At 39.1% G+C, this 59974-nt stretch overlaps 1 protein-coding gene across 1 annotated transcript; it reads left to right on the top strand.

Annotated features, from left to right (window-relative positions):
• The first annotated feature begins 19051 nt into the window (after nt 1–19051).
• Nucleotides 19052–57852, top strand: ccbe1 (collagen and calcium binding EGF domains 1). The gene is made up of 11 exons (XM_087843775.1): nt 19052–19232; nt 19334–19414; nt 46283–46335; nt 46511–46645; nt 46895–47032; nt 50043–50152; nt 51079–51184; nt 51897–52036; nt 53354–53389; nt 55441–55476; nt 55753–57852. The coding sequence occupies exons 1-11, from the start codon at nt 19129–19131 to the stop codon at nt 56011–56013; spliced, it is 1200 nt and encodes a 399-aa protein (XP_087699901.1). The 5' UTR covers nt 19052–19128; the 3' UTR covers nt 56014–57852.
• Nucleotides 57853–59974: the final 2122 nt, after the last annotated feature.

The following is a 59974-nucleotide window of genomic DNA, read 5'->3' as shown; positions in this document are numbered from 1 at the left end:
GTTTTAGTTCCTCCAGATGTTTCTTTTTAGCACCATTTACTTTTCCAGCATTTTGCTGCCCTGATCCCAACTTTTTTGAAACATGATACTGACAACAAAGTCAAAATTACTTTATTTTTTCTTAAAATATTATCAGTTCGTCAATTTGAACATTTGAAATGTTTTTTAAATTTCCTATTGGGAATAAAATATTCGCTTATGGGATTTCCAAGAGTCCACAATCCAGTTTCAGTTAGTTCTCCTTTTTAATCTAGTTGTTATTTTATATGTTAGCTAAAATAATCATTTAAACCAAGTTTAATTCCCATAAGTACTTTGGTACTGACCCTGCAACAGTGGCAGGTGACATATGAGCAACACTGCTGATGAAAGGGATATACAAATAATAAAATTACTTTTTCCTTCTTAACTTTAATACCTCCTGATTCTGTTCATCTGGACGTAGCGTTTTCAGTGGGAGAAACATTTCGTCACTCATTCAAGTGACATCTTCAGTCTCAGCTGACTGCAGGTTTCCCCAACCTTATAAACGATACATTTGCGCAATGACTGAAACCAGCTCACTGAACTTTCAGTAACAAGTTTGAGTTTTTACTTTTTCCATGTGCTGCTTTTAAAACTCAGTTATGCTGACCTTACAATGTACATTAAAAATCATACACTGAAACAGTAATATGCATTTGTATATATTTAACTTTTTCTTCAAGAAGCATGAAAGCTGGACAGTACTATCTTCATTCCCTACCAAGCTATAGTATGCCAAACATACAAACACAATTCTAAACCTCTTCCTTTATTCTAAAGTCAACAGAATCATGTGACAGTCACATACTGCCCAGTATATCCTGGTCAGATGTGTGATGCAATCCTGATATAATCTGGCTTTAAGTTGGACCACTAGAGCCTTTTCTTTTCAACCATTAATACCATCATTATCATTGTAAGAAGCACATCTTTGTGGCCTATTTTGCACACAAGTTCGACAGCCTCAGGTTTTGAGAAGTGCTGTTGCAGTGCAGATTTGCATCCTTCCTAAGAGCCTATATTGAATTGTTGTCAGGGGCAATTAACTGTTTACATTAAAGGGCCATACCATAGGTTTATGGATTCTTTTTCCTCATATGTGAATATTTTCACATGCAATAAATTACTGGGTCACATATTTGTAAATTTAAAAAAGATAGAATAAATAATTTGTTTTGCAAAATGATGCCGCACTCTGCTGCAATCTTGTTTACATTCCAAAAAGCTTTATTTCTGTTTTCATAACATTTCTAAATATATATTTATCCAAATCAAACAGACTAAACTAAAAACGAGGGAAGAGTAAAGGAAAGCAACATTGCAGAGATAAAAGCATTTTGTCATTTTGTGCAACTCATACATGTAAATACTGCATAAATAAGTCTAAGATTTACTCGGGAACGGTAAGCTGAAAAGTTCAGAGAAAAATATCTGTTTGCCCTCATGTTCCAAGGCCGGCCCTTCAGACTCTGTCAGAAGCCATGTGATAATCAGATGGTTTCCGGTCTCATTAGAGGAAAGTATTACATCACAGAATGAACCGACGTGTACAGATGTACAGATTTAAATGTACTCAACCAGAAATTAAGGATCAAGAGTGCTCTACACACTGGATAGCCACGTGGCTTTTAAAGCCACATCAACAAAGGTGCTTTTCTTTGTGAAAACTAAAGCTAATAGCTTGACTAATGGTCTCTTTACTTTTTCTACATTGCAAAATGCAGTTCAGAGTTTTCAGTTCTTTAAGTAGTTATTTATGAAAGTGCATAAGTATTGGGTCCTCAGTTCAGTTCTTGGGTAATTTTATTTTCGTTTCCCTTCCTTAAGAATGGCTTCTTGACAGCCACTCTTTTATTGAAACCATTTCTGATGAGGGTTCAGTGAACAGTAGATGAATCAACTGAACAGCCAGATGCTGTTCTCTGGTCCTGTGTCAGGTTTTTGCTGGATTTTTCCTATTTCTTTAGGACATGACTTTCTGACTTTCTTTCCTCAAGACATGGTTCCCACTCTTGCCTCGGGCTAGCGCTCTTCAGCCATCACACATGTGCCTCATCTGCCTGTAGTCAAGAGGCAGCTCCTGCATGTAGTCTCCACCAAATTTTCTGTGTGGTATCATCCACCTGCTGCCCATCCTACCACGAAATTTCCTATGTTCCAGCACCTACCTCGAGAAAACCAGTGCCTCTCTCCGGAGCTTCTCCCTCGACACTCTAAAGTGAGCTGTTCCTCACTCACACTTACCACTCACTTCTGGAGCAGCACTGTGAAATTTCCTCTGACAGACTCACCTGGACTAATCTCCTTCTCCTCTCTAGGCATGAATTCACGCCCAATCTCCTGCATTTATTCCTGGAAATACTTCTTGTTGTGATCGTCCCTGTGTAAGTTATTACTTTGTGTAAATAAATCAGTGATCTGTGAAAACTTCCTCTTTCAGGTCACGCTGTAGAGTCCACTAAACTTAGACATCTTTAAGACATGACAGATCAGGTACAAGGACCGGACTAAAACTGAGTGAAGAAACAGCCAACATACAAAGAAAAACTCTGAAAGAACTATTACTCAAGACTACTTTAAACATTATAAGAAATCCGGCTCCTTGGAAGTCAGATCAGCGCTTCTCTTTCACAGTCCTCGAGAGCAAAAGATAAAGAAATGAGGGGTGACCCAAGACTTTTTCACAGTACTGTATCTTGTGCAGAATTTCATCTTCTGGATCCACTTTTGAATGACATGATGATATTTAGTATTGAAGTGCAGTAGTTCCTAAAGTTTAAAATAACTTTGTTTTCTTCCTAACTTTTACTCTGGAGCCACCATCAGGTTTGCATTTAAGAGTAATGCTCAAACAACTTTAGGGTAGACTTCCCTGAAATATGGTAAAAAAAAACAAACAAAAAAATCCCCCCACATTTCTGGATAAAATTTAGATCTGTCCGTAAACCATATTATTTTGTCAAAGCATTGTCAGCCTTGGCTCCGTTTCGTTATGAAATGCTGGTATACAGGACTGTATCCATAAAAAGCTAGTGTAGTCATTACGTCCATGTTAGAATAATGATGTTAGCGTTTCCTTCAAAGCGATTAGCGCAGCTATAGAGTCCTTTGAAGTCAAGACTATGTTGCCTATGTTGCAGTGATGTTTTAGTCCAACACAGAGCTCGTGATTTTTTATTAAATTTTCAATGTTTTTGCTAATAATCAGCCATCTCGGTGTAGTTAAAATAGAAGTTACATCACTAAAAGAGTAGATTAATTAGCACAGACTACTCCTTTGTAAGTGTATATCCTAAAGATTTATTTCTATGTGTCACCATCTAATTCATGCTCTATTCATTCACCCGTGCCCTGATGATTCACGGAGGTGGCACGTGACAGTCATTAATCAGGTGTTTCCACGTGGCTGGGAGTGGTGATAAGACCAAGGCTTGTGATGAATGCTGGTGGGGATGAAAAAGCATTGTATTTCTTCCCTTTCACAGTACATTTGTCATATTGATTCAGTCAATTTACATAACAAAGAGGCCAGATGATCTCTCTCCCTCCCCTACTTTGAGGGTGGGTTGCGTGTTGTTCTGCAAAGTTTCTTCCTGTCAGCATCGTAGGAGGGAGCTATTTCTGGATCAGTGCTTTGTTGATTCTGATTTGGCGTCCCGGTGGTTTATTGACAGGAGGGAAACAGTTGGGCCACTTGACGTAAACTACTGGCCAAAGCTCCAATGACCTGAATGAGCGCAGAGGAGAGAAATCAATGTTTTTTAGTAGACAAGTCAAAGTTTCTTATGGATTCCAGAGCTTAATTTTATCTAGAGAACCTGGATTCATTCTGCTGTCTCACAAATACATGCAAATACACGCATGTCCTTTTTGTGAACCATTTGTCTTTGCTTCTCTTAAACTCAGCACACCGCACTCTGTTGGTGGCTTACTTTGAAAACAATAGGTTATGGCTTTGATAGAGCCTTCTTTGCTTTCAGATCTGCTTTAATTCTGCCTCTATCATCTAAATGCAACATTTTTATTCACTCCCTGTAAACCCTTGAAATGTCTGTGTGGGAAAATCCCAGCAGATTAGCATTTCTCTGAATTACTCAGGCCAGCCCATCTTGGGACTAACAACCATGCCACATTCAAAATCACCTTTCTTCCCTATTCTGATGCTCAGTTTTAATTTCAGCAAGCCAAAATACACTGAGTTGTTGCCGTTGTATTGGTTGATTACTTCTAAGTGTTAATGAGCAGTTGAACACGTACACCTAATGAAGTGTTGAGAGGACAGAACTCTGTAGATACTCTGGTGAGGACAGAATTAAGTCTGACATTTGTAGTCTACAATAAAAAGGCACAAATGCATAAAAGGTAGAGCAAGATAAATGTAATTTTGGATGTTTTTGCTCTCTCGAGTGGCCTACAAAGATAAAAGGGTTGTTTCAGTTATCTAACCTTCTATTTGCCCTGTTGTCAAATTACAGCTGGTCTGTGGTCCCTGAATCCTGACAACTAGCTGAGTGGTGATCTGTCTCTTAAAAGCTTGTATTACCCCTGAGGTTAATGGCATTTCACAGAGGTTACTGAATCTGAATTCCTTGAGTGACATTTTCTCTGCTAGTAATGTCATAATCAGCTCCCTCCATGTTTCTCTGTTTGATGATCGTAGTACACGGAGATTTGCTCAAAGTTCATGGTCATCTTTATGGTTGTGATGGACATCCGTCATGATGACACATCTATAAACACCAACTACAAATGAAATAGAAGCTGCTCGAGATCGTTTGGATGCATCGTTTTCCTGTAATGCTGAGTCCAGCAAGTCATCGGTCTTACATTTTCTATTGCAACACACACAATACAAAATCCTGTTCTGTCTGCCATTATTGCCTCGCTCAGCAAAGTATCCTCTTTCATCTACCGTATAGAATGATATCCATTTTTTTCTGTCATCTTAAAATCACACAGAATAGACAAGTGGCTATAGGAGAAAAAGGCCCTGGCATGTACCTCATGGCTTTTTTTGTTTGTTTAGTTATTTATTTGCATGTCCTGAGGCATAAAATGAGAGACTGGATAGCGCTTTGGTTATATAGTAGCTCTGGTTCTGGTTATATAGTGCCTCTTCCCTGTGAAATTCTAAAAATAAACCCATTTATCCTCTCGTTTAGTTTTTCTCATGGAGAGGAAATACACAATTGCAATTACAGAGATTGGGTTACTCTTGTCTATTATAACTTTTATTATTTGCCACACATATCAAAGTGAACAGAAGTTGCATTGACACCGCAAGTGACTTGAAACAACGTGGCAACCAGAACCAGAAGCCAATGATAAGCAGCGACTTCAAGCAACAACAGGTGAAAACTGCAAACTGGGCAGGTCTGGAGATTTTTTTTTTCAACGTCAAGGCCAGCAATTGAAGTGACTACCAATGAGAGCACAGGATACCAGTGATTGACATATGAGAGGTTGGTAAATACATTACAGGTTTGCCTGGGCACGCAGGTCAACACAGGAAGTGATTTGTAGCAACATGCTGACCAGAGACCATAGAAAGTGAATGAAATTTTGTATTTTCAAGCAATAACAAGCAAAGAAAACATTGATGACATTTTTATATAAGATATTAACATGTGGAAGTCCCTTTAAGTTGTGTCTACACAGGGAATGAATCGCTTATTGTGCATTGCTACCTTGTGATATGACAGTCACCAGCATCCTGGACTCCTTGGTAGTTTGATCTTAGGGTCTGCTCACCTCATGTTGGCAGCATTTTCTTCTCCATTAGTTGCTTGAGGTTACAAAATGCCATTGACTATGTATACTCGCTGGTTCTTTTCTTTTAATTTTTTGCAGCTTAGAAGTTTTTCCTTGTAAAAATGAAAGTGAAAACAGCTCCTACGTGTCCATAAAACATCCTCAATTTCATACTATTTTAGCCCACTCACTAACTTTCTTGACAGTATATTGAGTGGTGTATAAAGACTTGGTTGAACGAGACTGACTCACAGCATGACCTTACCCCCTTGGATGTTTAAAAAAGAAAAGATCACCAGATACAGACATATTGTGTTGTTTATTCCATGCAAGCTCTTTCCTTTTCAACAGCTTCTCTAGATCAGCCCACAATGTCCTTTAACAACAAGGAGTTGATCAGATATTCAAGTAGCGTCAAGCAAAGGTGACAAGCGAGTCACAGAGATTTATTTGATGCCACAAAGAAGTGCAGTAGATCTGAGAACAGACTCTGGTTGGGTTCTTCAAATAAAAGTCAAGCTGGGAAATATTTTTACTTTCTGTGTCAAAACTTTTTTAATCACCTTATCCAAGCAAGATTTCTTTGTATCCTTTATTTATACAACTCACAAGTGAGTTTCTAAGTTAAGTTAGGGGAATCTTTTCTACATACAGCAGACAGAGTTGTGGTCAGAAGACTTTATATTTTACAACGTTTGTGGTCAAAAGTAACAAGTTTTGGCTTTTATTGGTTTCTTTGAGCTGTTCTTGTTCCAGGGTGGAATTTTTGCCCAGCATAACTCTTTTTTTTTTAAAAAGGAGAATTGGGTGCATAAGTTTGAATTTGACTTCATTAAAATCAATGAGCTTCCTAATATGGACCCAGCTTTTAAGCAGAGTCCAGACATTTTCAATAGGGTTAAAGTCAGGACTTTATAAAAGCAATTCAAGAAGCTTAATGTTAGACCATGAAATGAAAAAAAAAATGTTGATCTGTGATCATGATGTTACCACCACCATGCTGGTCCAGTTTTCTTAGGTTTGAGAGCCTTATTTTCGCCTTTAGTACTCCAAACATACCTCTTGTCATTGTGGCCAAATAGCTCCATTTATGTCTCGTGCGACCTTAAAACTTTTCTCCAGAAGGCATTTAGTCAACGTATGTGTATATTTGAGCTTGGATGTATATTTTTTTACTCTTCACGGATTAGAAAATAATCCTAAACTTAAGCTGTGTGCTGAACATTCATTCCACCCTGGAAAAAGAAATCATTGAAGACCCAAAATTACAATGACATTCAGGGACATGAGTGTATGTAAACCTTTGACCATAACTATGCATTCTATCATAACAGAGACACAACAGACTTGGAAAACCTGAACTCAGCTGCCGAGGGATGCCTGTGCTTGTAAGCCCGGATAAATAGCATCCTGTGCACAACCTATTTGTTTTGATGAATAGATGAAAGGAGCAGTTTTTGTTCTGACCTGGTAAAAGTCATCCATCCATTCATCGTTTAGCAGCTGATTTAGTGCAGATTACCGTTCACGTGTTGGTACTTTGTCATGCAGCTAGACTTTGCAGCTAAAGTAATGGATATGGTACAGAAGCAAAATGCCTTCCATTCATTTATTCTATGTTTAATTGTGTTTTAAGAAAGGTTGTCAAGGACTAAAAAGAACACATTTCTCATTGTGTCATCTGTTAGTATGCATCCCTTCTCTCTCTTTCTCCTCTCTGTCTCTTTTTGCCTTGTTCTGAATTTCAAGCTTGTCCTTGAGTCTGGCTACTTTTGATAATTAAATTAGCCACATGACATGTGCAGGTACTTAAACCAATTTATATATTTTTAAAAGTTAAAAGTTGACCGACACTATTTTCCAAAAAGCTTTTCTACCCTTTGCGACTACATGGAGAATGGTTAGAAACTCAGTGTGTCTCAGTTGTAATTTGACACTTCTGATGCATAGTGAAGGACAGAAAAGTCTTTACTGTTCCAAAATGTACTTAGGTCCATTTCCCCGATCCATCCCCCCTTTTTACGGCACATCATTTTAATTATTACTGTCCACATAAAGGAAACCAAATCATGTGAGTGAAAAAGGTAATAATAAGTGATAAACCAAAAGTGTAATTTCTATGCAATCATGTGTTACTTTGTTTTTGTGTGTGCGCTTGTGTATATGTGAAAATGTGCTTTGGTTTGTGAGAGGTGCTGAATGACTGAGGTGATTATGTGGCTGAAGTGGGAGAGAGAGGGTAAAGTGGCCAAGACTCTAGTGACAAGGCTGTATGAGTCTTATCCATATTGATGCTGTATTTACCATCACCGCCTCCCAGCACTGACCTGAAAGCCACTGTTTAATGCATTATTTAAAAGGCTTGAGGGCTTCAAGTGTTCTGAACTGACTGCAGACTATCAGAAGAGTTATACTTTATATTTCTGCAGCAGTGAAGACATGTATATATTCACTGCTTAGTTAACTGTAGTTTTTTAAAAGCCAACATTGTGCTTGTTTTTAGGATGCGTCTCTTTAAGCCCCCCCACTTATCTCAGTATGTTTGAATTGATCAGTTGGGATGACATAAGTAAAGCAGTCTTAGTTAATGGCCAAGGAGAAAACTCTACAGCTGAAACATTAACCCACAATGCGACCAAAACCTTTGATTTTGGTCTCATGTACATAGATGATTAATGCCCATACTTCTGTTCAATAAATAAATGGGGGATGTTCACTAACTTGCTATAAGCCATGTTTGTCTTTGGTTATTAGTTTCTTACAGCAGGACAAAGTCACACATTGCAAGACCCACAGCAGTCTCAAACTATAGCCAACAACTATGTAACAGCCTGTATTTGTATAGCGCTTTACTAGTCCCTAAGGACCCCAAAGCGCTTTACACATCCAGTCATCCACCCACACTGGTGATGGCAAGCTACATTGTAGCCACAGCCACCGAGAGGTGAGGCTGGCGGACACTGGTGCCACCGGGCCTTCTGACCACCACCAGTAGGCTTTGGGTGAAGTGTCTTGCCCAAGGACACAATGGACCGAGAGTGTCCAAGCCGGGGGCTCGAACCTGCAACCTTCTGATTACAAGGCAAACTCCCAACTCTTGAGCCACGATCGCCCATGTAGATAAAGTAACTTCGTTTAATTATTACCATCTTACTTACATTTCATTTCTCAAGCATGCCAAGAAAACTGCCAGGGCCTCGGTCGACTGTGGTCTATGACTGACAAGTTGGTCAGCTGAGGTCAGAAATAGAATTAGCCAATGCAGTCAGCAGGTCATCTCGCAGAACATCAGTTTGGACAGCATAGCAGTAATCTGCATGAGATATTGGACTGAAAAATGTTTCATTAGGACACATTTGAAAGAATACACAAGGCTGGATAGGTAGAAAAACACCAGATGAGGAAAAATGTAAATGAGTAGACGATGCAAAGTGCCAACCCGTCAAAAGGTTTTGGCTGTAATTATATTATCGGGTGTTTGTAAGTGTGAAAGCTGCCAGTCACTGTGCTGTAACTGCTAAGATTTCTGCAAGCTACAGTCTTTCTCTGCCAAAAAGTCCACTAAGGACCTTTTGCTTTTGCTTTACAGTAAATTTCTTTTGCATACATTTTACAAGACAAGTATAGGGAGAAAACCTTGTTTACATGTATATAGTGTTAATGGCCATTCTGCAAATCATTTCAGCATTTTAAGCCAAGTGGATCTCATGATTTAAGAAAAAAAAACAGACTAATTTTAAATTGCTTTTATTTTTTATAGATGTAGAATAACAAATAAGTTGGCTAGCATCCAAATAACTAAGCCTGTGATTAATGTGTGCTGGGTCCAACTACCAGGCAAAGTTAGGTGTCATCGTACCCCAACATTAAACATTAACAGATCATCAGTGAGAAAGCAAAAGTAAGTCATGTATCAACTTGTTTAACATGGAGTATCTTAGACTTTGATAACAGGACGGCTTTCATTTCACAGTACTAATTCTTCATTCAGAGAGAATGGCACTTATTTTATTAGTATGTTTTCAGGTGCTTTGGAGGGTTGCACCATATGTGAAGAAACAGCTGGTAGTACTTTATCATAATGTCACACCATTAAGAATTATTAAGGTAGTAGCGAGTGATTAATTCATCATTTATAGATCATTACTTAGTATGTCATTTACAAATACAGATATGTTTATCCATCTGTTACTGTTACACCATGTATAGCTATCACTGCTAGTAATAATCATAATGATCATGATAATAACAGGGCTGTAGAAGGGATGCAGAAGCTCTTCTTTGTAAAATAAGAATTTTTTTTTCACAGTTTATGTTTGTAAAATTGCATTTAAAGAAACTGGACTTGTGGAGTAATGTCCTACTGACACATTGCGAAGATGCTTGGTCCTAATACACAGTGCCATGTTGATAGAAAACCAAACACAGCGTATCAGCACGAAGACCTCCTACAAACTGCCAAGCACAGTTGTGCTTGAGGGTTGATGATTTTAGCTTTTTTGTTTTGTTTTTAGCAGCCACGGGACCTGGGCCACTCACAGTCACAGAGATGTCGATGAACTCCTCTGTATACCAAAGACTTCTAACCCGTTAAAGTTCAGCCAACACAGGATAATGATCTTAAGCACAGCAAAAAAAAAAATCCAGAACAAAATGACTCTAAATGAAAAGAATCAATGTGTTGCAATGACCCAGTCAAAGTCCAGACCTCAGCATGATTAAAATTAGTTTATGCACACTTCTTTGTGCATGCCCACAAACCTCAGTGAGCTGAAGCAACGTTGTAACGAAGAGTGGACAAAATGTTCTCCACAGCAATGTGAGAGACTCAAAAGGTCATGCAGAAAACAATTACTGTATTATTATACTTATTATTAGTTTTTGGCAGGACTGCATGGAGTCATAAAAATGCATTTTAGCTAATTACAGTGCTTCTTTATGTCACATATGTCATTATTTGTCAAATAGGGTTGGAGACTTCAAGGTTTCAGACTAGCAGCTCAAGAGTAGTGTATTGTTGATAAACAGATTGCAACAAGAAAAAAAATGCATGAAAATATGTTTATTGTGCATTAGCTTTTTTTCAAATACATGTTTTTAAACTGACCATTAATGCTTTAGGCTTGATTTCTGGTGTATATGCATATGCTGAGATTCCCTCCAGTAGAAAAGCATGTACTGTTAACATAGATTGCTTTTAACAGACATAGACCGGACAAGACATACAGGGAAGTAACGCCTCCTGAGGCAATACCCCGACCTTTGTGCTTACACCTTGCCAAGAATGGTCACTGTGTTAGTGATAGCTGCACCTCTGCATTATATTTTTAGGTCGGCATTAAGGCTTTGGCTTTAGCCACAATATGGCACAGCAACTTCACAATGCAACACCATGTTTATAAGGAAATTAAATCATTAACTAACAGCTACTGGAATGGAAAACTAGTGTTACAGCTGCAAATAAATATAGTGCATGACCATGACAGGAAAAGAAATGGGTGTGATAATAGTTTCACCCACCCAACAATGTGGCTCGGTGTAGTGGTGCATGTTGTCTCAACTGTGCCATAAAATCAGTGATATGCAGGCCCAGTGCCTAATGCTTCAGAACTAATTTAAATATTGATGAGCCACATTATGAAACCCGCACACGATCTGACCAACACAACACCCACACGGGTTTTTTTTAAGTAGTTGACTGCAAAAGTGAATGCCAAATTAAAATCCTGTGTTTACATGTACAGTTACAGTGGTAACATAATAACATCGAGCTCTCTTTTTGTTATAAATGTCACATTAGTTCTAAGGATCCACTGATGAAAAATAATCCTTCTTTTGCCTGTTTTTACTGCATGAGCTGCCACAGTCCAACCATCTGCTCGCTGGCATCACGTTACCCAAATATATTAAAAAAATACCAGAACTCTTAATATCTTAAAAACATTCAACCATCCATCTGATATTGGAACATTCATGTCAGTTATTTTACTGAAGGCAATTTAGCATTGCCGACTTCACTTCTAGAAAGTTTATTTTTGACCATCTTGCCTTTTCCCTGACATTACTTTGTTACAGAGGTCAGTAAATCTCTTCCTTTATCAAATGCATATCTAGCTCTGATAGAAGGATGGAGAAGGAGAATTAATTCAAGGACAGTTGTAGTGCACTGCACATGGGCAATTGTACATGTGGATGTGTGTCTGTCATGAACTAAAAAAAATGTAGCCAGGACAACTGGGGATGGGAGTATAATGGCTTGGAGAGGCAATGAAATGTGGCCATCTCAAGGATACTGCACTAAGGTTATATTTATTGATTACAGCTCTGTGATGAGGACACATGAACTGACATGTACAGTATTCCAAGCATGTTTTCATCTCTCTATAAATGCTAGTGATGTTTTGACATCGGTTAAATTCTCGCAGCTTCCTTGAGATTTTTATAGCTCTTACTGCTCGAGTCTGTCGAGTTCAGAAATGAGAGCAGGTTCACCCTGAGCTCATGTGACAGACATGAAAGAGAAACCATAGAGAGCATTGTGCTGCCTGTTACGTCGTTCAGCGTGGCCAGTTTATCCGTGGGTCGCTGATGGTCTTATGAGGTATTTCATTGAGGGATGCACTGACCTCTACAGGCTCAGCAACGGGACCCTGACTGGCGTTAGGTATCAGGATGAAACGGTTGTCCCAGGACCCACTGTCAGACCTTACACTGGTGCAGTGGGTCCCAGGATCATGAAAGTACCTGGCCTCATGTTCAACCAGTGTCAGGTGCATCATTTTTATCCTTTGATCTGCAGGGTGCAGGTATTGGGTGAGCAGCATGGTGGTGAGGTAGCACTGTTGCCTTACAGCAAGAAGGGTTTAAATTTACCATCTGGCTGGGGTCATTCGGTGTGGTGTTTGCATGTTCTACCCATGTCACACGGGTACTCTGGCTTCTTGCCACAGTCCAATGACATGTAGTTAGTAGGGTTAGATTAATCTGTGATTTCAGATTGTCTGTGAATGATTGTCTTCTTCTCTATGATGACTGAGATCTGATGTCTTTTCAAAGAGTTTAATTTCTTTGAGCAGTACATTAAAACAGTGCTTTCCCCAGTCTTTCTTTCTCCTCCTCAGTTCCATGCAGAGCCAAGGCTCTTTCTGTGTGGATGGGAAACTTCACAGCAACTGTAAAGCAAAGCACATCTCTTGCTATCCTTATGTGACTCAGCAGTGAACAGCTGGTGAAGAAAGAGAGAGGGAGAGACAGAGCCACAGTGACATGTTCAGAAGCAAGTCACCATCACTGAGATGGCAGTAAGAAAACTCTACATTAACCTGCTGCCACAACAGTGGAGAGCACAGTGTTGAAGGTTGAGCTTCACCGGCTCGCCCGCCACATCCTTACATGGCATCTCATACAACACTTCCAAAAGGAAACAATGGACTTAAAAAGCTATTTTATATTTGGCATAAAAACAAATATACAATTTTTTGTGTCTTTTACTCTGTGTATGAATATGACTTGACATATGTTCAGTCAATTTTCAAGTCAGGCTTAATTTAGCATGGACATATGCATCCCCATTACCTACACTGGAATTACAAGATTAAAAGATCTTTGTAGCTATTTTTTAAAAATGAGTGTATAAATAGCCATTTTATTACAATATAGACGCTTTCGGTCAACATAAGTGCATCATCCATCCCCTGGTCTATCATGTTTGACGAATTATAGGAACGATTTGAAGAAAGAAATATTCTCGGTGTAACTGAATCTCACTTTTTCTTTGATTTTTCTAGAGAAACAACAATAGATCCTTTTCATTTTTACCAGTTCTTCATTTATGATCTTTTCTTTCACTGAATTATGACTCAGTCTGTTTGCTCTTTGATTTTATCGCTCACCTATTTTTGTTCCAACTACTATAACAAAAAGTAAAATAGAGGCTATCATCTTGCTAAGGGAAAAGGTAGACTAGAAGAGCAACATAATGTACTAACATCAATATTTTCCTAGAAGGAAAGTCTGTCCATTAGAGTTGCTAAGCTACCGGATGGTTTGAGAAAGGAAAGGTTAGCAGAATATATATACTCAGAATAATAGCTACTATATGGCACATGCAATCTGAGACATTATTGAGATCCAGAGGGGTCGGATCATTAGCTCATACAGCACCGAATTACATGCATATGATGAGGGTTATATTCATCCTCAAGCTAAAGCGTATGTAATCATAAAAAAAGACTTGGTGTAATGATGACGGGAGGTAGAGTTGACCTTGACACCCAAAGACAACCCTCTTTGCTTCAGTGAATGTGTTCATGTCAACAGCACCTTGACCTTCCAAAAAAAGGGGGGGGGGGAAAGGAAACAAAAGATACATATATATATATATATATATATATATAATCTTACAGATTTAGAGGTTGTTTCTCTGGATGCAAATACATCTTGTAGGACTACACAAATGTGTCTGTGATGCAGGCTGTTAGTATTTCTAGTGTGCTCAAAGTTGCTGTGGCACTCTCCCAGTCTGTCTGGGCATGTGCAGGAAAGCACTGCAGTGCTGCACTCTGGAGAGAGAGAAAGACAGAAGGAGAGGAGTTTTGACAGTAGGGTGCTCATTCCCTGCAACATACTCTTTTTTTATCCCATGTGTGAGGGAGCATTTAGAGGATAAAAAGCTATGGTCGGCTGCTGCATTATAATTAAGCAAGAAAAGGTTAATGGAAAAGGTTAATGTCATTGTCAGGAACCTACAAGGCACTGAACAACTTTTCATGGTACGTATTGTGATTTCATAGCTCATCAGTGCAGTGCAACATGTTCCTTTTCAGATTTTGCTCTTGCCAGCAAATAACAGAGTATATTTGATGCCGCATAATGCGTTTAAAGAAGCACATCCAAGATTAGCGATGTATTTTCTACCCTTTTTATGAACGCAGACAGTTTTAGCCAGGCAAGGACAGCTCCTTAATCAAGAGAAACAACCAAGTCCACTCACGGGCAGCTCTTCCTATTGGCCTTTGTTTGCTCCTATAGAAAATGCTTCCTTTCATCTCTTTTTTTAATGTGATTTTATTTTGTGTCTATACAGTATTTTTGTCTTCCCCATGCTTTTATTTGTTTCCCTGTCCAGGCAATAAACATCCCAAAAAGTGTCTGCTGAGAAAAAAAAGGTGGTCTAAGCAATCCTTTTAGATCAGAAAACCCCAGTTCTTCCCAAACAACACTGTAGTTGATCAGTGAGAATGGTTCCCATTAAAGGCCACATAGTGACTTCTAACGTGTCATTAATTTGGGAATTTGTTGTTTAAAATAACACAGGAGGAAAACAGGGATTAAAAGTACAAAAAGAAAAGAAAAAATGAAATCAGCAGTAAAGATAGAGGTAAGAAGAAACAGCCCCTATCCATAAATAGAGGTCATAAGGCAAAACACCTTTTTGAAAGAGGCAATGAAGTGCTACTTACAACTAATACATAAAGTAGAAACGAGAAAGGGTAAAACTCTTCTTCTGTTGTCATTTTTTTCTCCTACAAATTAATTACATAAAGAATCACAGATAATGTTCTCTAAGGCAGGAGATGCTGAGGTTATCAGCCCTGGAGCTTTGATACAGTATCAGGCTGCAACATTAATTGGATCCTTGTGCTGCTGCAGGCATGATCACTCTCTGGCTCTAGAGCTGCTGAGGCATCAAAACAGGTGGAACATAAATGGCACAGCATGTGCACCTCAGAGTCGTGACGCACCCTGGTATTGCTAAAAGCTGTCATCCATTTTGTGGGCAATGATGACGATAGTGGCGAAAGGGGGTGGGTGGGGGTGAGATCTCTGGGTTGAAAGGGCCATCAAGTGGCCGGGAACTGAACTGCACCGTCAGCTCAGTGCTGGAGCACCCAGGCTCTGCTGTAATGACTCCGAAAGACAGACAAGTGAAACAGTGCTTACCACTGAACTTGAAATGGTCACACTTGAGCAGTCCCATTTAGGCAAGCTGCAGGTGTAATTTTCTGCTAAGTGATATTGAAGGAGGTGTGACTGACAGGCTTCAGTTGGGAAAAATAAGTTCCCCATGAATAGAAATTCAAATAATGTCCGGAATAAAGCTCAATCATACCTGACTGACCTCCCCAAAGGTACCACAGTTGTTGTAAGAGACACCACAGTCCTCCTGTTTCACTGGGATATCCTTTACAGACGCCTCAGTGACTCCGCTATCCAACTCCCTGTAATGGCACACTGTGTTCCTGAGAAACTGAAGAACTCTTGAGCTTCGCAGGTGCCGGAGAGCGGCGTTTGTGCTTATATCAGGCCCGCTGTTGGAGGTTACAGCGAGGTCGAGGTCAATCAGAAGTGAAGTCAGCAGCAGCCTATTATTAGTGTAGGGTTTCTCCTCCGTCTTCGTAGATCACTTGACCCAAAGAATGAGCTAGATAGCGAGGTCACTTAGCAGAGCACGAGCGTTACAACTTGGTTCCAGGGAATCATTACATAGTTGATGGGATGGAGGCACACTGGGAATAGTTTTTCTTCTGTGTAATGATCTGTCAGGAGGAGAGAGGCTGCTCTGCTCTCAGTGAAAAGACACACCTGTTAATGAGCGGTGTTTTAAATCCTAAGTCAGCTTTTCTTTTTTAACATGATTTAATAAAATAGAAATTGGACTGCTAGATCTGCAGCACTTCAGTTGATTTTTTCTTCTTCTAGATACTCAGTTATAATTCAGATTTTTTAAACAAGTTCCTGGCTGGTAAAACTCTTTTGTACAAAAACATTATCTAAGACAGGAACTTTACACTTCTACTTTCTCCAGGGAAAAAGCTGTCTGGTTTCTGGATTTAATGAGTTCCATTCAAAGTGACAGAAGCCACATGACTGAGGTGTGAGTCAGGTAGACATACATCTAGGCAAATGCTACTGACCTGTTTGACTACTTAATGCATAATACAAACCTATATACGCTCAGTGGCCACTATATTAGTTACACATCTGTTAAACTGCCTGTTAATGTAAATATTTAATTAGCCAATCACATGGCATCAACTCAAAAGATTTAGACATGTACACATGGCCAGACCGTGGATAGATAGGAAAGCATCAGTAACTCAAGAGTTGCAGAAGAGCATCTCTCCACAAAAAACACTGAAACTTGAAGCAGATGTGTTGTGGCAGCAGAAGACCACACTGGTTCCCACTTCTGTCATTAAAGGACAGGAAACTGAGGCTACAGTTCACTCAGGCTCACCAAAATGGGAAGTTCAAGACAGGAAAAATGTTACGTGGCCTGGTGAGTTTTCACTTTTGCTGTGACATTCAGATGGTGGGGTCAGGATTTGGCATAAACAACATAAAAACATTTCTGAAATTCATATTTATAGTGTTTACATTTGACTGGGACAAAAAATCCGGTCTTGCATTTGTGGTCCAGGGGGCCAACCGTGATCCCCAAAATAATTCCTATGCATGATACATGCGACGAAAGGGGATTTTTTAAAAATAGCTGTTTGATTTCGGTTATAAGTCACCATCTACATTGTTGCCTACATTGTAGATGGTCACTTTACCTTCACACCTAAGCAATAAAATGAGTACAGTCAGGGGTTACAGTGGGATTCTGTGTAGCGGCTCAGCGTAGGGAAAAGAATCACAGCTCACAATAATTTCTAACATGAGCATCAATAGATTTTCTTAGTGTACAGGCTATGATCAGCTGACCTGCGGCTCTTTGTGGATTTACACAACTGAATTCAACAAGATGTATACAGTTTCACAGCTATCTTGGCTGAAGTCCATCCTCTACACTGACAGTATACTGTTTATCCTGTCTTATACCTGACAGTATGCAGTTGGTATAAAGTTGGAATTCAGTTAATTAATCTAATCATCATCAGCTTAAATGGAGATTCATCTCTGCAACACTTCCTATAACCTAAACCTGACCATGAGCACCACAGCCACTGTATCATCAGTCCAACACAGTGCTTTACTGTGAATTCACCACAGTACTGTAAGCTAACCTGTTTATCCAGGACAAAACTACCCAGGATTTTAATGTAACACAAAGTTAGTGTAGCTTTGTTTGTTTTGCAGGATTTTTCACAAAATGCCGTTTCCAACAGGATAACACGGCATGTCACAACGCTCAAATCATCTCAAACTGGTTTCTTGAAAATGACACCCAATAGTCTCGGTCCAACTCATCTATTTTTGAGATGCGGTGGAATGGGAAATTTGCATCACGGACATGCACTTTTCTTCAGATATTGAAGCTCATCTTCTGATAGACAGGACATTATTTAGAGTTGCACCACCTTTTAGGCACACTAGGAGGTTGCTCAGGACAGGCATAATGGGGCTGCCCTGGGTTTCTTCCTGCTAAAAGGGAGTTTTTCCTTCACAATGTTGCCAATTCTTTCCTCAAAAAGGGTCGTTCAACAGTTGAGGTTTTCTCTGTATTATTTTAAGGTCTCTACCTTACAATAATGAAGCACCTTGAGGTGATTGTTGTTGTGATTTGGTGCTATATAAATAAAATGTAATTGAATATTCACTAAAAACATCTGCTGCAACTGTATGATGCTATCACTTCAACGTGGATTACAATTTCTAGATTCTCAAGTAATTAAGACAAGTCTGAAGGCAAAATGGGGTGAAATAAAAGTTAAAAGTTAAAAGAAAAACAATATCACGAAGGTTTACAGTTAAAACTTTATAACATTAGGAATGTGAGAGTAGCGATGTGCTAAAACAGAGACATACTACATTAGGTGCACCTACCTAAAGTGACTGAACTGATGAACACTAATTAGGTGTTATTTTATTTACAGCCGCGTGGTGGCAGCAAAGCTCAAAACGCTCAGTAGCTCCGGAGCGCGTGTTTGCACCCGTGCATTTGCCTGCGCGCTCTAAAGTGTTGAATGAGTTTAGGGTTTTGCCAGTCAATGTTCAACATTTAACCGAGGAGACACTATTTACCAGAGGTTTACCTCGGTTCGCAAACTACTTCTACTTTAATTAAAACACATTTTGGGGAATTAAAAGACTTTAAATTAGTCTTAAAACGTAACTTCTTTAATCATAGAACCAGCGGAAGTTAAGGTGAGTTCAGGTCCTGCAGTGGCACATCAAGAATGAGCAGCGGTTACACACCGACAAGCCCTGGGTGAGTGGGAGGGTTTCTCTGCGCTCCACTGTGTGTTTGTGTGTTGGCGTGTGTGTGTGTGTGTGTGTGTGTGTGTGTGTGTGTGTGTGTGTGTGTGTCTGTGTCTGTGTGGCGTGTGTGTGTGAAGTTGCGGCAGTGAGGAAATTACCCCTGAAAGTGCGGACTGTCAACAGACGCCAGGTGACCGGACCGAGGAGATGCTGCTAAAACACAACGGGAGTCTTCTTCTGCTCACCGTCACCTGCATGTGCTTCTCAGGAGGTTTGCTTTGGTCCTACCAAGAAGAAGATGCCACTGACGGGTAAACTTGCGTGTGTATGTGAACCCAAAATGACTTGAAAGGTCCTTGCAGTTTATGTGCAATGAAATTATGACTTTGCTTTCGAAATGTTTCATCCGCAGTGAGAAATGCTCGGAAAATAATATTTCTACCACAAAGTACCCCTGCGTGAAGTCAACGGGAGAGGTTACGACGTGTTACAGGTACAGCAGAGACTGTCAGCGGAGTGATTTATACTTCTATGCAGTTGTGATTGTGGGAATGTTTGAATGAAAGGGTTATAATTATAATCTGTGCCAATGCACGTAGCTCAGCATGATGTCAGATTTGGATTTGTTAATGTGAAATATAAAATAGTTTTGATTTGGTAGACAGTGGGTGCAGTTCTCTTTTTATGAAGCACTGAATGGTATGTGTAAATGAAGAGTGCGTAAGCTGTCACTGCCTGGGGCTAATAATAATTAAACGTCTTCTTCATTTTATCTACTGTTTATAAAAGTTATCATATCTGCGCTTGTAGGCATGTATTTATGCTCTGAAGAGTTTTCCTGTGACAGATGTGGATTCTCCACCTTATCATCCTTTGTGAATTAAAGGGATCATAGGCATACACAAGCCTTTAGACTGGCCTTGTCCATGCTCAGAGACTGCCTCTAATTATGACAGTTCACAGACATAGTGGACACAGCTATGCCCCGCACCAAAACTTCTGTCAGAGGCTATGGATTAAGTTAATCTGTCTTCACTGCAAGGGGTGCCTCACAGGCATAATAAAAAAAAATATTCGTCACTACATACTTTAAAGAGATGGTCATATTAAAAATGTGTAAGAGACAGGGTAGATTTCATATAAGCAGCCAAGTGTAATAAATGCCGTTAGTCTTCATCATGGGTGTGAGTAAGTTTTCCACAAAGCTGAATCATTTAATTAGCGGCAACTACAGACGTGCTACTGCACCGCCACCCACACAAACCTCCTTAGGGTGTTCCTTTAAGATATATGCTTGAGAATTTATTTAATTTTGGCTTGGACAGATACTAAATGCTCAAACACCACTTTGCTTGGTAATGCTCTATGTTTTGATTCGAGCTCACAGTGTGGGTGTGCTGCAGCTTTGGAAGCAAAATCATACGACCTATTTAGGGAAGTAATTTCAAACATTTTGTCAGTGAGCTTGATTTATAGAAGCCTCTATCGCTGTATGTGCTTTTGGGAAAGAACATTGAGAAGTAAAGAAATGGCAGCCTTTTGGATGTCTCCTCCACATTTCACAGACTTTAGAGAGGTCCATTTTTGCATCACTTGACAAACTGCTGGCTGCGGTTCAAGCACACAGTAACATCCTGTTTGATCTCCAAATCTCAAACACACTCTTAACATAACGATGTTGGTTTACGGTTATTGGCTGCAGCCACAGTTGTTTCCCACAATGTTTACTTAAAGAAGAAAAGTTGTTTTAGCTAAGAGCCAAGATAATGTGTCCTGGGTGCATTTCAGGTCGCATGCACAGTGTGAGCTGATAACTGTCTGTCAGCCAAAAATGGTCAGATTGCAAATCTCATTGTAGTCATCATAGGAAAGAGGATAGAATAGCTGAATGGGGATGTATAAACACAATCTCATGTTCAGTACCTCCACACGAAGGAATTACTAACCACTTGCATCTTATTTGCTGAATAAGATGAGTTGCACTGTCCAAGGTTCTTGTTTAACATCATTAACAGACTCCTTAATCCTGCTCAGTCTGCTTTCCCTGTCATGTCTTCTGATGACTGTGAAGAATTTATAAGTTTTCTTAGCTGGCAAGATTAGAGGCATCGGGTTTTAGCTCAAGTCTGGATTCTTTCAACCTGTCCCGTTGCCCAAGTTTAATCTGATTTCCACGACAGCTCACTGATATATTCTCACACATGTACAATTCATCCTGCCCAGCTGACGTTATCATTTATAAATTTATTCAAGAAGTCCAATCTGCAGTAGCATGGTGGTGTGGTCGTTAGCAAGCAAGAAGGTCCTGGGTTTGAATTTAGCCTTGGGTCTTTCTTTGTGGAGTCTGCATGTTTGACACAGGTCTGTGTGGGTTCCTCTGGGTACTCAAGGTTCCTCTCAAAGACATGCATAGGGTTAGGTTAATTGTTCAATCTAAATTGACTGGAGGCGTGACTGGTTGTCTGTCTTTGTGTGTTAGCCCTGTGACAGATTGATGACCTGTCCAGAGCGTACCCTGCCTCTTGTCAGCTGGGATATGCTCCAGCCCCTTCTTGACCTTGAATTCGATAAGCGGACGGAAATGGATGGATGGTTCTGCCTGTCATTTACCACTGCCTTCTCTTTATTATAAATCAGACCCTTTCATCTCGCTGCACACCAGATTAGTTTAAAACACTCAGCATCTTCCCTCTGCTTAAAGAAACCTCCCTAGATCCCAGTGTTTTAGATAACATTTTACAGCCCATTTATTAACTGCTCATCGTTTCTAGAAGGCTTGAGAATACTGTCGCTCATCAGCACCTTCAGCTGGTTAAAGGAAATGGCATCGTTGACAAATTCCAATCAAAACCACACTACTGAAAACGCTTTACTGGAAGTTACTAATAATATTCTGATGCACTTGGATAAAGGTGACTATTCCACAATTTGACACCACTGATCATCCCACTCCCAATAACATTACAAAGCTGGGTTGGCATCTCTGGCACTACTCTCAAACGGTTTTTATCATACTTACACAGACACTTCAGAGTTCATATTAATAACTGTAACTGTAACTGCTGTCATCACTGCTCATAATATTAGGGTTATATGTGTTACCCCTAGATCATCTGCTTAACAGCTTCAGAAACATATCTAGCCATTTCTATGCTGATGATGCACAGCTGTACATTTCTGTTAAACCCAAGAGCCTCAACAGATGCTCCTACCTCTGTGAATCACTGTCAGCTGAGGTTGTCAGGTTTGGCCCTGACAGCTTCTCTAAGGAGATTGGCCATTCCTTCTAAGCCCATCTTTAGCTGGTTGAGAATGCAGCAAGCTATGAAACTTATGAAAGCTTATGAAAACAAACTGGCACTCACACATCACCGCTTTTCTTGCTGCCCTTCACTGGTTTTCAGTGAAATTCATAAGTTTTTTTTTTTTTTTAAAGTATTAGTAACATATAAAGCCCTACATGGCTTGGCCCCTGTGTGTATATGAAAACTACTGAGACCTTATTCCAGCAATTGGCCTCTCCAATCACCTGATCAGTCTCTTAACTGTTCCACACTCTTATTTTGAAAACCAGAGGTGATCATGCTTTTCAGGTTGTAGCTCCTGAACTTTGGAACAGCCTTCCTCAGCCTATCAGGTTGGCTAAATCAGTCGTGTGTTTGAAATGACTGCTGAAAACTAATTTGTATAGGTTAGCCTATCCTTACACTTTCTCCCATTACTTTAAACATGGTATACACCTAAGGAATATGGATGGAAGTATTTATGTTAAATGAATGTGAGACTGTAGCTGGAATATGTATGCTTATCTTTAATGTGTGGTTTTATTCAAACTGTGGAGCACTTTGTAACTGCGTCTTTTAAAAAATGCTATAATATAATGCTAGAAAGTTATTATTATTAGGAAAAAAGACTAGAGTGATTGGCATTTGATAGCATGAATCTGCATGCTGCATTTTTCTCAAAATACAGTCGCACAGTGCTATTTTGCCTTGGCATGAATGAGACGTTCTTCAAAGGGAACCAAGCACCATTTAAGTTGGCAGGATTCAGCTGCCAAAGGAAAATATGGCATTCATTACACACTCTGTAGAGTATCAGTGTGTCTGCACCTCTCGGAACATTTTGTTGGTTTGCTAAACACTGTCGAAAGAGCTGTTTATGTAAAAGGTGTTGCTAGATGGGCATCAGTACCACAGAAATTTACAGTCCACAAGGCTGTGAGCAGAGGTGTTGCAGAAGTTACAAAGAAGTAGTGTGTATGACTAGCTTTTAGTCAACGTGATATGCTTTCAATGAAGATTTTTTTTCAGTGCAGTCATCACAATATATTTTTTGAAGCTATTGTATTACTTTAATTTGCATTTTACAGTGAATTTTTTACCAGAAAGAAAAATAGACCTATTTTTCTCATGTAGTGGCACTGTATGCACAACACTGATGCGCCACTGATCATACTGAGGAAACAGGACCAGAGGAGAATTAGTAATAGGGCTTATTTGTCTCTGCACATATATCTCTCAGTTTCGCTTCTGGTCTGATCTTCTCTCACTTTCTGTTTGAGTTGTTTCACATTAAGATTTCAATATTATGTGTTGTACTGAATTAGGATTCTGCATTTCCAGTCATAGCGTTTGATATGCTTGGCTCATACTAGAGCTAAGGCAGGAAAAGCTGTGGAGGGTTTTTGTTTCCAGAGTTGCATTTGAATAAAAAATACATAGGATTGCAACATAAAAGCTTTACAAAATAACAGACAAGGATTTGATTAACATGATACATTGAGCTTTGTGTTTGTTTGGCAGCATCTTCAGGCTGTTGTGTTGTTACATTGTAACACCCAGAATTTATATCATAATTGTTGCCAGTAGCAGGGTTTATGTTGACAAAGTTGTTTGTTTCTTTTAGCAGTGCTGTTTTCTGTTATACTGTATTTTTTATGAAACCACAGTTGTTGATGCTCAAACATCAATTCTCCTAAATTAGGTCATTTTTCTTTTTGTGGCTTAGCTTGAGCTGAGCTTGATTTCTGATTTATTGGAACACTGCATGGAGTATAATCAAGCAAAGTGCTTTATTTGAATCAGTGTTACAAATTTAAAGGCCTTCCAGTTCTTGCTGAGCAGTTGAAAATAATGTCTTGTGAGACATAGTCATTGGAAAAATACACTCGATGGTCACGTTATTGTGTGCATCTGCTTAACTGCTTGTTAATGCATATATCTAATCAGCCAATCACATGGAAGCAACTCAGTGCATTTAGACCTGTAGTCACAGTTAAGACAACGTACTGTTTTCTCTAGAGTTTACAGAGAATGGTCTGAAATTATCCAAGGAGCAGCGGATCTATGCAAAATACCTTAATGATGCCAGAGGTCAAAGGAGAATAGCCAGACTGCTTCGAGTTGACAGGAAGGCAACAATACCTCCAATAATCATGTTACAACACAGATATGCAGAAAAGCATCTCTGAAGCAGCAGCAGAAGACCACACTCCCATCAGTGTATGTCTTCTCTCAGAAAACTCAGGTCACAGTTCACACAGCCTCTCCAGAATTCAACAAAAATTTCTGCAGCAACATTCAGATGGCAAAACCAGAATTTGGTATAAACAACATGAATGGATGGATCAATCCTACCTTGTGTCATCTGTTCAGGAACCTAGTTGTGTTTTTATAGTGCTGTGGATATTTTCTTGAGCATCATTTAAAGACCACAACATACTTGATTATTTCCTGATGACCATGTCCATCGCTTTATGACCACAGCATACCAATCTTCTGATGGCTGCTTGCCAACAGGATAACACACTATGTCACAAAGTGCAGATCATCTCAAACTGGTTTCTTGAACATGGCACTGAGTTTACTGTACTCAAATGCCCTACACAGTCACCAGATCTCAGTTTAACAGAGCAGCTTTGGAATGTTGCAAAACGGGAGAGTCGCATCACGGATGTGCAGCAACTATGAGGCTGGATCAATATTTCTGAGGGATGTTTTCAAAACTTATTGAATATGGACGATGAAGAATTAAAGCAGTTCTGAAGGCAAGTACTGGCAACACGTACTTAATAAGTGCCCAGTAGGTGTATACTTTAGAGAAGCTCTTAGTGAGTATAACTTTTGAGCTTGCACTATTTTAGGCCAATTCACAAACCACAAAGGCAGGTTGTTTGATTGGTTTTGTACCGTGTATTCATACATTTATTCAGGTTGTAGATGTTTTTCCATACTGAAGTATAAATTCTCTGACAATCTAAGAAGAGAGCCAGGTCCAGTATGTAAAACATCATAGGATTGAGACACATTAATAATCTTTGTTTATAACTTTTCTTAGGGTGACAAGAATGTACAAGAAACAGTTATAACATTGGCTTGATTTATTGTCTATATGATGTCAACCCTGCCGAGCCTGCAAAGGAAATGCTTCTCTGGAGAAGAAGCAGAACACAGGCAGTGCGCTTTTATTTCCACTATACAGCTGTAACAGTTACATATAATTGATGTGGGGCATGTGTAATTGTTGCTTTGTTATTTTTCCAAACAATTCTGGTGGTACTTAGCAGTTTGTGTTCCCTCTACCTTTTCTTCCTTTTTGTAGTCGTTAACTTTGGAAGTCAGGGGAAACTCTGGCTTACACAGCAATAAAACTGAGTCTAACCCCCCCCCCCCCCCCCCCCCCCCCCCCAAGTGGGACATCATAGTCATGACATATGCGCTTGGCTGATCCAAACAGCACTGTTTGTGTCCTATAAATGTCCAGTCATTTATTTCCAGTTAACTTCTCTGGATTCTTTTGGTTTCATTTCCTGTAAGTATCAATTACTCCTTGTATTTTAGTGAATCACGAAATGCACAAATGTGCCAACAGGAATGAGAAGCATTGTCTACTCACTACACCATAAATCAGTTCCTGATTTATGGAACTGATTTTGGAATATGAATTCCAAGTCATATTTGGGCACAGCTGGGGGTGCTGCTCAGCTCCAGTGAAGTGATCACTTCAGCCTGATTATTCAGCTTGGCCAAAAGACCTTAAGTCTCCCTTGTTTCCTTTGGTTTTAAATCTGTTTTTCACATCATATTTAAATCTATTCTGCACCTTGGAATAATCCTCTCACTTGGACTTCTGTTCCATCTCCCAATTCAAATAGCTTTCAACACGAGAAATACATTTTGCAGGGCATTGTTGCCATACTGTTGTCGCTCCAATGATCCATGAAGGATATATTGCAGCACAGTTTAGCAGACCCTAGTAAAATGATGTTTTGTTCTTCTGGACTACTATGGTTCTTATGATGTTGTAAATGTTTTGGACTGAAAAACAGAATGAACCTAGATTTATAGACAACATATGTGTAGTGTCATTCAGGAAATTTCCATGATGGAAAAAAATGTGACTCAGAAAAGCCCCCGTGTTAGGATAATACTAAATGAAAGTCAACTGAGCCGCAGGCAAACATTCACTATTGTAAACTATTTGATTGGGTAGAGCCCTTCGGATATATGTCTTTACTTCAATTTTCCAACAGTTGAATGTCTTTGCATACCGGTCTTCTATCTGTAACAACACATTGATACAATATAATGAGGCATTAATTGCACAGTGATTATTCTAAGGAGACTAAGGATGGAAAACTGATGAATAAGACAGAAAAAAAGTAGGCTAGCTGACCATCATTACACCTAGTTTTGGATTGTCTCTCTATTACTTACAAACCCATCCATCGTATACTATGTGGGACTAGACATGAATCAAGTCTTCCTACTCATTTATGGATACCAGAAACTAAAGAGAAGTCCAAGTAGAAAGATTTTGGAAGATAAATTCCAGAAACTGGAGAACTGTAGCACACAACCACATCTTGTTTTGTTGTTATTCTATTTTTTTCTCTCCATTTGTTCCAAAAGAGGCGTGTTATAAATTATTAAAGCAGAAACACAAAACAGTTTTAGGTTTGGCTAAAATATTATATATTTAGGCCAAATATTTTTAGGCATGACAACATAATAAGCTATTTGTCTTTGAGCAAAAACAAAAACAAAAATGCATTACAATAAAGTAAGTGAGTCGTCTGAGGAAAGAGCATGAAACACGTCCAAGCTGTTTCTCATCAGCCCTGGCAGTGAAACCAGTAGATGCAAAACTATAGAAAAGATGGCTCAAAATGATTTCAATAATTTCAGATGCTTGAAATTATTTACCCTAACCAGCTCCATATTGTCATATTTTGATACTAAGGTAAGAGAAAAGATGAAGTTGTTAGAAGAACAACTTATATTAAGTCAGTGGGTTAAATGGTTTATTTAAGTTAACAAGCCAGATCTACCCAACAGATTTCAGTTTCACACAGTGCACAATCAGTGAAACTTATTAACTTATTAATTAAATAATATCAGAAAGTTTGGGGAACAAGTTGTAATTTCAAGTTGATCAAAACTCTAAAAGTATACCACCATCAATAAAGTGGAAATCTGAGAGAGAATCATTTAAAACATTGTATTACCTCAACTACAACTCAAATACCCATTTTACAGTGTAAAATGGATATTTGACCACAAGCTCTGGTATTAAAATGTCATAAACCCTTGCCTTTAAAAAGTACTGAATATATGATCTCTATGACTGACATAGTCATGAGAGTGTGGTTAGATATATTCCATAATAATAAACCAAATGCCTGAAATGATGCATAATGTCCTGTCAGAGAAAAAGATATCAACATCTGCTTTGTATCAGGAGCCAGAAAGTGGGTATGAAGCCTGTTAAGTGTAGCAGACTGCTTTAATGCACACTATGCTGTGAATTCTTGTTTGCTTTTTTTTGCTCTCCAGTGACAGCTCCCACACTGTTGAACATTAAAAAGATGTTAAGAGGAGGAGGAAGTCAGCTGCCCAGTTAAGCTCCTAGTCTATCTCATTTAAACCCTGCTTTATATTAAGTGATATCAAATGAATGATTAATAACTATAACTTTTCATTTGATTTATTTTTTTGTTTCTGGGGTCGACTGTTTGAATGCTGGATCTTTGTGAGCCAATAATTTGTTGTCTGATTCAGTGAGGCGGTAGAAATAAATTATATTTTTTTTCCTAATTTATTTCAATCAAAGCTCCAAAAACCAACAAACTGTACTCCAGAATTAAGTATAAGCATCTGAACTGGTACCTTTGTTAGCTATACGATAACTTCAAAAACTGAAACGGAAGATTTTTAATTCCAGCATAAACATGATTTACTTAGTGATGGTTAAGACTTTGTTTTGATTTGAGTAGATCTGCAAAGGCAGAAGACCTTTATTTGAAATTGTTACACAATAACCACTTGGTTTAAGTCAGGGCTTGTTTGTGCTTGCGGTTTGAATTTGTTTCTTGGTGGCTGTAGAGGGCATGGATATAAAAACTGAGTAAAAAATATTTTTGGTTTTTAGGTATGGTCACTTCGGGGGGGAACGTAATTATAAAAATTAAAAAATCTTAATTAAACTGATGTATTTTCAGATTTACTTAATGCACTTTAAAAACACAGTTGCAACTTTTATTAAATTACAAGCTTGAAATGGAGCTTGCCAGTGATAACAAAAAAGATAGCACAGTCATAACACTACAAGTTGTGGTAAACCCAACATGCTTTTGATTCCTGATACGGAACAGAAAATTAGGTCTTGGCTGGCGAAATAAATTGTGTTGTTGATGTATAAAATAAGTCCTAATTTATACCGGTACCTTTTTGAAGAAAAGTCTCTCTTTTCCAGCAAATTACCTTCTCACCAAGTCTGACAGCACATTCATGGCCCATGATTTCTTTTCTTGTAGGTTGCATGGCAGTCGTAGAAATGATCCAGAATATCCAATCTGTACATATTCCTTCATAGCCACTCTTATAACGTGGGCTGTCTCTTATTTAGACTCAACAACAGGAATCGTCAAAACGTGATGTTCCCTGTTACAAACACATTCTTTTATGATTTTTATAACATTACAGCTTTCAAAGTTTACAATAGTGCCAGTTCTTCTTCTTTTCAGAATAAATAATTTAAATTTTGCCAGATGTTGTACAAAGTTAAAAGTGTACCCGGTAGGTTATTGTGTGCATCACTCTGTTGCCTGGTCTTTTTGTTCATCTACAGCTATGATGAATTATCTCCTTGTGTGCATGTCCCACTTTGGTAAATACATTACTCTTGAAAAAGAGGGATTAGGTGCACCTGCATGGACTTTTCTGTGCGTAAGACCTAATTGTAAATCCATCATTGTTTATTCAAATATGCTCATTACTTAGTTCTCTTTTGAACTGAAACAAATCTTTGTTTCTGTTGTGGGCCAGAAGAGCCAAGATGCTGCTAATCTTATTCAGTTTTAACATAATGATTTGAGTAGAGAAATATATCATATAACCTCCTCACACTGCCCCCGCTCACCATTATTTTTATGTTACAATGTTTCAGTCTGTGCGACCTGCGTCAGGTTTAGAGAAGCGGTGTTAATGCACATTTGTACATCTATAAAAGGTCATCACGAAACTACAACATTACATGAGGACAAGTTCATCATTCAGTCCTTCAGATGGCAATGTCTGCAAAGTGAATATCCAGAACGCCTCTCTTCTCTTCAATTATAAATCATGGTTTCCACCCCTTGGAGGTACTGAAACATAATGGTAAAAAAAACCAGAATGATTTGGGAAATCATGAAAGTAGGTTTTGGTGTAGACATCATCAAACTGACGTCATAAGAAGCTCATTGGTCATTTGTCAGAGAGAAATTACCTTGATGTTTGTTGTTTTGAAGAAAGGCTTTTCCCTATTAAGAGTAATTTTCATTAAAATAATCCTCTTTTGGAAAAAGAGTTCTTTAAAATTCTTGGTTTGATATTAAACATCAAAGCCAAAAAAATACATAAAAAACCCCAATATTGTTCAGTTTCCCAGACATGGATTAAGGCTGGTTAGAGACTAAAAATGATATTCAATCCATGTCTGAGAAACTGGCTAGATGTGTTGCGTGGGACTCTATACCAGTGATTTTAAGACACACTTTCATATGGGATACAGGATGATGTCACACAAACTATCCATATAGTTTAAACAAGATTTTAAAAATGTGCAGGCTAAGAAATCCTCTACACTAATAACAGAGAATGTTTCTAACAGCAACATTCAGGTAATCGTACACTTTTCTCAAAAAAAAAAAAAATGCAACATATCAACAGCAATTAGTTCTGTGTCTCTAAAATTCAATATAATCTTGCTTTGGAGTTTATTCAAATCCATTTTAGCTTTTATTTAGATAGTAAAGCTGAGAGTAAGAGCAGAGAGGATGAAACATGCAGTAAATGGCCTTGAGGCAGATTCAGACCCAGGCCTCTACAATAGCCTTACTGCACATAGTTTGCATGGTCAACCCAGTAACTTATACTTGTGCCCTGTTCACTCTCATTCACTCTGTTCACACATTGCCTGACTGAGCTGAAGCAGGTTTATAGTGGAAGGCAGAATATTAGAGTTTTTCGCATATAGACAGTACCTGGGCAGGACGCTCACATATATGAATGATTGTCCAAAATACGTTAACATTTTTATTAGTGTCACCCCTCCAGGCCCAACCACAATCACTTTATTAGTGGAAAATCTCCTTATTGTGAAAGTTCAGTCACTGCTAATCAGCCAGTCCTGGTCTTTCCTGTTTCATGTTTTCGCTGCTGGCTAACTTGGTGGCCTTGTTCCTGTTGTGGTGGTCCTTTTCATCATTCAGCAGTTTCCCAAGGAAGAATCTTGCCCTGCGATTGTTATTCAATACTACTTTCTTAGCCATGGATTATATTTTGTTGCAGACACAGACATTGCTGTTATACTTCTTTAAAGTCCTCTTCAAGTCTGTTGCCTGGGTACATACACAGTTGGTTAAATTCTCATGCTTACCATCCAATAACAAAATTTACGTCACTGGGACACGGAAACGCGGAGACGTAAAGTATAGAAGTATGTTCAGCAAGTTGGACTAACCAGGACCTCCAGGGTACTTTTTTTTACGGAGAAGAAACTCGATTTAGAAGGACATGTAGGTGCGTGTGTCTACCTCAACCACAAAGTGGTAAAAAAGAAAGAAAGAAAGAAATCTGTAGCATGTCCTGCTTGCTTTGTGAGGTTTCCTCACTTTAACATTATTCAATTCAATTCAATTCAATTTTATTTATATAGCGCCAAATCACAACAAAAGTCACCTCAAGGCGCTTCATAGATACAGAGAAAAACCCAACAATCATATGACCCCCTATGAGCAAGCACTTTGGCGACAGTGGGAAGGAAAAACTCCCTTTTAACAGGAAGAAACCTCCAGCAGAACCAGGCTCAGGGAGGGACGGCCATCTGCTGCGACCGGTTGGGGTGAGAGAAGGAAGACAGGATAAAAGACATGCTGTGGAAGAGAGACAGAGATTAATAACAGATATGATTCAATGCAGAGAGGTCTGTTAATACATAGTGAGTGAGAAAGGTGACTGGAACGGAAAAACTCAATGCATCATGGGAATCCCCCGGCAACCTACGTCTATTGCAGCATAACTAAGGGAGGATTCAGGGTCACCTGGTCCAGCCCTAACTATATGCTTTAGCAAAAAGGAAAGTTTTAAGCCTAATCTTAAAAGTAGAGATAGTGTCTGTCTCCCGAATCCAATCTGGAAGCTGGTTCCACAGAAGAGGGGCCTGAAAACTGAAGGCTCTCCCTCCCATTCTACTTTTAAATACTCTATTAACAACAAGTAGGCCTGCAGAGCGGGAGCGAAGTGCTCTAATAGGGTGATATGGTACTACAAGGTCATTAAGATAAGATGGCGCCTGATTATTTAAGACCTTGTATGTGAGGAGCAGGATTTTAAATTCAATTCTGGATTTAACAGGAAGCCAATGAAGGGAAGCCAAAACAGGAGAAATATGCTCTCTCTTTCTAGTCCCTGTCAGGACTCTTGCTGCATTATTGGCGCATGTTTTTAGCATACGAGCTAGAGGACAGGTCTTTTCACTCATGTCACCATAGTTATGTGCCTTGACTCGTACGGCTCCCATTGGACCCTGCATAACTTTATTGTTTGTAGATGACTCATGTTTAATCATCTGGTGTTTCAAAGTAGATAATGCTAATGTGCTGTATCATCATCGCTGGGGATCATTTGAATAAATCTGCCGTGGATAACCTGATATTCGTAGGTTGTATCCTGTCCCTCTTGTTGCTGATTCCACTGGTCTGTCACTGCATTTGCTTTGAACCTGCTTCCCTATTCGTAGGGCCCCCTTGTGACCTACACAGCCTATCTGTTCTGTTGGCTTGTCCTCGTCGTTCAAGGAATTTTAATACATATTTACTTAAATACAATTGTCTGAATGCTTATTTTCCAAAACCCACTAAATGTATTTTGTGCATCAATTTTTTCCACAAATGTTATCATTACCTCTACTTTATTTTGTTTCTCTGTCCCATGCAAGTATCATAGATATGTATTTGTATTTAATAGCTCACCCTAGGGTAAGCAGCTTAGTGATGCGCCTTATACGGTAAAGGAAGTCTGCCCGTCCCGTTCCTTAGCGCTTAGGTAGATACAGTCATGTGTAAGTTATCATAGTGATTGCAGGGGAGGACATGTTAGTGTTAAGGAGCATTCTTTAGTGACAGATGTAAAGCACCAGCAATAACAAACATCCTTTCTCCTCTCCTTTGTCTTCTGCACGTAACACCAAACTGTTATATCAGTATTATAGATTATGTGTTGATTCAGTTGCTGTTGATATAAAAAATGTGCTAAAGGTTCAAATCAGCATTCATGACACATGATCTTTAAATACACTTGGAACTAGGAGGGTCCCTTTATTAGTTCATTGCCTTTGTTCTCTTATTTTCTTTCTTTGAATAATTAGAAACATGCTTTCCCGATTCTGATCAGACTTATTTCAACATTTACAGCATTACTGGACAGATTGTAATTTGATTTGGTTCCTTACATGCATTTTACCATCTGTTTCCATTTGAAAGAAAACTGTAACACAAAACATGCCTCACCCGAAAGTTCAAATCATTTAAAATGTGTCCTTAAGCCTGTAGACTTTTTTATTTTATTTTGTTGAATAGTTCAACAACAGCATGTGGAGCATTTTCACTTATTTTAAAGACTTAAACACTAGCAGTTATTGGAGAGCGTGTCAAAGCATATGGAGGACACTTAAATTTGATTGTTCTTATCAGTATTTCTTATGTACTGGCTGATTATCTTTTTGAATATCTTCTTTTTCTTGCTTGAATAAATCAGGTGTTAAAGAATGCATTTTGCACGGGTTTTTTCTAAATGATAATCCATTCTACATGTAATGACCTGTCAGCTGATCTTTAAGACTTTTGTGTGTGGTCTGTTTTCATATTCAGCCTAATTTTGCAAATCACAGGCACTTTTTTCCTCCTCTAAAACACGTATCAGCCATTTTTTGCTCGACATTTTGGTTTCTTTAAAGCCCAGTCTTGTTTCTCTTGGCTGATGCTCATTCGTGCATCTGGCTCATTCCGCAGAGAACCGAAGTGTGGTCACGCTTTGGTCATGCTGTGGTTTTGCTTTGGTTAAGGGATGTGGTGATAAGTACACCTCATGTTGTGACTTTTCTGCCCCATTTCTTGGCTCTGTATTTTCAAGACCGCGCTCGAGTTTTACTCAGTATGTTATTTTAAAATACTCTGATGTTGTTTATAAAAATTACACTGTAGCACACTATACATTAAAACAATGTTTGTATACCTATTACAGTGAAACAGGAACTTCTTGACAAGCTAATCACATAATTAAAGTAGTTTGAATGTTTCACCTTGATGTCCTTTTTGATCATTTGTTATTCGTCGTTAGACCACTTAAAGCTGCAATTTCTTCTGCCATTAGTGGAAATAACATGCAATAATTTGTCAGTCCTGAACGACAGCAGCTCAACACCACCTCAGTGAAAACACACATCCATACCAGTCATTTTAAATTGTAAACAGCTGCAACGCGCGATGTTAATAGCACATTTTGGAAGAGGGACCTCAAGTTTTGTGGTTTTCGACAGATGTTTCCCCTTCCATTGAGAATTTTTTTCATTTGTTACTGAATTTCAATATTTGTAAGTCAGATGTCATTTATTTTAACGATAATCATCACTGCCGCCGCCATCAGTGGCTTAGTCCCTTTCTGCAGACTTTATTACACTGTAGTTTTGGAGCTACATAATACCAGCCTGCCTAAATTTGCTGTCCTTTATCGTTGTCCTCATCTTACCTTCTTCTCCCCATAAATGTGCATTTTATTTGCACATTTACACGCAGCGCCCAGCAATAATCAGAACATGAGTAAGCCATTGTTGGCTAATTTCTATGTGCAGTCGCTGGAAGGAAAATTCAATTTCACTGCAACATAAAAATAACACAAACACCACAAAGCCTCGAGCGGGCTAACCTCACATTCCTCACATCTCCATTTGATTACTCATTTCTTGTCATGAACATATGCTGAAAGCAGAAAAACATACAGTAACTACTTAACACCTACACGTAATAGTCAGATGTTGTTTTCACACTGCAGCGCTGTGGCCGAGGAGCACATGAGAAGAAACATCTGAGGAAGTTGGACCAGGCACGATTTTTAACGTTGATCGCTCCCTAGAACAACGTTTGCGTGATGACTGAGTGTGTTTTCCAGTGATATGAGACTCGCACAGGTACAGTAGTAATTCTTTTCGTGCTTTCTGGCTGCTCTATCGAGGCAGCACCCTGGGAGAAAAGATAAGTTTGGATAGTCCCACTTCCCCCTACATTTTTTGGGAGTTTTTGAAAACGGGCAATAGTACAAGTTGTTCCAGGGCAAACGCTTGTAGTCCTGTGTTTGTATAAGAGCACGTGGCAAAAAACGCAGGACACCCAAAAAACGGATTACAATTGTTAAAAAGCAAAACAAATTAAATAAATAATAATTAAATAATTTAGGTATAACAGTTTTTTGAAGTAATTGCTAATGTTGCTAATGTCATGATGTTTAGTAGTTATGTAGAACCATGTAATATATTGCACTGGCTTCATATAATCAGTCACAGATCCATTGATTTAGATGTGTATTGCATTCATTTTTGAAGAACGTCATTCTAAAACCAACGCCGGAGTAATTTAATGGTGGCGTCAACACACAGTTTGTTTATCAGAGTAGCTTCTGCACTATGTTTACATGTTTATCAGCCCTATCTGCAGCACACTGTGCAGAGTTAGCATTACAGTGAAGACGATGTTGCTTCAGAGTCAAGTTATGTTTTCACGTTTGATCTTTTTTCTGGTAATTTTTTACTGGGTTTCGATTTTAGTAAAACATCTAGAGTTTCCTAGCACCAAAAACATCTTTCATCATCATTTGCGGACACTGTTGTTTACTTTCACTCAGTCCTACTCACTGCAAACTATCTTTCGAGTGCGGTCCAATTGAATTGACTTCAGCACATTAGCATCATTTGGAAGTGTAATCCGGCAGTGGTACAACATTTCATGGAACTATACAGACTAATTGTGTTTTTCAGTGTAAACCAAAGTGTTGACGCCATTAGAGCTACACTAGAAGCATGACTGTAAATAGGTGAATGTGTAAATATGTGCTGGAATTCAGCTTTTATTTATTAGCCAAACTCATACAGCAATTGGGTTCTTATCATCTGAAAGATCCATTCTACCTTTTTATTTATTCTCCATATAGTGTAAATCCTGATAAGGCATTTCTGCTTATTCAGTACACTGACTCTGGTGATTTCTGAACGTATTTGTATTTCTATTAATAGTTTGTTGTTTTTTTTTGTATGAGGCGGAGGGTCTGCAGTATTACTGAGAGAGAAAGAGAAAATCTGCTTTATACAGCACCATTTTTATCCAACTATATTAGCATTCAAAAGCAAAAATTCAGACACATTTTGATATTGGTTGACCTTTCAGGAGCTTAGTTCTTTAAAACATATTTTTTTAGATACGTTTTTCATCTTTTTATGGCATCATTTCCGTAGAATGGCTTTTTTGCAGTGCAGAGTTTGTTTTTCAGCAGATTTTTCCTCACAGTTAAAGTAATGAGCTGTTAAATCTGTGAATAATAACATAGGAATTAAATGACTATCATTCCCCGCAAGATTCTTTTAGCATTTCCCTGAAGTGAAAGTTGCATGCTTCCACAGAAATGTCTGTGTTTGAAGGGGATTCGTAATACCTGGCCTCTGTCCATCAGAATGGTTTGAGTTAGAAACACATGGAGGTGTAATCAGGTTTACTGTAACAGGCCGCAGATAGCCACGCTCGCTATAATTTCCTGAGGTGTCACTTTTACTAGTTCCTATAAATGAAATGTTTCTCAGCTCAGAATGTGGTGAAAACACAGCTCGATTTCATCGTGTTGTGTTTTGAATTATTTAAACATTTTTAAGATGTTCAGTTTAATTTGTCTGAGAGAAAGACACCACTTTGGAAAAGCTACAGAGAGAGTAAAGAGACTGACTCTGTTACAGCCAGCTGGTGGCTTAGCTGAGCTTAGTGTTTTGTTGCGTGAGTCTTGTTCAAAAAAAAAGATGTCGGATTATTTTGCAGATGCCAGCACAGCGGGATGACTGTACGTAGTCGCTATAACTGTTGACAGCAGATAGATCCACAGAGAGAAGTTCTTATTTTAAGTGAACCTTTACAGCCAAACAAAAAGTAGTCAATGAACAGCTGAATCTTATTCCTAGTATGGCTGCATGACAGACAGAGCACTTGTTTATTGTTTGTTAATTCAGGATGTTATGCAGTTATGCAGAGACTCTTACAGAGGAGAAGAAAACACTGAATTGTTTTAAGGTTATTCTAATGTTTAAGAAACATGCGTGTTTGCTTTGTAGCAGACAGTGAGCTAAGAAGATCAGTACTACTCTAACAGATGCACTAAATGAAGTTGGAGCCAGGGGGCCGTTAGCTTACTCGGTTTAAAATCTGTTTGGAAATAGGGGAGAACAGCCTGGCTGTGTGTGACTGGGGGCTTTTTCCCTCTTGTTTTTGTGCTAATTAAACGTGCCAAACAAGTTTTTTTACATGTTTCCAGTCAATGAAAACTAAGAGGCTGCTGGCTGTAGCTTCATGTTCGTACAGACTTCAAAGATGTCTCACTCTTCATTTATTCGCACATAGATAAATAAGTGCACTTGTCAAAATGTTGAAAGTTTCCTCTAACCACAATGAAACACTTTCATGTAATTAAAAGCAACATATTCTGCTGCTACACAGAGCTCTGGAAGCAGATTTTCGCATTTTCCCTTCATTTACTAAGCCTCTCTGTTACCAGCGTGTCACAAGAGAGCATATGAAAACAAAAGGGCAAAAATTAAGCTGTTTGAAATAAGTGCCGTGAAATTGAGCAATACATTTGCACAAATCCAATCCAGAGAGACCTTAGCTGTGTACCAGATCTGTTAACATACCATGCTAGTGATCAAATGAGGCATCATTTTTATTTGAGCAGATATACAGTATGTGCGAATACACTCAGTGGACACTTAATTTGTTACACCTTGCAAGTACTGGGTTGAATTGGCTGGTGAGTCTAATCTAAACAGTTTTTATTTTCCTGGTTGAATTGATGTTCAGACCTGCTCTTACTTATCCTCCAAGTTTCAGCCTTCACAGTCTCTGTATGCGGCTTGTTCCCTTCTTTTCTGTAGCATTAGGATTTAGCTTCCCATAAAACAACTGAAATTATTATTTCTGAGTCTTGGATATGCTTGAGGTTTTAATACCATTCCCTTTCAAGCTCTGGATTAGGCCGTTCGCAGTAAGTGCAGGACATTGCACTCAAGCTTACCTAATGCAGTGTTTTTATATGACATCATGCAATTTGCAGTAAAGATCCAAACATAGCGCTGCTTGTATAATACATAACACAGCTCTTTTGTGATACTTAAGCTCATATTTAGAGTTTTGCAGATTCCAGAGGGTTGATTGTGTGCCACATTGTTGTAAAAAAGGTTTTAGCCAAAACACATCATTTGATGAAAAGCCAAGGCTGAGTGTCTGGACGTCTGTTCGGATGCTCTTTTGCATTGCCCTGATACCTGCTCTTCCAGGTGAATCTTTAAACCCGAATTGTTAGGGAAATTTTAAAGTGAACTCTTTTGTTAGGCTATAGGTGTGTCAGCAGAAAACAGTGCAGTGGCCAATAATTTTCTGCACATCTGTCACCCTAGTATAGTCCAGACATGGATAATTTATTTTTCTTGTAACCTTGAACAGCTGAGTTGTTCTTGGATGCCACAGTCTATGCAATGTCAACTTAGACTACACAGTGGGTTTAGAGGTTATCATGCTCCAACTGCTGTTGGTAATCACCTCCTTCTACCAGACATATATCAGCTAGTGGAAAAACACATTTTCCAAGCTCAGTTACCTTTTATGGTGTTTCCAAACAGTTGCCTTTAATTACATTATAATAAGTGATAATAATTGGAGATAGCGCGGAGCTGAAGTAAGAGCAACAGACGCAAAGAAAGAATATTAAGATCCCCTGCTCGCTGCTACAGAGAAAATTATGGTCTGCAACCATCTGATTATTTCATTCTGAGTGTATTATTTTTAGCAGAAAGAATGACCTTTCCAAGAGTCTTTTGTTTTCTCAGTGGGAGGTTTGGAAAACATAAAGGTATCCAGGCATTTGTAAGATGCACTCCGTAGTTTGTTTTTTATGTGTTCCTGTGAAATCATTTTCATCAGGGAGAATTTTTCCCCCCTTTTTTTGGATACAGCACTGGCAGACAGAACTGTCTCTCTTAATGTTCTTTTGTTTTGTCTGGCTGTAACGCATTGGCTGAACCTTAGCCACTGTTTGTCTTGACAACTATTGCATGTTTGCAGAAATAAGACACATTTTGACATGCCGGAGTTTTATTTCTAAATGACATAATCTAAATGAAGCTCAGAAACACACGTCCAAACCAGGAGGCCTTAAAAAACTGGTTTATATTGCACCGTGATGTCCCTGAAGCTGCAGAGAGAGTCTTATGTATTTATCTGTGCGCCTGTGTCTGCGTGGCTGAGTTTGTCTGCATTTGTAACAATAATCTGTGATGACTACATGAAGGGAGCAGGCCTCGGTTCACCTGAGGTTTCACTTCATTTTGAGGCAATATCTGGTATTACTGTTGTTTTTTTCTTTGTTTCTTCATCAGGGGAGGGAATTTTTTTTGGAATATTTTGAAAGGAGTGGCTGTTTTCGTTAAAATATTTGGAGAAAGCTAGATACACAGTGATTCCAGAGAATCCTAGACATAATAAAATGCTCCAACCTTCCCATCAATATACAAATATGGAAAACATCTGCAAGAGTTTTTCAGGAGCTACATATATGCCATCTCTCTTTCCTCTAACTGTTCTGCGAAAATTAAAGGAAAAACACACTGAATCGTGATATAACATCCAGGAAGTGTCTGCAGCACACAAGAGCCCAAACAGCTGCTAAGCTAAACCTTTGCCATAAAAATGAAGCTCGAGTGTAAAGGTCGAACATCTGAGCACACACATTGAATGTTTCTGGCTTAAAGAGGACTTTATCCCCTTGTCCTCTGTTTCCTTTCTCAAAGGACAGATATTTATACCAAGAGTTTGCTCATAAATGCACATAACAAAGTACTGTCAGCTTGATCCAAAGAAATGTGAGTCATTACTGCTCCAGTTCTGACCCTCACACATTTCATAGAGTTTACCTCAGTAACATTAATATTAACAAAAGATGTCATTCATAACATTCATGTCACTACCTCTGACTGCTAATTTGTGAGAATTATTACTCTTGTCATGTCACAATCATTCACTCAAGTCTGGTTTTCTTCAAGATAAGGGTTAAACACTTGGACAAGTTCATCAGTTTGGTGTCTCTGCAGAACACTTCAACAACCCCTACACTTACTGTTAAATTAGTGCTCACTGGAAACTTCTTATTATAGCTTATTTTTAAAGCATCTGATAGCTGAGTGAGGGAGTGATAATATGGGTTAGAGCTCGAAAATTCTGCTAAACAGCAGAGGATCCTGCTGTAAAGGTGAAAGTGAGCTGTTAATGAATGGCATGGAATACTAAGCATGTAATATGTCTGCAGAACAGTTGCTTTGTGAACATTTCAGAGGTCTGTGTTTGGGATCTAGATTAGAAACTGGCGGCTGCAGGAGAATATTTCTGAAAGAACTGCAAGAGGAAGCTCTTGCGGTCCAAACATGAGACTGAAAGACTGAAAAAGAATTTGGGCAGAGGTACTGTTGATGAGGAAACGTCTGATTTAACAGATGGTTTTGTGCAACCATGCAAAGTCCTGTGTTGCAGGTTTTCCACAACAATCAGTTGACTAAAGCTCACATCAGATTCATTGCAGTGTAAACAGGAGGTCCTGTTGTATTTACACTAGCATCTCACGACACATAGCACGTTCATGCAGACTGTGAGGCGAATAGACAATGCGGATGGCGGTGATGTGGTGCAATGAAACAAGTAAAAAGTGAAGAGAATTCAAAGAAACTAGAAATTGAAGGGACTGTGCCAAAGTGCCAAAGAGTGAGGTAAAAGGAGAAAAAATGAAAAAATGTCTGCAATCCAGAGAGAATAAATAGTCTGAAGGTTCAGTTAGCGTGGCAAATTATCAGAGGCCTTTGAGTCTGATCATCAGATACGGACTCAGCGGTCTGGGGAAAGTTATTGTCAGAATAACCAGCATATCAGCTATTCTTTGGCAGCCACTCACGTTCACTCCATTTAATTTTTCCTCTTTAGTTGTCAGGGACCATATACAAAAAACATTCATCTCTTAAGGAAAACGATGCATTGTACCAGATTTAACTGCTAGCTAATTTCTATCCTCAGACCCTGGGCAGGTCAAATAACAAATAGAAATACATGAAAACACATCATCAATGAACAAATTACACTAACCTATGTAGTTTACCTTACCTATGTACACTACCTTCACAGATGTCAAATTACACATGTAAATAATATATACATATTCAACTGGTCAATGTGTGAAAGATCTGAAAAGAGTGGAAATATAAACAATCAATAAAGTCTGTTTTGTTTTGAGTTTCGTGTTGAGTTCAGACCTGAAATTTTTTAGATAATTTTAGTTTCTAATGTAGAAACTGTAGATCGGTGTTTTATCACCAAATGTTTTCAAAGTACAGAGAGTCTCTGGAAGGTCAGGGTGTAAGGTAACCTTACTCACAATCAGACTCACAACCCACATCCACAGTCATAATATTTTCATTCTACTCTGAAGCTTTGCCTAAAAATCTAAACTAATTAGGAAGAACCTCATAGAACAAACCATAGCTGCATCAGAAGTCCGTCAAATGGGGTAGATGATGAAATAAGTTTTGTTGTGGATGGTTATATGCATTTGTATGTTTCTGTTAGCGTGTTCTTTTGTTTTCATGATTGTAGCCATCCTTTTATTTATTTATGAGTCATTTGTAAAAGCTCCACTCTTGAAAATGTCATCAGTGTCTTCAGTTTGTTTGTTTTGTCTCTTCAAGCTACCAAGACTTTAATTAATATAAACACAAGTCCAAGAAAAACAGAAAATCCTGGTAGTCATTATATGGTCATAACGGTGGTTTCGTTTATGTCCCACTCTTTTTAGCACGATCAGGCTAATCTGAGTACAGAAGCTGCATCCTCTTCACTTTGAGAAACATCTTCTCTTGTGAGGAATGCAGAATTACTGGCACCAATGTTAGACAAATAAGCCTCCATGGAGCAGAGTGCATGTGTTGTCTCACAGCTGTGTGTTTGTGTGTGAGTGTGTTACCATTCAGTTTGATATTTTTCCTTTTTTGTAAAGCGATGATCGATTTATTTTTCGAACTTCTTGCTGTATCCAAATGTTGACGTTGATGCTTCTGTGTGCTGTGGTGAATTAGTGTGTCACAAGGCACTGCCAGGCCGAGCTGGGTGCACCATGTTGGTTCAGGGAAGGGCTTCTGTTTATAAGGTAATTAGAGTGCTTATGGTTCACCTCGGGTAACTGAGGTCAGACTAGTTTATGTCTAGATTTCAGGGGCCCCCCTGTAAGACGATATGCATTACTAGCACATTTAAATAACCTTGTGGTGAAAAAAAGGCACAGGTGACAAAACAAACAGGCTGTGTGTTGTCCTGATCACTCTGAACAAGTGCAAGTTTTCACAGCCTAGTGTGTGTGAAATCAAATGTCAGTCACAACATGCGGGCATTGTGCGTGTGCAGGCCTGTGACTCCCTAATATTCTTGTAGAAAAGTGGCATGAATGCACCTGGGAAATCTTTCTCCCTTGTTCTTTCACTCATGAATATGAATGAAATCCACATGTGTTTCAAATTTGTTTGCCGATTTGCATGAAGCACATGAGCGAACGGCAGGCTTGCAGGGGAGAGAGCTGTTGTTGTGAAAAGTGCCAAGGCTTTGTGCGTCAAAACTCGGCGGGGTTTTGTTTTGTGTGCTGAATCATAAAGTGCTTTGTGGTTAAGTGGCCGTGCACAAACTCCTTAGTAGTTGTTGTTGGTAAGAGAGCAAAGAAGCATTCATGTTGTGATCCCTGACTCTCCCCAAGTGTGGAGCGTGATTAGGATATGAGCATTTTCTGCTATTAAACAGTGTTAGAGGAGCAGAGGTAAATTGCTAAATAGTTTTTGGTGAATCAGGAGTTGTCTTGGTACACGCTGCATTTATAACAGTTAAGGTATCCGTCATCACACTTAATCCCAGCACTTCAGCGCTTCAGTATTACACTTGTGTAGACTACAAACACTAGCTACAACCCTAACCACTACACAATGTAGGAATTTGACAGAAATAGGCAGTAATATCAACACAGTGCATTCGTTTTTGAGCATGTACTTCACTATATGGCATGTACATTTTTTGTTATCATGTATTATCCATTTATCTCTGAGGACTTCCATTAAGGAGTTGTGGCTGATTTTTCACAATCAGGAAATAAATCACGTGGATAGTTTGAGGGTATTTTATTGCCTTAGTGCACCAACCTTAAACCCAAGCATCCATCATCCCGTGTCTTTACAAAGCATGTTGTTTTAACTTTTAGACAGGTCATGTCTTTACCATCACCCTTTATCTCTTAGTTTTTGTGTCCACACATGTCAAAATACAAATGTTTAACCAAGTGGTGTCATAATAAATCAGTAATTTACATTTAGCCAATTTGTAAAAATGGAAAATGTCAGATAATACGTGTTTAAAGTGCTCTTTTATCAGCAAGGAAACCAAATACCAGTGCAATTACACTTGTTTATTTAATAATATAATGAGAGACAGCACGGCGAGGTATAAAATGATAGAGATAATGAGCATTTCCCTGGATGCTAATTTAATAAAACAAAAGATGCAGCTCAGTAAAAATGAACTTGAACGCAGCTTGGGATCCAGTTTCCATGGGATGCTGTTGCCTCTTTCGTGATCCTTTGGAGACGGACATAGATGTTTGTTTTCTCATGATTGTTCAGCTAACCCTGGTTATTTTGCTAAGCTGGTTATTTGCTATAAGTGCCTTCTGCCCTCAGGGGGATGTTATTACGACATGCGATATTGGGTCACGCAGGAAGCCATCCTCAGATCTACTCTCTCGGGGTGTCTAAATCCAAGCTTCTCCCAACATTCAGTATGCTGGGATGCAATCAACATAAATTGAAAGACAGATGTGCACAGATCTGCTGTATATGTTTTCTGTACAATAATTTCATACCTGCTTTACAAACTGATTTACAGTACAAATATGACAAGGAAAGATTAATAAGAGTAGCAGCTCTTGAAGTTGCCAGTTGTTTATAATCAGCGTTTCTGTGACAGCGTGTGTGTGTGTCTGTGTGTGGTACACGCATAGATCTGTTCCTGAGTCAGTATGTTTCATACTATGCGGATCAACAATGGTGGTCATCTTGACTGATTTCAGGAACTGACCAGTACCTCATTTATATGCTAAAACCCCTCTCTCTGATGTTCAGAATCACTGCACTCAATTCAACAACCCAGCAAATCATATGCACTCAGTGAAAAATACATCAGCGCACCATATTTGAATTCATACATAGATGCGTTACACATGGCCTGCTCTTTCCCCATTAAGAATCTCTTGAGTGGTGATTGTTCCTTTTGTATGATAATCACTTGTGCATGAGTTAAAGTGTTAAGTTTGAGGTAAGGGTTCAAATCTGGTTTTTGCAGGTTAATTTCCTCCTGTGGAAACCTGAAGAGTCACAAATGTTTTTTTTAAATAAAAAACTGCCATAGTCAACTTACAGGGGGATTGTCCTCTGAATTATGTTGAAATTCAAAGAAGTGTAATTAGACCTGAGCAAACATGCAGAAACAGACACAGCAACGAGATCTGCCGACAGCTGTTTGTGTGTGTGTGTGTGTGTGGTTATGTGTGCATGTGCGTGCATAACAAAATTAGTTTTAGATTTCTTCAAACACGTTCATATAAACAGCCTGAAATATTGGAACAGCAGTTTAGTTTTTACTTTTCTTAGAAGCTTGAAAGTCAGTGTTTGGTATGACCACCTTTATTCTTCAACACAGCCTGAATTCTCTTAGCGAGCTTTCTTCTAATTTCTTTAAGCAGTCTTCAGGAATAGTTCTCCCAGCTTCTTAAAGGACATTCAAACGTCTTCTTTGGATGTTGGCTGCCTTTTAGTTTCATTCTCTGTCAAGATGATCCCACATTGCTGTAATAAGTCTGAGGCCTGTGCTCTGAGGAGGCCAATCAATTACTGATAGTGCTCCTTGTGTGTGTGTTTTTTTAATCCAGGTATGCTTTTACTGCACTGGAAGTGTATTTGGGATTATTTTGCTGAAAAATGAAGCTGTTGCCAATCAGATGCTTTTAAATAGTGTTGTCAACACGTTCCATCAGCATTCACAAGATCGTTGTTGCAGTCCTAAACATGACAGAGCGCCAAGCAGATGGCTATAGAAAATGACTGTTTTACCTCTTTCCTGATGTCTTCCATATATTTATGACCCAGAAATCTTACACTTGGATTCATCTTTCCATCAGACCCTTTACCGATGATTTTCAGTCTAGTTCTTGGGTAATTTGGCATACCTCAGCCTTTTCTCCCCATTACCCTGGGGGAATGGGTTCTCAACAGCCACCCTCACACTGAGACCATTTCTAATGAGGCTTTAGTCAACAGTAGATGGATCAACTGAAGGACCTGATGTGTCTCTCAGGACCTGTGTCATGTGTTTTCTGGATTTTTTCCTATTTCTTAAGGACATGACTTTTAGATACTGTTCATCTGCTGTAGATCATTTTTAAGGCCTGCCACATCTTCTTTTGTTCTCCAGTTGTCCATTTTTTTAAGTCCACACTGTACATTATGCTACGATATGGCAGCTTTTCAGCTAATAGCTCTTTGGGAATCAACTTGATTGTGCAAAAAATACTATTGTATGTCTGTCAAACTGTGTTATCTTTGGGAGTTTCATAGATTCAATCAGCTAAAGAAATGGAAACAAATTATGTGTTCTTACAACAGACTGCTAGTAACAAAGATACAATTTGAAATTGGCTCTTTGCTAAGTTTTCTGTTATGTGTAAAAACAACACTGGTTCATCCTGTAAGTTAAGAGCCTTTTTTATGTTTCAGTGATTGATAGGTCAGTGTTAAGAGGTTCAATAAGAATTCCATTTAAGTAATTGTTTTATTGGTGCTGAAGTACTACAGTATTTTAGACCCGTCAGACTGTGCTATCTTTGGCATTTGTTGTTGATTCAGCTAAGGAAAGGGACAAATTGTATCTTTTGGGACAGGTTGCTAAAGTGCCCAAAGGTACAGTTTAAATGTTGTTCTTTGTTAATATTTTTGTTATCTGTAGAGAAAACATTGGGTCATCCCTGTATGTTAGGGGCCTTTTGTAATACTTTAATTATTCATAGGTCACTGTTAGGCTTAACACACCGAAAACATTCCTCTGAAAATGTTCGGGTACAAGGAGTGGACTGAACATTGATATACCTTTATTAGTCCCACAAGGGGAAATTTCATAAGGCTGCCGACCTATTGCACACAATGGCGGCGCCATCTTACCCTCCATCTTACCCATGAGCGGAAAAGTATTTTTCGACCTGAGGAAGTGTTGCTCAAGATCACTTAAAAAAATTGTAAGTCTGGTTCCTTGGAAGCAAAATACAAAGAGAAAAAGAGGAGCTCATTTCTGTATATTCTCACAGTACTGTATATTTTATGTAAATGAGTGACCTTTGTGTATTAAAGTAGTGAATTTGTCTTCTTATGCACATGTTCCTTTGATATTTTACAGAAAGAAGTGTTGCAAGGGCTTTAAGTTTGTTCTGGGCCAGTGCATTCCTGAAGGTATGAAACTGGATATCTCTCCTGTGCTTCTCTGATTATTTTGGGAATTCTTCCCAAACCCATCCAGTCTTTAGTCTTATAATATATAATAATAAAAACTTAATGGTAGATGGATCTGAGATGCTCAGTTTCTGTTTTCTTGCTCATACTGACAAAGCGCTTCATTTATGTCCAGACTATGACGTATGCACCGGCGCCCCCTGTGAGCAGCAGTGTACCGATCATTTTGGCAGAGTGGTGTGTACCTGTTACCCCGGCTTTCGCTATGACCGTGAGCGTCACAGAAGGCGAGAGAAGCCTTATTGTCTGGGTGGGTACACCACATACATATTAATCAGTGTCATCCTTTAAAATAATGTTTGATTATTTGATCTTAACGGTCATTTAAAAGAAGCCTGTGCTCCTTTTGTTTTATTGTACTTGTACAAAGACAAAATACCTTACGATTAATATTTTTTAGATATATTTCTTTAAATGATCATGAGGTTGTGCTTGTCAGTAAAACCCGAAGTGACACTTTGTCTTTCTTTTATCTCCCTCCTGTCACCGCATGATGCAGACATCAATGAATGCACAGACAAAAACATGACTGCATGCTCTCAGATCTGCATTAACTCTGTGGGGAGCTACAGGTGTGAGTGTGAGAAAGGCTACTTCCTGGAAGAAGATGGGAAAACATGCACCAAGGGGGAGAGAGGTGAGATTGACATTTTCTCTTCAGCCAAGGTCACCTCACAGTCAGACGTGCCCTTGAATAAAGAGACTGACATTTTGTCTTTATTCAAGGGCACCTCTGACTGTGACGTGAAGCTGACAGCTTGTTATTGGTGTATGTGAGCGAGAGAGGGAGGCGGAGGAAGAGGAGGGGTACTGCAAAACACAGACACCTGGGAGTCATTAGACATCTTCGACCCTTGTGCATGTCAGAATGGTTCTGTCTCCTCAACGTGCTGCTGCCCCTTTGACTCCTGATCTTTCCTGATTTGCTGGGTGTATTTGAAGAAAGCTCAAATGTTGTAGGCCAGCGGTCCCCAACCTTTTTTGCGCCACGGACCGGTTTATGCCCGACAATATTTTCACGGACCGGCCTTTAAGGTGTCGCTGAAAAATACAACAAAATAAAACTAGTACCGGTACCAAAAAAAAAAAGATTTATTCATAACACACGTGAAAAGACCCAGGAAGACCGAGTTAAAGATAAAAACGATAACAAAATAACGCTGAAAACCGATAAAAATCCTGAAAACCATACATTTCACAACTGAGCCTCAACTCTCGCAGCCGGTACCAAACGACTCATGGACCGGTACCGGTCCGAGGCCCGGGGGTTGGGGACCGCTGTTGTAGGCGATAAAAAAACATCTTTTTTCTTTTTTTGCCTCAGATTCAGTTGCAATGAAGCAGTAAAGTGCTAAAGATTTGTTACTTCCTCCCTTGTGTTCATCTTCCATTGCATACTATAGTTCAGAAAAAAGCTGGAGAATGAGAAACTGCGGTACACAATCATGCTGCCACTTTATGTCCCGCTGTTTTGTAATATAGTGGGGGAAAATAATATCCAGACAGTTTCACCATTCAACCACAGGCTCGAGACCAAACTATAAGAGCTACAGTGTGCTTCTTTATGGGCTTTGTTTCCATAGGAATGTGAGGTATGTGCAAGTTTATTGATTAGATATTATTGTTTTATCGTTTTATTTATTGCATATGAGAGCATGAGGGTGGGAATGGATGTTTGTATCTGTGTGTGCCTGTATGTCTGTGTCCATATGTCAGTTTGGGTATCAGACGCCACCTCTCTGGGGACATCTCAGGCCCTCCAAGGTATGGAGGCCTCAGACATCGGTGCGTCGGTGGTTCTTTGTGTCCGGGGTGGGCGTCCAGGTACACACCGGCTCACTCCTTGGTGGCTGCTTGTTGGGGCCTGGAGCCTGGGGCTCGCTTGGGCCACTTCGGGGGTGGGGTGCCCTCGGCCTCTTGGCACTGCAACCCCCCTCTGGCTTCTGCTCCGCGGCTGCTGAGTGACCCCTCATCTGGGACTCTCCTCAGCTCTTTCTGGGTTAGTGGCACGGCTGCCCCTCTGTTGGTCTTCCTTGGTCTCTTGTGTTCTGAGGGCCTCTGGATGTCTGGAGTCTTGATCTCCTCCATATCTGCTTCATGCCCTGGAGGACGGGGCTGTGGCCGCTCACACCCTCTAGCAGATCATTACATGAAGGAACCTTTTAAATACAAGCGCGCTCATGCTCACAGATGTACACACGGGTGCTCACACACACAAACGACACCCTTTTTGGCTCCTACCTCAAAGCACACTGTGCGCTGTCGATCGTATGTGCTGCACAATAATGTTTAATATTTACTGTTATATTCACACGTGATGTTGTTTATTATGTTGCTCTTTTTTTTCTTCTGCTTGTTTTCTCTTTTTTCTTTCTCAACAGGTGATCCAGGTGATTGATATATGTATTTTTTGTCTGCTTATTTTGTTGGTTTTTGTTTTTTGCCCTTTATCCCTGTCCCTCTTCCCCGCTGTTTTTCTTTCCCTCTTTCTTTCTCCCTTTTCTTTTCCCCAGTCAAATCTGTCCCGTATTTAGCAAGTGAAAATAAAATAAAATAAATAGACCACTACGGCATGGCTGGGATGGTCCATTTGGTAAAGTAAATCCGTTGGGCATCTTTCTTCGCCTTTAGACAATAATTCTGATGGCAAAAGAGCCAAACGGGACAGGCAAAAAAAAAAAAAAAAAAGATATTATAGTTTTAATCTGGACGAACGAGCAAAAAGCTGCAAAAGTGGAAAGGAAAGTGAGAAAAAAAGACATGTAGAGTTATTTTCAGTTGTAACAATGTGTTATTAAATCACATTGTTAACTCTGAACTCATTTTAATTCTGCACTTTCCAGAGACTGACTCATTTTTTACAGCCCCCTGCCAACTTTAGTTCAGTAAATCACCCACAATGGTTAATGTACCTTTTCGTTAGTGGATTTGCTTTTCCCCAGTTACTAAAAAAGAGAGTATTTGCCAGAACAAAACTTCTCAATCTTATATTCATCACACAAAGAAAGCAGTCACTACTCTGTACAAATCAGATCAGAATAAAGTCAGAACTGGTCCATGAATAGTTTCCTCATCTCAGGTTTTAATAGCTGTTTCTGAAAAGACTAAAGCACAAACAGAACTATAAGACTAAATAACTGTTTTGCTGCTTTTGCCTTCAGAACATAAGCCACTCATCCCTCACTCTGCTCACACAGCTTATCGGAAACCCATCGAACAGTTACGAAGGCAGCAATGCTGAACATGACAACACTATTTAAATTATTAGACTGTTTTGGCGACAGATTTAATGTAACCTGACAGTAATAACAATTGTGGTTTCCCTTTATGTGGTCAAGTTAACACAGCTCTGAATCACACGCTTTAGGTTAATTTTCCCAAAGCATAGCTTTTGGTTTACATTTTATGACAAGCAAGTGAAAGATACGTGGTTCGGTCCCAGGAAGAGACACAATTCCCTTTGGGGGTTACGTCAAGAAGAGAATCCAACATAAATATCTGCCAAATCAAAAATGTGGAGCTTCCCACTGTGGTGATCCTTGTTGAATAAGGGAGCAGCCAGATGTAGCTTCTTCAGTAAAGTCTGTTTTCTTGACAGTTTTCTAAGAAAAGCATTATGTTAACATAAACATTTTCCCATTTCCCAGCAGTACATCTCTTTGAGAAGTCTGATAATGTCATGAATACTGGAACCTGCTCAGCCACGTGTGATGATTTCCACCAAATTAAGATGTCTGTCCTACAGCTTAAACAGAAGGTAAACATGTGCGCATTGGATTGGTCCATTTCCCCCCCAAACTCAACAGAAATATCACAAATCTTGCCAACTGAGCTACACATGTGCATGACAGCGGTATGTTAGTTTTCATTGTGGAACTCAAAAAACTGTTTTTGTTTAATAAAATAAACATAAAAATGTAGATGTTCTTTAAAGTTTCAGAAAAAAGTAAGTAAAAATTTCATTTATTCATATCATGGAAAGGTTAGGAACCCTCAGTTTGAACACCTGTACCCAAGGTCACAGGCTAAAGTCTTGTATAATTTTTACTGATCAGCAGGTGAACCACAACCTTTCAGTGTGTGTGTGTGTGTGTGTGTGTGTGTGTGTGTGTGTGTGTGCGCACGCGCCAGCATGGACAGATGCTTCTGCGTCTTGCATGAATTCTGATTTGTCAGCCCTGGCAGCATGGTGAGGTCTTTAAGGTATTACCCCCAGGGGTCACCAGCTCCACATGATGTTCTACTCAGATCAAAGATAACTTTTTCCTCAAGGATGCTACTTAGTATACAGGAGCAGGAAAGCTCCTGGTCATGCTGAATAATGCAGAGGGGTTGCCTGGCCTTCCATCTGGCTGGGTTACTGCTTATACTGTGGTGCAGATAGATGATCAACTTTAATCTTTGGCAGATAATAAAATTTTAGCTTAATTTTAGTTTATGTTGGCCCTCCAGGGTGAAAGTTTCCTTTCCTGTTTGACATTGCAGGCTTTTATGAGTCATTGTATGTAAAACTGTTTTTAAAACTAAATGCATAATTCTACAGTCAGATATTTGTATGTTTTATATAACTTCCAAATCAGCTTTAAAAAGGGCTTAATTAATTCAGCAATTTTTAGTTAACTTTCCATGGCATTTACAGGGTTATTCAACCATTTCTTCTTTTTCCTTCGTAACTCCTCTAAGATGGCTTTGCTGTCAAACAGTGCTGGCATCCCTGAGCAGATGACGAGTGAAAAACTCCTATCACCTATGTCTTTACCAGGGCCTCCAGGTTCCCCTGGACCTCCGGGTAAGACACAGCCTCAGTTTCTACGTGAGAACACCAGCCTCTATGAAGAAGTCATGGCGTTAAGCAAAATGTTGGAAGTACTGATAGGCTAGATGCGTTTAGGCACACTGTACATGAAAAAATTACTGACAGCACTTATGCTATTAGTAGGTTTAAGCCCACACTGGGGAAATGCACTTTTTACAGCATGGTAAAACTGATAAAAATGCATTAATCAATAATAATCAATAAAATACAAGAGTTATATATATATGTGTGTGTGTCTGTGTGTGTCTGTGTATTTTAGATGGTATTTATGACACATTTCTGACACTTATCTTTAACAATCCCTAGTAACAATAAAAGTGATGGATAGATGAACTGATAGAAATATCGTAGTTTTCCCAATTCAAAGCATTGGACAACTTTTAATTTTGACCTGTTAATAGAGAATTTATATTTGTACCATATTTAACTGTAAACTATAGGTAACCTCAAATTGTAAACCTCTGCATAGCTAAAATCCAAACTTCAGGGTGTTTTTGTGGTCATCCCTCTTTTAAACAATGTTAGCACACATTGCAGGTTTTCCTAATATAATATAGGCATTGTTGGCATCATCTTAACATTGAAATCTCTCTAATAAAGCTAAGAAGCATCTATTATGCAGAGTCTGTGTGTGTAATCTCTTCAGTTGTTTCCTACCCACTCATATCAGTGTGTAATACTTCAGGAGATCCAGGACCAGAAGGCCCTCCAGGAATTTCAGGACAGACGGGGCCCCCTGGACCACCTGGCCCCAGAGGCTTAATGGGACCCATTGGACCAACACCCGACCTGTACCACATCAAACGAGGCCCTCGGGGACCCGTGGTCAGTTATTAAATCCCTGTTTTACAATTAAAAATTTACGCAGAATTTAACAAGAAAAACTAGCGTTCGTCTTGGATGAAACAAACAGCCTCACAGCATTTTATATCCAATTTGTCATATTCTTCATGTCAAATGGAGAATATAAAAATCAGAAAGTTTGTGTCCTGATTATGACCTATGAATAAGTTGATGTATAGCACCACTCTTACACCAGTTACTTCTATTTATTATTATTTTTAATCTTATAATTTTACTTTGTGACACATAGAAGAATGGCTGTTTTAATATGAAAAGCAATAAAATCTTGAAAATCTCTTTTTTCATTTTAATGATTCACTAAATTATTATATTATCAGATAATTTAGTGTAACTGCATTGACAGGAAACCCCCCCCTGAGAAAGACACAAAATACATCCCGTCATGCACCCTTTTAAAGACCCTCATTCTTGCGAGGTGCATAAGGATAACACGTGGAAATGGCAGGACAACAGCTTCGGTTGCTTTCTTTGGCTTGCTGTTTTTGTGCCGTGCCAAGTCTTTCCTGCAAGTGTCAACCCTACATGTTAAAGTGTGGGACTGGAATCAAGAATGTGCAGGATGTGGCGATCAAGACATATTTTCTAGTTTTTTAAAGCTCTTGTATTTATGCAATCTTCTCACTGATAAATCAGACTATCATCACCTACCATCAATCAAATACAAGCTGCTTAAAGCCAAAACAAGAGCTGCAGAGCAGTGTTTTTTAGAAGATGACCTGTTGCTTTGTGTTTGAGCGTGGATGCGTTTTTTTAATCTTATTTATACATTTCATCAGTACACATGCTGATGATCTCCTACTGAAAAGATATTGTCCTCTCATCGCACAACAACCTGGTTAAACTCTAGGTGCAGTTAGGTTTGGTTTGGTCACCAGGCCATGTGTGTTTGACTTCATGTCTGGATTTCAGAGGTGATGAATGCGTGACTCAGAAGCTTTTTAGTGATCTGAATATTGGCGCTACTCCCTATACAAAGATTATTATCCCATGAAAGAGATCAAAGCACTCTGTGTTGTCAGTTTGAAGTTACTCAGAAATGGCCTGGAGGCAGGAGCAGAGTTAATCGTGGGTACTCTCACTTGATGGAGCATAATAAAGTAGTTTTGTATTTTGAGGGGCTTTGGGTAAACTGTTTCTGGGAATATACTGAATTCAACAAGCCACAGAACAATACTTTAAAGCAGTAAATGTAATTTCATACCTTTGGAGTTTGAAACAAAAGTAACTAAAATATGTTTAAAAATCAAATATATCTGAACTACTTTTTGTATTGAACAGGGGCCTCCAGGAGCACCAGGAAAAGACGGTCTAAAGGTGAGTTCAGATGCTATTTAGTCAACCAGAAATCTTCATTTTGGGGAATTTTAAAGTATAAATTTCCTCTACAAGGCAATTACTATAGACAAGAGTAGAATTGCCCATCACATTGATCCCTTAGGGAGAAGGAGGAGTCATCACCATTGACATATTGCATCCCATTTTAAAAAAGAAGTCGGTGCAGTGAGTGCAGAAAGCACCGGCTCTATAGATTTGCCAAAATCACATCAATCAAAGTAAATTTCTCAATAGCTAAATTGTTTCCCCACCTCTCCAGTTTTGTTCAGGATGAAAAGCACAAGGCAGGTGCCAGAATACTTGTTAATCCTCACCTGGGTGCTGCGCGGGCACATGAGGGGATTACTTAACTGCAAGTTGCTACAAGTTTATAGGCAGTTTCCACAGTTTTGTGTACAACATGAACACAAGCTTTGGTCGATGCTTGAAACGTGTGTTACATATTCTTACAGAGAGGGTCAGGATTTTGCTCACTTGGAAAGAAATTTCTCAAGTCAGACTTGAGCCCGTGACTTCAGCACAGAAATGTCATTGACCACCAATGTAAACACTATAGATACCTCTGGGCTGTTTTGGTTGTTTGGAATCACCTGAATTTATTCAGATTGGCCAGTTGGAGATGTTATTTTAAAGGGCTAACAGGAATGCTTTTCTCTGCTTTGCGTTCTTGTGAAGCCTAAGACAAAGGGTTAAAAAAAGAAGGCTCTGACAGATGGTTAAGTCTGAGATTAAGTGGGCACAATGCAGATTTCATCTGTGAGATTTATTTTGTGCATTTTTCACATCTTTGCATTAAACATTATGCCTCTTGCTCTTTTTTACAATATCTATAACCAGAAGCTCTTGCTCTGCCACTTTGCTGCACCGTGTTGTAGTTGAGTTTGACAGTGGTTCACTCTCATTTAGATGATGATGGTTTTTATATGGCAAAATAATGTATGAACATCACTTGTGACTGTGGCAGTTGTTACTAAGATTAGCCTCAAAGAAAAAGCTTTTTAAAAATAGAACAGAGCTCTCTCTCTATCTTTGATTTGACCCTAGCCTGTGATAAGTACGGCAGGTTGGTGGTGCAGTGAGTGAGTGCGGTAAGATTTTCTTTTTTAGTTTCACTGGGGACTTGATCCTGAACCTTCAGGATGTCAGAATGAATTTAGACTGAGAGCAGCCAGGTGAAGTAGTTAAAGGAGCTAATATGCAGAAACCTTGAAACATTATGAGACTTAACAGTGCCCGTGATTGGACACCAGGGTGGGTGTGTTTGTTTAAAAGAAAAATAAATCACTTACAAGAGCAAGGTATGAAAGCTTCAGAGCTTCATGTTAAATTGGACCTTGTAACTCTGTTTGCTTGGCTTGTAGATTGAACGCATGGAAAGACTTAGGTGCATCTGCCTTATTGACACAGTACCTTGGTGTTCTTTTCAGTGCAGCTGGGATGTTTGTGCGGATAGATTGGAGGGTTATGGTAATATGTCTCTCACAGTAACAAATCCAAACCATCTGCCAAAACACTCCCAGCCCCCTTGTGACCCTGAGCATGGCTAACAGGGTAGTCAGGTTAATGTGTATGTGCTACTGTAAATCACCAGGCTGCCATGATAATTCACAGTCAAGCTGTAAAGGATCCAGCTTACTAATTTTACTTTTTTGCTTAGAAATGTATTTGTTATCTAAAGCTAGAAAAGAGGATTTTACACTAAACTCTATGGAGAGCCACACTTTGTATTCTCACATTTTGAGCATGAGCTTTAGGGGTAACATTTAGTCTATGTTTCAAAGTTTACACAGAGTTGATGAAAGCTGCATTGCTCTTTTAGCAAATATATATAACAACACAGTACATGCTTCTTTGATATAATGTGCTCCCATTTATTCCTTTTTTAATCCATGAAGCAATCGTGTTTACTTTCATCCTGAACTCAGTTTTCCAGTTTGTGAAAGTTCCCGTAGCAGAATATCATGAATTCCTCTCATGCATTTTCCTTCAGTGTAATTCATCTCAACTAAATATTTGTTTTGTTTCCTCAGGGGGACAGAGGAGCTCCTGGGCCTGTTGGACCACCAGTAAGACTAAGGCTGTCTATACCGAGGCCACATTACTGTAACTCGTTACTATCAAATAGAAAAGTGTAGTTAAACTACAGCATGGCTGGAAAATTAAATGGTATCTCATGGAAAATAAGCATTATCATCATGTCCAAGCATCCAGTGGCCAGTTCACCAAACAGCTTGAGCCTTGATGCAATAAACTCTTGTGTAATAATTATATTTATATCCACAAATAAGCTAAAAATCTACATTTCTAAATCAGTTTTTCTGTATCTCTTTGGTCAAACCCAGGGCCCTCCAGGATCCTTTGATTTCCTGCTTCTGCTGATGGCAGACATCCGAAATGACATCGCAGACCTGCAGAGCAAGGTGTACGGTCGACCTATGCACTCTCTAGAGGAGGACTTTCCCACAGTCCCTGACAGCTGGAGACAAAACCAGGACCCTTTAGATATGGGCTCGGGTGAGGACTCTAAGGAAGCGCTGCCTCGAACAGGCGGGGGGCCAAACAGGAACAGGAAGAGGAAACCAACACGAGAGAGAACAGAGTGAACAAACTGGAATGAATGAAAAAGTACAAAAAATACATTGTCTTTGGTGTGAATATTGAAATGATCTGCCTTCTTATTTAACTTCTTAAAAAAAGAACATATTTTATGCTGTTTGATTACAGATTGTCTATTTTTGTATGATATACAAAATTTCATCTATTTTTTAACAAAAATGAGTAGACTGTGCCAACGCATGCTTTTTTATTGCATATTTTCAGAAACCTACTGTTCCTTTATAGCACATTAAAGAAGTCTCTCATAAAAACAGTTTTTTTTTCTCTTTAACTGTAAACAATCGGCAGGTGTTGCATCATCTTTGTGCTTGCAGGAAGAATTAAAGCAGCGAAATATAGAATTTTACTTTTTAACCTTAGTGCATTGAGTCTCATCTATTGCATGCCCCATTGTCATTTTTAAAATTTTGTTTTACCAAAAGTAATGATTCAAAGAAATTTTGGAAATACTGCTGTAGTAGCAGCTGTGATCAGAGGTGCAACTGTGGATTATCGGTAAGTGTTTTAAATGTCACTGAAATGACACCGCACCTTATCTAATACAGCGTTCCTCGAGGTCTTTGTTGGCCTTTTAAATCTTAAGAAGTTTTTGACTTCTGTCAAGGAGGTGCCATTTTTTCTGTGTAGTTTTGAATGAATTCTCATAAAACTTTGTTCCGATAAAGACGAAATGAATACATACCAAATATTCCCTTAAAAGTGAATACTGCCCAGAGAGTGAGCTGTCTTGGTGGAGGTTTGCGCTCTCACAGTGGTTCTTGTTTTGTAATGTTTTGCTACCCATAAGAACTTCAAAGTGAGAACAGTTTTGTTTTTTCATAATTTATTTCTAGTTTTTGCAAAAACAAAAAACAGGTGCATATTTGTTATCAGAGCTTCCTTTGATATACGCAGTGACACTGCGTGCTGTGGTGTTAGTTGGAGGGCTGCGTTAGGCACCAGAGCAGCCTTCTGGTGCCTAACCATAGCCTGTAACTTGATCATTTTAAAGTAAACTTCTTAAAACTGAATTATATCTCCTGCCATGGACACCAGACTAAAGTTTCTGTGCCTACAGCTCATTAGTGGCTTGTTTAAAACTCGGAATAAAAACCACTGCGCTTGTATATCTGATCTAATAATAAACCAACCAAAGTAAAGCCTTCTCTGCAAGCAGGCAACTTTCAGAGGGCAGTGTGAATGTCAGCTGACTGAATTTCTAAAATGTTTTAATTTTATTTCTCCACCAGAGGGAGACCTTCTCAAAGCAAGAGATCCAAAGCAGTCTGATGTTTAAAAAGAAATTTTATTTTTAACCGACCTGTTGATTTGTTGGCAGAAAACAGGGCAATTTTTCAAGGCTGGAGAATTTTTTTTTAAAAAACTGTTCATCCTTGATTAACATCATGAGACTAATAATCACCAAAACGAGAATGTTATTTCCTGATCTTTGTGGATTTCAATATCAATTCTGTCTGATGACCAGGCATATACAAGCCTTAGGAAACAAAAAAAGAGAAAAGAAACGTCTGGCTTGACTCATCTGTACATGTTTTTTTGTTTGTTTGTTTGTTTTATTTATTTTATGGTGTTTGGTGTTTTGATTTTTTTTGCCATTATCCACAATAATCCCAGCCACATCCACACACTATGAACGATTTTGATAGCATTCTCTTACATATTACCACCAAATATTACCATTATGTGGTGCCACTCACTCTCTGGTTGAGTTAACCTGATTTTATATGACATTATTATCCATTCCTTATTTAATAAAGAATAACCATAAAAAAGGACTATACAGTACTTAGTTGTGTTTGTACATCAAGCATTCAGTACCCTTATGAATCCACTAGATGGCAGTAATCTCTCAGTCCTGTACAGCGTGTACTGTTTGAGTTCAGCCCATTAAAATGATGCACAGCACAGAGTGCTGACTGAACTCATTAGACTTTGGCGTGTAGTTCACAGGGATCCACACAGACACAATCAAATCACCGTGATGAATAAAGCTTTGTGGGAATGCTCACTCAGCATGGGTAATGTGTAGATGCTTGTTTATTTTGGGACTCTGTGACATTACCTTTTCTTCTCTCTCAAAGATTGACCTGCAGGCGTCAGAGTGATCATTTTGTTCCTGGAAGAACTTTTCTTCCCTAATTTAAATCATATTCACATTCGTTATCTTTTCTATTAGAAACATTTATGTCGTTCCCAAAAGACAAACGCAGATTTGTTCATTCTTTGATAATATCCAAACCGAAATCCATTCAGATAGTTGGAAGTTTTGGATTTTGGATGCCAGCCTCATTAGACACTACATCATTGTTAACACGTTGTGTATTTTTTTCACAATGAGCCCATTTTCCCACAACGCTGCATGTTATGATTTGCATTTGATTAAAGAGGGACTGATATTGAAGTGCTGGGCGATTCTTTTTAACAAGCTGGGCTCCTCTCGTATAGAAAGAGACAAAAACACGGGGAAATCTTGGCAATAAATTTCTCAAATATCTCTTCTGGAAGTAATTAATCACCACTGTACAAGGACAGGCCTTTAAAAGGATTTCAAATATTTGCTGAAGTAGCCCCTTGTTCCCAATTATATCTCTCTGCTTGCCCCCTTCATTATTTAGAACTGTCCACAAAAAATATGCAGCACTAAATGGGAACATGCACACACACACACACACACAAACAGACCCCAAAGAAAATGTTTAGTAGCAAAAAGGATGAGTGAGTTACTGTGTTGCTAAAAAGCCCTAATGAGGTAATTTTATTAGTAGCGGCTGCCCAGGACTGTTGGAAACAGATGGAGGAAACAAACAGAGAGGGGCAGCATAAAGAAAATTAGTGCTACCCAATTCATTAATTAATGCATTAGTGTGGGCAGCAAATTAACTGCCCCAAAAAATCTTCCATTCAGCAAAGATTATGATGGAAGAAAAAAAAATACATTGTTGCCCTTCAGCGTAATTACAAGACAGTGCAAATTCAATTCTAATGAGGCGAAAGGCACCCCCTTAACATACATCCCCTATTCCCCCCTCTCTAAAAGGGCTTGCTCTTGTTGAGGCCTAAGTTTAAGGAAGTATTGAGAGTGAAGGAGACAATGATGAGAGATCGGCCAGGGTCTAAGTGCTTTATGTGCTGCAAACAGGTAGAGAGGATTGAATGGCTCTCTTTCTGGGACTCCTGGGGGGCCTGTCTTCCCAGCACAACAACACTTGGCCCTGAGAAAAGGGCCCGCTGAGGAGCCTGGAGAGTGAATGGACCTGTGCCGTGGTGGGTCAGACTGAATGGCCACAAGTTCTTCACTGATTAAAAACGATGTTGTGCCGGTCCGGGCTTCAACACATGTATGCAAACACACACACACTTATGCGTGTAGACACAAAAAAACACACACAATCACACATGCACATACTGAGAGCCCTCACCCTTCCACCTCTCCCTCTCATTGAGTTATCTTTACTCAGGCTTTGTCTCCTCTAATTGGAGCTGATGAGTGACTAATTGGTAGCTTTTTTACAACACCCGGTACTTAAGCAATGGCAAACCGAGTGAGGCAGCATGAGCGGAGTTAATGAGAGGCTTTGCACAAATAAAGGCTTTAAAATGGGCCTGTTTCACAGAATGGGAGAAAAAGGAAAGTTGAGGATATCTTTTGTGTCCTCCACATCTTTCACTGATGTGCAGGTATCTAAAAAGGGAGCGGGAGTGGTGGAGGGCACACAGTGGCTGCTGAAACGTTGAGCACTTGTCTGCATAAAGGGATCTGTGCTGTATTGTTTGGGCCCCATCGTTTAGTGTGTCTGTTAATAATGAGAAAGGGCTGCTCCTCAAATGAATGTGGCAAAGTCCTTAGTGGACAATAAGTGCCCTCTCTTCTGCCCAGACCACACTGGACTGTGTCAAAGCAATCTGAAATGAAGGTTTAGCCCCCTTCTGCATTGTCCGGGGTGAGTG

Source organism: Neolamprologus brichardi, chromosome 7 (assembly GCF_056152115.1).
Source record: "Neolamprologus brichardi isolate AB-2024 chromosome 7, ASM5615211v1, whole genome shotgun sequence".
Taxonomy (NCBI): Eukaryota; Metazoa; Chordata; class Actinopteri; order Cichliformes; family Cichlidae; genus Neolamprologus; species Neolamprologus brichardi.
The sequence above is the reverse complement of the archived record's forward strand: the minus strand, read 5'-3'. Positions and strand labels throughout refer to the sequence as shown.

What these genes read in the sequence shown, in the direction of transcription:
- ccbe1 (XM_087843775.1), top strand. Translation starts at nt 19,129, where the DNA reads ATGCTGCTAAAACACAACGGGAGTCTTCTTCTGCTCACCGTCACCTGC. An exon ending in ATGCACCAAGGGGGAGAGAG is followed by an intron (nt 47,033 to 50,042) that starts GTGAGATTGACA and finishes CCCATTTCCCAG; the next exon opens with CAGTACATCTCTTTGAGAAG. An exon ending in AGGTTCCCCTGGACCTCCGG is followed by an intron (nt 51,185 to 51,896) that starts GTAAGACACAGC and finishes GTAATACTTCAG; the next exon opens with GAGATCCAGGACCAGAAGGC.